This window comes from Gobio gobio (assembly GCF_949357685.1).
Source record: "Gobio gobio genome assembly, chromosome: 6".
In the NCBI taxonomy this organism is placed as follows: Eukaryota; Metazoa; Chordata; class Actinopteri; order Cypriniformes; family Gobionidae; genus Gobio; species Gobio gobio.
This window is the reverse complement of record NC_137102.1, coordinates 51,453,061-51,514,008: the sequence shown is the minus strand read 5'-3', so window position 1 is coordinate 51,514,008 and position 60,948 is coordinate 51,453,061. Positions and strand designations below refer to the sequence as shown.

Here is a 60,948-nt window from a genome sequence, read left to right as displayed (position 1 = left end):
TTCTTGTCGTTTAGATATCAGTTATGTGACTTTTCAACTTCACATGGCTAAAAGTGCCCCTAGTTGAAGAAACGCATGTCTCCTCTGTTCTGCAGTACAATGAGATAACTGCGCGTGTATCTGTGTACATGTGATAAGTGCTGTTAGCAGAGTTATTAAAAGCTACGTCCGCCATTGCATAGACTCGACTCATGTAAACAAAAGAGATAACGGCGAACAATCTGACGTCAAACAAAGGGGAGAACGGCGCACACTTCGACCCTATCCCAAATGGCACACTTAATGTGCACTTTCGGTCTTGTGGACTTACAATTGTCGCTGCATGCATGTGTCCGTTAAGTCCATGAGACCGCAGGGTGTCCAATTTATCATTTTAGGCCTCAGAAGGGTGCTCGCGAGCACCCCCTTTGAGGTCGATATGCGCCCTCGATGCGCACTTCTGCTGAGCCCACACTGGTGCGGGTTACGCAGCGGACTTCTTCCCGGCAGTCAAAGCGGCATTACGTTGTGAAAGTGCAGACTCAGAGGAAGACCTCAAGGGTTTAGGGTGCCATTTGGGATAGCGCCTTCGACTTCACAAGCCGGAATATCCGGTTTCACCATCTACACGACAACGCTGCAACCTGAGTTTCTAAAAATCTTCACCCTGGCCGGAGTTTTCAGTTACCGGATACTGCGTTTGGTTTGCGTGTGGACGAACAGCCAAACCGCGTAGAAAAAGCTGCGGTTTTGAAAATACCCTTGTTCTTGTGGGCAGGGCCTTAAAGCTGCTGTCCGTAACTTTTTTTGGTGTTCAAGATTCACAAAAATTATATAATGAGAATGTACAACATGAAAAAGCATGTTTTTGTCTTTTTGACCCTGAATCATTATGGTACACTTATAAGTGTTTATATTGGGACTGTTTCAGACCAGACTGGTAGGAACCGCTGCAGAGGAGCACAGTCCCTGCGTGACTCGCCATCAGTGGTGTAAAGTAACGAATTACAAATACTCTCGTTACTGTAATTGAGTAGTTTTTCTCAGGAATAGTACTTTATTACAGTGGGGAGAACAAGTATTTGATACACTGCCGATTTTGCAGGTTTGCCCACTTACAAAGCATGTAGAGGTCTGTAATTTTTATCATAGGTACACTTCAACTGTGAGAGACGGAATCTAAATTGATGAATCAAAAATGAATCAAAAATCCAGAAAATCACATTGTATGATTTTTAAGTAATTAATTTGCATTTTATTGCATGACATAAGTATTTGATACATCAGAAAAGCAGAACTTAATATTTGATACAGAAACCTTTGTTTGCAATTACAGAGATCATACGTTTCCTGTAGTTCTTGACCAGGTTTGCACACACTGCAGCAGGGATTTTGGCCCACTCCTCCATACAGACCTTCTCCAGATCCTTCAGGTTTCGGGGCTGTCGCTGGGCAATACGGACTTTCAGCTCCCTCCAAAGATTTTCTATGGGGTTCAGGTCTGGAGACTGGCTAGGCCACTCCAGGACCTTGAGATGCTTCTTACGGAGCCACTCCGTAGTTGCCCTGGCTGTGAGTTTCGGGTCGTTGTCATGCTGGAAGACCCAGCCACGACCAGTGTTGGGCACGTTACTTTAAAAAAGTAATTAGTTATAGTTACTAGTTACTTCTTACAAATAGTAACTGAGTTAGTAACTGAGTTACATCATTATAAAAGTAACTAATTACCAGGGAAAGTAATTACTGCGTTACTTTTTTTTTTTCTTTCCAAATGTTCAAATATGTCAAATAACTTGGATGCCCCCAATATTAGATATGTTAAATGAATGAATTGGACACTAAATAGAATAAATTATTATTATAAAACATTGTACATTAATGTGCACTATTGTAATGTTGCTGTGGGACAATGTGAGAGACAAATATTGTGTAAATATTATCAGTACTATACTTTCCTTTGGTAGTGGAGCTCACGTTATCACCTGGGTTTTTATTTTTTGCGATTTGCGAAAAGCTACCTTTGAAGTCGTTGGACCATCGCTGAATGTGCATATGCGTGTGCGTCATAGGTGTGTGTGTGTGTGTGTGTGTGTGTGTGTGTGAACCATAGACCGTGAAAAAAATAGGTGTGAACTCAACCTATCAACTTCAACCTTGTCTTCCACCCACCAATCATCATCAGTTATGTGTACCACCCAACCCACCCCCAACACGCATGGCTGGTGCGCGCGCACACGCACACACGTTGCAGGTCCGACTGACAGAGAGCCTGTTCGGATGAAAAGCGCTTCTGTGAGCTCAATTATAGTAACGCGACTAACGCCGCATTTTTTCCCTCAGTAACGCTAACGGCGTTGTAACGGGAGAAACAGTAATTCGTTTGATTACTCGTTACTGAAAAAAATAATTCCGTTAGTAACGCCGTTTATCTGTAACGCCGTTATTCCCATCACTGGCCACGACCCATCTTCAATGCTCTTACTGAGGGAAGGAGGTTGTTGGCCAAGATCTCGCGATGCATGACCCCATCCATCCTCCCCTCAATATGGTACAGTTGTCCTGTCCCCTTTGCAGAAAAGCATCCCCAAAGAATGATGTTTCCACCGCCATGCTTCACGGTTGGGATGGTGTGGGAATAGTCAATATTGTGGCGCTGTGCATGGCGACACGCAGCAGCAGTTTGGGAAGCGTGCGTGCAGTTTTTAATATGACGGACCTTTTCTTTTTTTAAACGTTTTTTGCTACTTTTTAAGTGTTTCATGCGAGTGAACCTCTGTCGTATAGCCGTGAGTTTCTGCTACTCTTACGAAACTCTGGACAGGGTACTGTGGATCCTCTGGCGGCGTTTCCAGCAGAAATGATCTAGTCGGAATCTACCACGGCAAACCGAGAATGGGTATCCAAACCGAAAGGGGTGAGGAAGAGGGGGAGCCGCGGTGGTGTGAGCCAGATATTGAAGAGACAAGGCCATCGCCGTATACCTCTCCCTACAGTTATGCTGGCTAATGTTCAGTCAATCCGAAATAAACTGGATGAGCTTCGGGCAAATGAGTATAGAGGAGCATGTCTTCTCGCTTTCACGGAAACATGGCTCAACGAACAAGACTCTTATCTGGGGAACCCTATCGTTTGGACAGAGATCCAACTGTGACGGTTAAATCACTTGGTGGAGGATTATGTCTTTACGTTAACAAAAGTTGGTGTAATACAGTGGTCGTCAGGCTTTTATCTGTATTTCTACGACCCTATTACTTACCAAGGGAGTTCCCGCAGATGCGAGAATATGACGCAGATCCGGCGTTCGGACAGATGACCCAGAAGTGATTTGTTTACAATCAGAGGAAGACATGCGTATCTCAGCTGTTGGATTCTACATTGATCGTGCTTTAGGTCTCGGCGTAGTGCTCAAAATGGGGTTAGAGTGTGCATTTCATGGATTCCCGAACCCCGGCGCTACGTCATATTCTCGCGCATGCGTCGTGGAGGCACACGCGGAAGGCAATAACAAGCTGGATAAAGGTGTTATTTTGATTTTTTTTTGCGCACAAAAACTATTGTCGTCGCATCGTAAGATTATTGTAGAGTCACTGTGGTGAGATGGACTTTGTAACGACATTTTAAGTGCCTTTTATCGGTCTTGGGAGTATAAGTGTACTGAATGCCAATGGAGGCCTATCTGAAGCCTTTCTCAGCCATCAGCTTTCAACAAAAATATCTTAATTTGTGTTCCGAATATGAACGGAGGTCTTACGGGTCTCGAACGACATAAGGGTGAGTAATTAATGACAGAATTTTCATTTTTGGGTGAACTAACCCTTTAAAACTGTGCAAAGGCTTCAAAGGATATCATTTACCAAAATAATAAACCATGGGTCACTAAATCTGTAAAAATTACAATTATCCAGAGAAATAATTGTTTTAATCAAGGGGATGTGACTCAGTATAAGGTACTACAAAAACAAGTTAAATTTAACTGGCATGGCTTAATTATAAGGATTAAGTGGAGGATATGTTAAGTACTGGAAATTCCCGTCCTGCATGGGAGGGGGTGAAATCCATGATGGGCATGCATTAAAAAAAAATCCACATTTCTCTTGATGGAAAGCTCGATTTTGATCTTTCTAATGATCTGAATGTTTTTTATAATCGTTTTAATAGCCATAACTTTAGTCAGGAACAGGCCGTTTTTAACAATGCTGCTGTGCTTATGTTAGTGTTAATGTTGATAAGGATACGATTTTAAAACTTTTTCGGGTGTAAAAGAGAGGAAAAGCCCTGGCCCAGATGGTATTGGAGCACATATTCTTAAAAATTGTGTGGAACAACTGGCGGATATTTATGTGTTTCATTATTAGAATGTCATTTAGCTTTCATAAGGTTCCTCGTCTTTGGAAGGAATCTATTATTGTACCTGTGCCTAAGAATGATGTACCAGAATCTTTAAATGAGTACAGGCCAGCAGCACTTACTTCTCTGATGATGAAAACCTTTGAGAGGATTGTTAAGGATGCACATTTGACCATGGTACAGGCAAATCTAGACCTTCAGTTTGCCTATAGGTCAGGTAGGGGTGTTGAAGATGCAATTTTGGCACACCTTGAGGGCGCAAAAACTTTTATTGATTTTTCATCAGCCTTTAATTGTATCCAACCTCGTATCCTAGCAGAAAGGTTAGAGAGTGTTCATAATATTGATTTTGGATCGGTATGTTGGCTGATGGATTTCTTAACCAATAGGTCTCAACGTGTGAAGGTAAATGGTGTTTTATCTGATGTCACCTCAGGGATGTGTCCTTTCACCTCTTTTATTTGTGCTTTATACCAACGAGTGTCAGACGCAACTAGAAAGGCGTCATATCATTAAGTTTGCGGATGATTCGGTGATTGTTTCCCTGCTTAATAATGAGGATACTGATCATGGTTCTGTATTGACAGATTTTATTGATTGGTGCAATTTGTCCTTTTTGGATATTAATGTATTAAAAACTAAAGAGAAGATTGTAGATTTCCGGAAGAATCGTACAGCCATCTCTCCTGTGGCTATAAATGATCATGATGTTGAGATTGTACATCAATGTAAATACCTTGGTACTGTAATAGACGAAAAGTTCACTTTTGAGGCTCAAGTGGATGCTGTGTGCAATAAAGCCCACCAGCGTATGCATTTTTTACGGAAGCTTTGTGGTTTTGATGTGGACAGTACTTTTATGAAAATGTTTTATTGAGTCTATTATTACTTTTTCATTTGTGTGTGTTGGTATGGGTCACTTAATCCCAAAAACAGAAATAGATTACAGGGCATTGTTAAAGTGTGTGGTAAGATTTTTGGCACCAGTCTGAATGATTTGAATAGTTTGTGTAAAGCCAGGACTCTGAGGAAGGCTGAGTTAATGATGAGAGATACCAGCCATCCCTTGCAGAATAATGTTTTTAAGTTGTTACCTTCTACTCTCAGATATTATTTACCACTTTGTAGGACTAATAGACTTAAAAATTCCTTTGTACCAGCTGCTATTAGTTTTTTTTAAATTATTGTAGATAAATTATTATTATTATTCCCTTGTGTGTTGTGTGTTGTTTTTGTTGATTGTATTACTGCTGGCTGTGAAACAAATTGCCCCTTGGGGATAATAAAGTTGACCTGACCTGAGTGGAGTTTAGACCAAAAAGCTCTATTTTTGTCTCATCAGACCACATGACCTTCTCCCATTCCTCCCCTGGATCATCCAGATGGTGGTTGGCAAACTTCAGACGGGCCTGGACATGCGCTGGCTTGAGCAGGGGGACCTTGGGTGCGCTGCAGGATTTTAATCCATGACGGAATAGTGTGTTACTAATGGTTTTCTTTGAGACTGTGGTCCCAGCTCTCTTCAGGTCATTGACCAGGTCCTGCCATGTAGTTCTGGGCTGATCCCTCACTTTCCTCGTGATCATTGATGCCCCACGAGGTGAGATCTTGCATGGTGCCCTAGACCGAGGGACATTGACTGTCATCTTGAACTTCTTCCATTTTCTAATAATTACGCCAACAGTTGTTGCCTTCTCACCAAGCTGCTTGCCTATTGTCCTGTAGCCCATCCCAGCATTGTGCAGGTCTACAATTTTATCCCTGATGTCCTTACACAGCTCTCTGGTCTTGGCCATTGTGGAGAGGTTGGAGTCTGTTTGATTGAGTGTGTGGACAGGTGTCATTTAAACAGGTAACAAGTTCAAACAGGAGCAGTTAATACAACTAATGAGTGGAGAACAGGAGGGCTTCTTAAAGAAAAACTAACAGTCATGCAATAAAATCATTAATTTCTTACAAATAATACAATGTGATTTTCTGGATTTTCCGTCTCTCACAGTTGAAGTGTACCTATGATAAAAATAGACAGACCTAAACATGCTTTGTAAGTGGGCAAACCTGCAAAATCGGCAGTGTTTCAAATACTTGTTCTCCCCACTGTAAAACGTATGTAGATCATGTTTAGTTGAAATGGGTATTGAGTGGAATAAGTTAAGGGATTAAATTGTCAGAATGTATTAATATGTGTTCTGCACCAGATACTCTGGCCTTTGATTACCGGCAGGATTACTCTGATCACGGTCACTGCCTGACCTGTAGCAACTGCTAGGCATGTCATGCTGCACTTGCTCTTGCTCTCTTCTCTTTGTCTTAGTGCTTTGTGTACGGGTCAGTCCTGTGTTTCAGATGGACGTCCCACCCTTAGGTTGACTGAGAAGCAGAGGTAGGGAGATAAGTATAAAAACAGAATGCACACACACTCAAACACTCACTCACTTACTCTTTTTTTCATAAACAAGACCCGTCCTCTTTTTCAAAGATTTAAACATTCTTTATGGCAGGACTGATTTATGGACTGGGAAAGAGGCCTCAAAAGGGCTTTCTAAAGAGCATCAGGTCGTGAGGACAGAGACTGTCAGAAGAAGCTGAACAGCGGGATCCTTGCCATATACAGTGCGGCCTGACCACTGTAGGGCCCCCAGTTTCTATTTATAGTCATGTAATGTTAGAAAAACATGCCTTTTCTATCTCTCTATTTTTTTTTATTTTTAATTCAAACCACTTGTCTCCTCAAGTATAAGATAAGGGTTGACTAGGAGCAGAGCCCTGAAAATGTCCAGGTTTTTTTGGCAGTCTAAATCAAACACATATTACTTAGGGCAACTCTGTACCACAATGGTCAGAAAAGTTGTTTTTCTATAACATTATGATGTTCTTTTCTATTTAAATGCACACTTTTTTTTTATTTTTAGAAATTGATAGATGTATATCACTGATTCTTGAGATAAGGGACAACACATGTCCCAAACACAAAAGCCATATTTATGTTAAAAAGTAAGAATGTCAACACAATAAAAATGCTTAAAAAGTTACATCTAAGGGAAATTTGTATACTCAGGACAGTTATTGCTCATTCTTTTAAATAATTTCTTTAGTATTATTTTAAAAGTACACTCTACTTGGAAACGCATGTAATTTAACCTGTCCTCAGCGTGACGTCACAATGTAAAACTGCCAAACAAAGTGTTTAAAAATGCAACAAATTAAAAAATACAGTTACATTAAAAGGCAGAAATCTTTAAGATATTAAACAATACAACAAGTAAATATTGAATTATATTTTCCATTAAAAAATAGCTATAAAAGTTGTGTCCTCACTTTGCATCAACTCCGTCAGGATTTTTTTATAATTCTGAATAAATCGGGCAGTGTCATGGGCAGCTTTAACTCTGAGGAGCATTTGCTATTTCCAGGCTCATTATGGATCTCACTTCAGCGCTGGGAAGATGAATGTGTATTTAAACTGGGTCATCTATGTAGTAGAAATGTGAAATTATTTTTGAATTTGGTGCCTTCTAGACTGAGAAAAGACAGAAAATGTCTCATGTGGATGAAAGACAACAACTCCCAGAATGCACTTGCTTCGCTGCCCAATGAGGCCACTCCCAAAGCCACGGCCACTAGTAATCACTTGCCCACCATGACACCGCCCCCACCGTCATTTTGATTTTCATAGTAATAAAATAATTTAGTTCAGTCAGAGAACAGACACTACAATTAAAAACTGAACGTGTTTTTTCAATAAAGTGTGAGTGAGACGAACGAAAGTCACAGCACAAACACAGCAGGAGTCAGATTTCATTCATCACGAGATTGAAGAGCTGAGCAGAGCTGAGGTAAGCGCGGCAGTCATTCACGACGCGTGTCCAGTCTGGCGCGTTATCAGCTCATGCCTATGGAAGCTTAACTTTCATTGGAATTGATTGAAAAGTTGAAACACTCACTTTGCTCCACACCGCTCCGTTATGAATGCCAAAGCTAAGCGGCCATGCGCATTTACATTCTGTGAGTGACATCCCACCCCTGTGGGCGGGTTGAAAACATTCGGAACTAGCTCCTTCTACTGGCTGTAGTCTCTATAGCCTCTGGCCAAAAAATCCTCCGATGATGCAAAATGACGATATTTGCGTTATCAGAGTATTTTTTCCAGAAATAAAATGCATAATTCTCTCGTCTCAGGGGGACATTAGGGGGGAAAGTACGATAATTCCAATATACTACCGCTAAAGTAACCCTTTAAGTAGATCCCTATCATTTAATCCCTATTGTTCCCTATACTTTGGCTAACTCATCCTCACTCTCATCACGTGGAAGAGCTAACTCTGCACTCTTCCTATTGCCATTTCCTTAAAATATTGCTGTATTCATTTTCTGAAAAGAAGAAATAATTTTTGTTACTTATACATAAACACAACTATACTACAATAAACACTTTAAATAAACAAATAAATGCAATGATATAATTATTCTTTGTATAAAAAATCCCAATGGGGAAATTCATGTACCTGTTTTTCCATTGTGGTACAGCATTGCCAAATGGCAACATTGATATTTTCTCAACAGTAGACAAAGTTGATTTGTGAATAAAATCTAATTTACTTATCCAAAATACTACAAAAAAAAAAAAGCCCCTTGAGAAGAGATTTTTAGAAATTAGGTTAATAGAGCAATTTCTGGAGCTCTTGAACAGGTGTCGTCCGTGTGAGGGTGACCGGGGGCAAGAGAGTTTTGGAGGGACATTAAAATGTCATTTTACTTAAAAACAGCACATCACTGCCTACCTTAAGGCTTGCCCTTTTAATTCCCATTGTGCAATTTATTGTATTTCTGAATAACATGGAAATGAGTAGAAATGAATTGTTGCCATATGGCAACATTGTACCATAAAACACTTTCAAGGCCCAGAAAGGTAGGAAAGACGTTGCTAAAATAGTCTATGATGTGACTAAAGGGGTTCAACTTTAATTTTACGAAGTTACAAAAAACTTTATTCAACAATTTCTTCACGTCTGTGTCAGTCTCATTACTACTGATCGGCTACAAGTGTGTTGTTGTGTTGCTCCACGTTCTTAGAAATCGCTTACTGCACCTTTAAGACACTGCTTTCTACTTCAGAAAGAATGGCTGTAATTTAAAAGTTGAGTAATGAAATAAGTGGCTTAACCGGAAATTGTTTCCTGTTGCACTCAGTGATGCAGTTCCATTGTTGCGCACTCGTTTTAAAGACTCAACATCTTCTTGACATATTACAAATGTCAATTAAAATATCAATTAGAACGTATAGACATGTTAATTTCTAATGTTAAAATCTATAGTCTATTGACATAATATACATTAGTTTGTTTATCTAGTGTTTACTGTCAGCACTGGTAAGCACTTTTTTTGTTGTAAGTCCTCACAAACCCATTTGTCTGTGGTAGTGCGCTCTCTCTCTCTCTCTCTCTCTCTCTCTCTCTATCTCTCTCTCTCTCTCTCTCTCTCTCTCTCTCTCTCTCTCTCTCTCTCTCTCTATCTCTCTCTCTCTATCTCTCTCGCTCATACACATAAATTCTCTCCGATTGAAAATGTCAAGGTCACACCTGTGTAAGTGAGTTCTGTAAGAATTTCACTGTCTGTTTACACATGCTCACAGTTGACAGGTTCACCTTTTGTTCACTGGATTACGGCAGCTATGCAGGTGTTCTATATATAGTAGGCTATTCTATTAAGTTACTAGAACACAAATGCATATGAATATAGTTTGTCTTCGTTAAACAAGTGCGTACTTCCGTAATGACTAACTTGATTGCTGTTTTTTTGCAGCAAGATTGATGGAAGAGTACCGCGTTACATTTAGAGTAGCTACGCTGGATCTTTAGCTACTATGTGAATTGTTTTAGAAAAACTCTAAACTTGATGAAAGCGAAGTAGGACTTCCTTGTCACTTCTTTAATCCTAACTTTGGGCAGCAATTGGTCACAACCCGTCCAGATGAGACGTGATTCGCGGGACTATTGCCTGGCGCGGCTGTCAATCCAGAATGGGGCGGTAGTTGTTCAGCCTACCGGAGCGCACGTTCGACACCGGAGGAGAAGTTGTGTGACGGAGCCTTTTATCCTCTCCAGTTTGCTTTGGATTGCTCTTACTTCAACCAGGAATTAAAGACATTACTCTGTTCGCAAAGACATCCGTGAAATAATAATGCCGGACAGTAGAAAATTCATCGAGAACCTCTCTGGAGCAGGGAAGACCATTGGCGTCTTGACAAGTGGTGGAGATGCTCAAGGTATTTTTTTTTGTTTTTAACAAACCGATTAGGATGTCATATGTGCACTTGGTCGACATCACGGTGGCAGATTGACCTGTTTACATCTATTGATCTAACACATATAGGCAAAACAGCAGTGCAACAGATGATAAAGGTGCGCAGTTCCTGGCTTGAATGACGCTGAACTGACTTTATCAATACTTTTATAGTGATTGCTAAATGTTTTCATTCGTTAATGACTGAAGAAAAAAACCCGGATAATTAGACTATAATATGTTAATGAATAGATTAAATATTTTAGGGTTAAAACGCAATAATCTAACACATAGTTTATTAAAATAATGAACTTGCATCGCTGCAAGTCTTGCTCTCGGGCGTCATGACAACGCGTAAACCGGGTGCGCACGAGCGACTTTCAACGCAAATGGAAAAAAAAAATATTTATGGCGCAGCATTTACGTTATGTCATGCGTTTTATTTGATGCGGGCATTGGCTTTGCTATACGGTTAGCCTAAATCATGAATGAATGAAAATGAATGAAAATTCGCTTTGCTTTTTGGCCGTCTGTAGATGTGTTCCCTGTGCATCTTTATGCGCGTCACGTGTAATCTTTGCTATGTGTCATCACAATGAATATACGATGGTGAAGAATGAGTGCGCATCTACGTGATGGCAGGCAAGTGCGAGGCTCCCATGATTCCGTGATCACGTGGGAAAAAACCGACGGGATCCCATGCATGAGTGCGCGCGGATCACAAGCCTCGGATAATCGTTTCCGTTCAATACATGCACTCTCTATAAAAGCGCATGTTTACGAGAGAACTAAAGAGGGCACAGCGCGTTATTTTGCTCTGTGATGCAATGTCCGACTCCCTTTATCCGTAGGCTATTATACGCCACATCTCAGAACAGACACTTGTATTCTCCACAGAAACATTATCTGTTTGTTTAATCTTGAATGCGTATGCACATTTCCTGCACCAGCCTGACAATAGTTGTATATTTATTTATATAGGCCTACAAGAATGTATTACATAAAGGGAGTTCATAGGAAAATGGTGTATTTAAAGTAGCTACTGCTGCAGTGCAGCAACCCCTGTTTCCACTTTTGACTAAGGTGACCAGGCAGATTTATGAAATGGAAACCGGGGACATTTCCTATTTGAGTGGTCAAAATATCTTTGAATTAAAAACAGGGACAATAAATTGTTTAATGATTTTGTTGTTGTTGTGGGCTCCCTATATTATTTTAACATTACTAATTATTATGATTTAGTTAGATTATTAGGATTTTTGGTCTGGATTTATTAATACAATTCAACGCACCTGCAAAATAAAAACCATTGTAAATATAACAAGCAGTTCCAAAAAAAATATTATAACATGACTTAACAAAAGCACATTACAAAAATAAAACAGCATAAATATGATAAATAACAATTTTATAATTTTATATTTTTATTTCCACAAGTTTATACTATATAAATTACTCTTTTTTTTACGTCAAATGTTTTGTTACGTTTGTGCTTGAAAATACTCGTTAATTGGCATTTTAGGCTTATTTTAAGCAGAAAGTAGGTGTATTCTGCACATGTATTTGTTGCAAGTGTAATTGTTAAGGTTTTTTATAGTTCAGAAGTGTACGTGGCAATCACTGCTTTTGTGACTACGTAAGTTTTGGGAACAAAACAATCCCGCACCCTGTTGAGGCTCTGTTATTAAGCACATCGGCTACAAATTACTTTAATTTAACATGAATAGTTAGTATGTTACTAACTTGAAAGCGATAACGATGTTTCTTTTGATATTTGACGATAATGGCGCTCTGCTCTCGGTTACGTTCTTCATGAAGTAACGTTAGTTGCGGCGCGCGCGCGACCATGTAGAGTCAGCGTATCTCACAGCGCCTTCTGCTGGTGAAAATAATCACCACACGATTGTTCCTATATTCAGCTGCGGGTTGTTTTGAACAAGCTGTAAAACTGAGACATTTCCGGGGACGTCTGGTCACTTTACTTTTGACCCTTTTCTGTACATATGGTGATGGCATATGTTTCCTAGCAACGGTTTCCTGGCAGCAGCCCTCCCATCACTATGGGTTAGGCTGGAAATAGCCTCAGAGGAATGGATGCTTGATTAAACTTGTCAGATCACAGCACTTTAGGCAACATACTGAACAGAGCCTCCACCTTTCGTTCCTCTATTTGTGCCACAAATGGTCTGATTTTTGTTGATTGTTTAAAATGACTGTTTTGGTGCATCCGAATTTGTAAATCACCAGTCTTTTCTGTATTTCTTCATGTAGGAATGAATGCCGCTGTGAGGGCAGTGGTCAGAATGGGAATCTACGTAGGGGCAAAAGTTTATTTCGTCCATGAGGTGATTTTTCTTTTGATTCCCAAGATCTAAATGTCTGTCTATATGAACCCATATATTCCTATGTATGCTCTGTGAAATGCATGTATGACATTGACTGTTTAAAGACAACATTAAACGTAAGTTGAGAGTCTTTTCTTGTCTATTGTGACCAAGCGTGCCGCACTTGTGTTGAAAACTGAAGCCAAAATGTCTCGATCGCCCCCAGGTGGTTGGTCCCAGTATAGCAGTTATAACCCCGCCTCTCCATGTATTCTAATGGCGCGAGACAAACTAAACAATCAAATTACACTTCAAATATTTTTTTATCCCAAAGATTCTGTCATGAAAGATGATTGTGAATATATGTAGGGTAAGTGCAAATGCATGCTTAAACTAAGCTTTCGGGCTAATTGGGTTTCTGTATGCTATAGTACATAAGCTATATACAGACATTAATGATCATTATAATGTAGTTAAACAGCATATATTATAACATGATTTTGTAGGAATTGTAATCAGGCGCTAAAGAGAGTACCAATTAAAAGTAATCTGAGCCAATGAGATCACTTGGGGTCCTAACAGAGACCGATTTTAAGGAGGACCTGATTTTTCACCACAACGGCTTCTCAAACAAGAAACAATGTAATGTTGGATGGTTGTGGTTTTCTATTGGTAGATCTCATTTGAGTGACAGTTGTCCCGCCCTCATGTCACGTCATCAGAGAAGAGATCTCGATGTAAGATGGAGGGGAGGTTATTTTGATCACAGATTGCGAGGCCACATGAATTAAAAAAATAATGATGTGCACAGATAAATCACTTACAGTAAATACTGCAATATTCCACAAAAAAAAATAGAATTGTCCATTTTGATTTCATGGTGACTTTAACTATGCTGCAATGTAGTGGTTAAGGCTGAGGACAGGTGTGCCCTGATCAAGTCTCGAACAACCCTATGTTACCCCCTGTAGTCATTTCATGGCGGCATCTATGGCATTTGTTGCGCAGTGATAAATAAAGTATTCCAACAAGCAGCTTTGTTTTTATGGATCTCAAAGGACACACATGAAAGCTTGCGACAGACAAAGGGTGTCTATTTTGCCTCGGTAGGAAGGATAATGAATTCAGCTTATTCATGGTGTCACAATAAATGTTTTTTTCCCGCTCAGGGCTACCAGGGCATGGTGGACGGTGGTGACAACATCAAAGAGGCATCATGGGAAAGTGTTTCCAGTATGTTACAAGTGGTAAGCAAATTTCCGTACTAAATTAAAAGCTAAAATAGCACACAAAATTGATCGAACATAGGGAAGATACATTGCAGGGTTGTTGCATAGAGCTGCACGATTCTGGATAAACTGAGAATCTGGTTTTGTTTTTGTTTACAATAGAGGTCATGAATCTCCCATGATTCAGAAGGGGAAAACAGCACATCACTGTTTTTAATGTTGCATTATATTGTGCATGGAGCCTTGCAACCTAGCAAGATGATGAAATCATGTACATTTATTTGCATTATCCGAAGTGACTTACAAATGAGGAACATCACATACAATTTTTGTCATCAGATCCATCAATATTTGCAGAAATATCTAGATTAATGTAATGTGTGAGCAGTGATGAAGCTGAGTGAGAATCCAAGTGCAGCATGAAAGATTTAATAACAAACAACATTAACAGAAAATCCATGAATAAGGGTATCCAAAACAGGCAGGAGTGCAACGACAAGAACACACATACAGGAGAAACCGACAAACAACTGAAGCACAGAGGTATAAATACACAAAGGGAAACAAGATAACAAGAGGGAGTGGCTAAATGGGAAACACCTGTGAGAACTAATCAACATGAAAAACTACAAAGGACTACAAAACATTACAAGACAGGAAATAACAAAAGAGACTTCACAAGTCAGGGAAACAAAGGATGGAATCATGACAGAGCCCCGCATTATTCCAGACGCTCATGAAACAAAACAAAAAAAGTCCAGGAGGGTGGTGGATCGGAGTCCGAACGGGGGAGGGATGGTGGTCCAGGCCCATGGAGGGCAACAGGACAAGGACCCTGGCATGGCATCGATGGGAGCGTGGGCGGACCTGGGCCGTGGAGCATTTCAGAGAGCCATGGCGGCTCGGGCAGTTCAGGGAGCCATGGCGGCACAGACCCCTCAGGGCCAGCCTCCATAGATGGGTAGAACAAAAAAAACTTATTGGGAGGCCCTACTGACTCTGGAACAAGGACAGGAGACAGAGTCCTCTCTGGACTGGGGACAGGAGGCGGAGTCCTCTCTGGACTCGTGACGGGAGGCGGAGTCCTCTCTGGACTGCGGACAGTAGGCGGAGTCCTCTCTTGACTGGGGACGGGACGTGGGGTCCTCTCGGAATCTCCCCTTCAGGACAGGGACGAGGAACAAAGCCATTTCTGGCAGTGGCTGGAGCCATCCCTGGACTCTTGGCAGTGGCTGGAGCCATCCCTGGACTCTTGGCAGTGGCTGGAGCCATCCCTGGACTCTTGGCAGTGGCTGGAGCCATCCCTGGACTCTTGGCAGTGGCTGGAGCCATCCCTGGACTCTTGGCAGTGGCTGGAGCCATCCCTGGACTCTTGGCAGTGGCTGGAGCCATCCCTGGACTCTTGGCAGTGGCTGGAGCCATCCCTGGACTCTTGGCAGTGGCTGGAGCCATCCCTGGACTCTGGGCAGTGGCTGGAGCCATCCCTGGACTCTGGGCAGTGGCTGGAGCCATCCCTGGACTCTGGGCAGTGGCTGGAGCCATACCTGGACTCTGGGCAGTGGCTGGAGCCATCCCTGGACTCTGGGCAGTGGCTGGAGCCATCCCTGGACTCTGGGCAGTGGCTGGAGCCATCCCTGGACTCTGGGCAGTGGCTGGAGCCATCCCTGGACTCTGGGCAGTGGCTGGAGCCATCCCTGGACTCTGGGCAGTGGCTGGAGCCATCCCTGGACTCTGGGCAGTGGCTGGAGCCATCCCTGGACTCTGGGCAGTGGCTGGAGCCATCCCTGGATGCTGGGCAGTGGCTGGACTGAGACAGGAGACGTCGCTAGGCTCTGGACGGAGACAGGAGACGCCACTGGGCTCTGGACGGATACAGGAGACGTCATTGGGCTCTGGACGGAGACAGGAGACGTCACTGGGCTCTGGACGGAGACAGGAGACGTCACTGGGCTCTGGACGGAGACAGGAGACCTCGCTGGGCTCTGGACGGAGACAGGAGACGCCACTGGGCTCTGGACGGAGACAGGAGACGTCACTGGGCTCTGGACGGAGACAGGAGACGTCGCTGGACTCTGGACGGAGACAGGAGACGTCACTGGGCTCTGGACGGAGACGTCACTGGGTTCTGGATGGAGACAGGAGACGTCCCTGGGCTCTGGATTTTTCAGAGACCAATTAGGATCATGCAAAGGCATGATCAAACTGAGCGGCTCAGTTAGTCCTCCCCGGAAAAATTTCATTGGGCATACCTCGTCCATTAAAGTCAAATGTGCCAGCTCAATAAAGTCCTCTACATAGTCCTCGATAGGACGATCTTCTTGACGGAGACACAGGATTCTTGCTGCTGGATTGTGGTCGGTCGATCTGTACCGTGTGATCAGTGATGAAGCTGAGTGAGAATCCAAGTGCAGCATGAACGATTTAATAACAAACAACATTAACAGAAAATTCATGAACAAGGGTATCCAAAACAGGCAGGAGTGCAACGACAAGAACACACATACAGGAGTATATCGACCGACAAACAACAACTGAAGCACAGAGGTATAAATACACAAAGGGAAACAAGGATAACAAGATAACAAGGAGTGGCTAAATGGGAAACACCTTGGAGAACTAATCAACATGAAAAACTACAAAGGACTACAAAACATGACAAGACAGGAAATAAAAAAAGAGACTTCACAAGACAGGGAAACACAGGCTGGAATCATGACAATTAAGCTAGATTTATTATTATTATTACTATTAACTATTATTATTTATTACTAGATTTATTACTCATATAGTTATATGAGAGAGAATAATATAATATTTTTCTATATTTAATTTTTCAAAAAGATTTAATACAAAGTTCCGTCATGAAACTATTAATCGCCAATTGGTTCTTTAAGTTGTACAACACCAACCAATTGGAGGTACTTCCTCATCTATATGGCTTTACTTACACTGTATCCTAGCAACTATCCGCATGCTGCGCAATTATGAGAACTCCGATAATCCCACCTCCTCCCCAGCGCCACCTGTAGAGATCTGCTTGGGGGTTACATCATTCTGTAGCAGCCTTCCTTGTTGTTGTCTTGACTAAGCTGAATATTATGTATTTGCTCAGCAGCAGTAGCAGCAGCAGCAGTGTAGCAGATCTCGTCCGCCAAAATCAAGCCTATGTACATTCCATGCTCTATGCTAATAAAATGCTGGTTGAATCTATTTCACTCCGAGAGTTGTCATGATTGAAATATTATAATTAATATAATTTTATATATATATATATATATATATATATATATATATATATATATATATATATATATATATATATATATATATATATACAATTTTTTAAATGTGATCTACTTGTCAATGGTTAATTTACACATCCATTGCAATTTATTAATTTATTAATCGTGCAGCTCTAGTTTGTCTCATAATGAATGTAGATGAACTGCATGTATATTAGTATATAGTATGCACACATTGCAAATATACCCATTTTCTGTATGCATCAAATACTGCTTGAAATCAAGACTTTCATTACCTTCCATTTCTGGTGCGATGGATGATCCATAAGTAATATTATCTGTGATTTTATGTGACAACAGTGTAGCCTATTTCTTAATGTCACTGTGTGTGTGCAGGGTGGCACTGTGATTGGCAGCGCCCGTTGCAAGGATTTCCGTACCCACGAGGGACGTTTGCGTGCTGCTCTAAACCTGGTGCAGCATGGCATCACTAACTTGTGTGTGATTGGTGGAGATGGCAGTTTGACCGGAGCTAATCTCTTCAGGGAGGAGTGGAGCGGACTGTTGAATGAGCTTGTCCAGTCAGGTAGCAGAGTAGGAGGAGCTTATACATGGGACCAAGATTTGTCATCTGTAACTGTATTGAATAACATAACACCTGTGTATTTTTCTCTGTATCTATGATGGTTTCTCTCTCCCAGGTCAAATCAGTGAAGAGGCTGCCCAAACTCATTCTACGTTACATATTGTTGGGATGGTTGGCTCAATAGACAATGATTTCTGCGGGACAGATATGACCATTGGCACTGACTCAGCACTGCACAGGATCATAGAGGTGGTGGACGCCATAATGACCACTGCACAAAGGTATATGCTAACAATTAAAATATAAAAAATTGTTCCAATTAATTTAATTTTGCAAACATTTTTGTTGTCCAACAGTAGAGCATGGCATGGCGCTAGCCAGGGCCAGATTTACCTCATATTGTGACAGACAAAATACATTTTTGGACTATGTTTACGATGCTACTCGATAAGACATATAGGAACTATACTCTCATTCCTGTGTAAAAATCAAGGAACTTTGTGCTGTACCATGGGTGCAGCGGTGCAATGATATTACACAGCGCCTGAAAATAGTCCCCAGCACGCTCTCTGTGCAAGCAGGTTGTCACATTGGTTATGTTGACGGAAGTTAGCCTATTTTAAGGTGCTGTGTAATATCATTGCACCGCTGAACTCATGGTACAGCACAAAGTTCCTTGATCATTACGCAGGAATGAGAGTTTAGTTCCTAGCCATATCGGCCTAGAAAATCACAACTTTTCCTTTTCTGTCGGTCTTAGTACACAATGTAACTACAGAAGTGTTAAGTTTTAAATAGGAAAAATATTGAAAACTCTTTGGTCATTTTTTTGAGCGAGTCTAATCAGATTCCATTATCTATGCTAAGCTATGCTAAAAGTGCTACAGCCAGACCCGGACATCGGCTGAATGGAATTCGAAAACGGTAAACCTCAACTGTTTAACTCTAGTAGAGTTGGAAAATTAGCCTATTTTCAAAAAAAGCTAGTGTTCTTTTAAGCTAGTGTTGCTGCACCGCACGAGAACCAAACTGAGAGACGCGGGCACTTTCGCATCTATGTGCACTTGAATATTTAAATAGGCAAGGTATTAAAATAGAATCCAGGAGTCAGGACAACTCTGTGTTTCCGAGCACGGTGCTGTCTGTGAGCGGGACGGAGTAACGTAGCCCTCGCCCTCAATCACACTGCAGTGTTTGAGAGAGCTGCCGCCTTCTCCACCCCACGCACAGAGTGAAATTCTCTGACTCCGATACAGGAAAAATAAAACAGAACTTATAACATTGGGGTTAATATGTTAGCAAGCAAGCTACTGATAGTATTCGACTACAGTCCTTAAAGTTAACTGTAAGTAAGCGAACCTTCAACCAGCTGTAGCATTATGCAAGTTTCCCAACGGTTCCTGACTTTAAATCGACGCTACTAAACACGGATATCGGCAGATGCCGATATATTACAAATTGAAAAATATTGGCCCGATATATCGGTCGACCTCATTCTATCAAGATCAAGCTTGAATCGTGTTATGAGGTTTTTGACCAGCAAATGTAGGACATACATGTTTTGTCCATCATTAGAACGGCAGTAAGTGCAATGCATTACTCTTTCATCAACTTTCATGGACATAATTTGTCCAAAATGTCATGTTATTAAAGATGAAGTGCTTCTCACACAGACTTGACAGTATTTACTGTGACTTGATGACAAATGCTAGACTAAGACACTCTTTTCTCCACTCTTCAAATACATAAAACATTAGCTTTATATATATAGCGTTTCTTGAGTAAAGAAAATGCTGTACTTATTCAAACCACCAATTCTTATTTACCTTTTTGCATTGCAAACGAGCAGAGTCACTCCAAACTGTGTACCGCACTTCATTCATGATCGAAGAGGGGCGAAGTTATGACTGACAGTTTGAGGATCCAATGGAGTTATGAGTTTTAGTCACAAGTAAAAAATTACGTTTCAGTAGTTAAATATTTGCAAAACCCATAGACAGACGTAAAGGGTGACCAATAGTAATGATTTATGAAAAAAGGCAAAAATAATTTTCTGAATGATATTTAAAATTTATATAGTTAATATCTTAGTGTTTTACCATTGGAGTGAAATAATTGTAATAATTCCTCATTGTAATTGCCGAACCCCCCCGGACATGCGAGCATAGGCATGTGCCCAGAATGCCTATGTATAAATCTGGCCCTGGCACTAGCAATGTCAAAGTCATGGGTTCGTTGAACTGATTAAATGCAATTCACTTTGGATAAAAGTGTCTGCCAAATGCATAAAATAAATGCATTTTAAATATCAAATACATTAGACATGGTTGTGAACACTTTAATGGGATAGTTCACCCAAAAATGAAAACTAGCCCATGATTTACTCACCCTCAAGTCATCCTAGGTGTATATGACATTCTTCTTTCAGACGAATAAAATCGGAGATACATTACAAAAGTCCTGGCTAATCCAAGCATTATAATAGCTGTAATAGTTGCTCTGTTTTTGAAATCCATAAAAAATGCATCTGTCCGTCGAATAACGGACCTTTAAGGACTGTAATATTTGAAGGACAGATGCATTTTTTAGGGACTTCAAAAACAGAGCAACAGTCACTCCCATTATAAAGCTTGGAAGAGCCAGGACTTTTTTTTATTTAACCCTGATTCAATTCGTCTGAAAGAAGAATGTCATATACACCTAGGATGACCTAGGGTGAGTAAATCATGGGCTAATTTTCATTTTTGGGTGAACCATCCCTTTAAGCATCTCATTAAAGATAAATCAAGTTTTTTTTTATTCATATTGTGTGTCTTTTAGCCATCAGAGGACCTTTGTGCTGGAGGTCATGGGTAGACACTGCGGGTAAGACCCTCGAATAGAAACACTCAAAAAGAGAAACATGTGTTGTACTTAAAATCAGCATCAAACCGAGTGTGTTTATGTGTGTGCAGATATCTAGCATTAGTTAGTGCTCTTGCGTGTGGAGCCGACTGGGTGCTGATTCCAGAATTGCCTCCCCAAGATGACTGGGAGGAACAGATGTGTCAGAAACTATCAGAGGTAACACTCGCACACACAGAAACATATTGCCACGCTCAAACTAACTAAACCAGAGAGACTACTAACCTAACTACGTTGTTCAGTAGTGTGAAAGTTGGCCCTAAAACAGTGTAGCTAGCAAGCTACCTTTTACAGCAGTTGCAGTGTACATTAATATTTTACAAAGTATACAAACATTACATCACTGTTTTTTAATGTTGCTACAGAGTGTCTGCAGAGACCGTGTCAATTAGACTCCCCCCTGAAATTGCCTCACCGACACGGCATCCACAATAAACCCGTCTCTTGCATGATGACTCCGATCTTTCGAATATTCCTATTTAATAATTGTTTAATCGACATGTCATTCTCAATAAACCCGTCTCCGGCGTGATGACTCCGATCTTTCGAATATTCCTATTTAATAATTGTTTTAAGGGTTACTTCAGTGATTTAGCGTTAAGCTTTGTATCAGTAGAAACCCGGTAGTATATTCAAATTATGGTACTTTCCCCCCTCACATCCCCCTGAGACGAGAGAATTATGCAAATTGAATTACGCAAAAATCGTCACAGCCAGTTGAAGGAGCTAGTTCCGCATGTTTTCAACTCGCCCACAGGGGTGGGATCTCACTCACAGAATGTAAATGTGCACGCCCGCGGCCGCTCGGATCGGGCATTAATAACAGAGCAGTGCGGAGCAAAGTTAGTGTTTCAACTTTTCAATGAATTCCTATGAAAGTTTAGCTTCCATATGCAATCTGAAAACACGCCCGACTGGACACGCGCTGAGAATGACTGCCGCGCTTACCTCAGCTCTGCTCTGCTCAGCTCTTCGCTCTCGTGATGAATGAGATCTGACTCCTGCTGCGTTTGTTCCGTGACTTTCGTTCGGCTCACTCACACTTTATTGAAAAGACACGTGCAGTTTTTAATTGTAGTGTTTATTCTCTAACTGAACGAAATTATTGTGTTATTATGAAGATCAAAACGACAGTGGGGGCGGTGTAGGGAGTGGCCTCGTAGGGCAGCGAAGCAAGTGCATTCTGGGAGTTGTTGTCTTTGTTGTCTAGGGTTCGACATTAAGCTTGTTCGCGACAAGTAAATCTGTCATTCACTTGTCCGAGTAAAAAATGAGCTTGTCCGGAAAAAATTCGATATTGTAAATAAAATTTATTCTGAAGCAATATTCTCACCAGTGTTCAATCAGCTTTGACATATTTAAATCTGCATATTTGTGATATTTTTACCTTTTATAAAGGGCATTTTCCCCTAATCTTATTAAATATAGGCTATGCTTCAGCTTTCCTTTTATATTCTTAGATTTTATCAATAAATTAAATTAAAAGAAGACACTGGCTTTTACCAGTCAAATTAAATAATTTACACTGGAAAATTAGAACTGCATTAAATGATGTTATGAGATTGTTTTAACAATTTTTTGAATATACAAAAAAGAAAAGTTGGAAAGAATGTTTAAACATTAAACTAAAACGGCAGTAGGTGGCGGCAGGTGACCGTCTTAATGAGCGAGCCATTGAGTAGATTCGTTCAAACGGCTGATTCATTCAAGAATGAGGCAGTCGTTTACGAATAGGTAATTGAATCTTTGATTCAACCGATATACATACATTTTCTGTCTTTTCTCAGTCTAGAAGGCACCAAATTCAAAAATAATTTCACATTTCTACTACATAAATGACCAAGTTTAAATACACATTCATCTTCCCAGCGCTGAAGTGCCCCTTTAATCAACATGTCATCCTCAATAAACCCGTCTCCTGCGTGATGCCTCCGATCTTTCGAATATTCCGATCTAATATGACTTCTGACCTGTAAAGTTGCCAGAATAATAATCATATACTGTTTGTTAATTGGCCAGAGGAGAACTGGCACCCCGACTGAGCCTGGTTTCTCCCAAGGTTTATTTTTCTCCATTATGCCTCCATTATCTCCATTATGCATCGGAATGGTACGAAATGTGGGGACTTTTATGGTACTTGGTATATGAACACTAATAAATGTGCGTCACTGTAAAAGCTAATTTTGGGAAATGTGTGAAATAAAATAAATTATTCATCCACAATCTAAGAAAAAAAGCACATAGCAATGAAAGCATGAGACTGTAAGCCATCAATATTGCAAAAAAGACACACACACACACACACACACACACACACACACACACACACACACACACACACACACACACACACACACACACACACACACACACACACACACACACACACACACACACACACACACACACACACATATAGAGAAATATGAGACTGTGAGATTGTAACAGAGAAAATTGAGAATATGTGAAATAAAATCAATGAATCAAAAAAATGGGGAGAGATTGGTTCCAAAATGCAAAAGTCTCAAACTGTGTTTCTCTCTTGAACACACACACACACACACACACACACACACACACACACACACACACACACACACACACACACACACACACACATACACACACACACACACACACACACACACACACACACACACACACACACACACACACACACACACACACACACACACAGGTTAGTTTTGCTAAGTGAGGACATTCCATAGACGTAATGGTTTTTATACTGTACAAACTGTACATTCTATCCCCTTACACTAACCCTACCCCTAAACCTACCCATCAAAGGAAACATTCTGCATTTTTACATTTTAATAGAACATTTAGTGTGTTTTTAAAGCTATTTTAAATATGAGGACATATGAAATGTAATACCAGTGTAATACCTGTGTCATTATACAAATTTGTGTCCTCATAAATCACAAAAATAAACACACACACACAATGAATCAAATAAAGGGGAGATATTGGGTCCAAAATGCAAAAGTCACACACTGTCTCTCTCTTGAAAACACGTACGTACACACACACACACACACACACATAGAGAAATGTGAGACTGGTGAGACTGTAACAGAGAACTTTTTGAGAATGTGAAATAACATCAATAAATCAGAAATAAAGGGAAGACATTGTAACATATCCAGAATGCAAAAGTCTTGCACTGTGTTTCTCTCTTAAACACACACTCGCACATTTTTTCCGAAGGTGCTTGGCAAGGGATGTAAAAACAGGCATCATTTGCACAAAGTGCAATCATCCTATTTGCAAGAGACACTCAGTTGTGATCTGTGACGTGCAACAAACACTAATTATAGTTAGTATGTAAATAATATGCACATAATATGTAAATATAGTTAGGTAGGATGATATTTAATACACTTGTTTTATTATTTCTATATTTTCCATTTACTGTTTCATAATTGCTGTTGCCTTTTGAAGATGAGTTACTGTTCATTGAATTGTAAAAAATAGATTTAATGAAAACATTTATTATAAAAGGTTTATAAAAAAATGTTATGACTGATGTTTGTCATTATAATAAATGGTATAAATATTATCAGCTTTCATTATCTAATATTAATTGAGGACTGTCACGGTGGATGTGGCTGTTAGAAAGTGCACGACTCAGGAAGTAAAATAAACAGTCCTTTAATAGGAGAATCAAACGAGGAGATACGTAGGAGAAAACTTGGAGTAAACAGAACAAACCACAATACCTTTAAACAACATCAACGCAAGACAAAGAACAGACTGAAATTCAGGGCATTTACACACATGGCAAACAGAGAACTAATGAGACTAATTAACTACACAACTGAACAGAACTAATATAACAAGGGTAACCAAGGAAACACAGGAGTGGCGGGAAAATGAACAAAGAAACATGTGACTGAATCAAAACACAACAAAGACAGACAGACAAACATGTGACATTACTCCCCCCTCCCGGTAGGCGCATCCCTGGGGGGGGCAGGCACCCTGGAGTCCTAGAGGACCGAGGCAGGTGAACTGGGCCCTGACTGGCTGGGAAGCCTCCATGGTGGTGCCAGTGCTCAGGAGACCAATGAGGCTCCAGGAGCTCGGGAGACCATGGAGGCGCCGGGAGTTCAGGTCGCCATGGCGGCTTTGGGAGTTCAGGTTGCCATGACGGCCCTGGGAGTTCAGGTGGCCATGGCGGCATAGGGAGTTCAAGGGGCCATGGCGGCTCAGACCCTTCAGGTTCGGCCTCCCTTCAGGTTCCCCCCCGGGACGGGGGCACTGAGACCATTTGGCTAGGTGGCGCTGTGACCATTTGCATTGGCGGCGCTGAAACCTCTGGGCTCTGGTCTGGGCCTGGAGCCCTCTCTGGATGCTGGAACCCTCTCTGGACGCTGGTCTGGGGCTGGAAATGTCACTTGGCTCTGGACGTGCACTGGGGACGTCCCTGGGCTTTGGACGAAGATGGGGGACGTCACTTTCTCTGGGCTGAAGATTACTTTGGGTCTTGGGGCTGAGGACCAGGGAAGGGAAGCTGATTTCAAAGCTGTCCGAACCGATGTAGACGCAGGATCCCGCACCTTTTCCCCCAGGTCCTGGCTGTTGGAGACCAGTTTCCGGGCTCTTGGAAACACGGGTGGCCAGGAGGGAAGGCAACCCTTGGAGAGGCATGTGGAGAGTACTGGCTTGGGGTGAGCTGGAGTGATCACATGCTTCCGGATAGGAACTGAATGATGATTTTCCTTAGCTACTTCAACAGGGAAATCAGAACTACATAAATTGAGGACATAGTTAATAGGGCTGTCAAAAAAAAAGTGAATATTCGTCGAATGAAAAAAAAAAAGAACATTCGAATGCAAAACACTTGTATTCAAATTTTGGGTAGAGGCGCGCAAGACATGATGATGTAACTGACGCGGATTGTTTATCCAGTACGGCGCAGTGCGGCTGTTTTGTTAATATGAAAAAAGAGTGATGACTCGGAGTCGGAGAGAAAATGGGCAACCTGTTCAACGGCGTATACAGTCAGACACAGAGCAGTGCAGAAGGCAGCAATCGGGGCTTTGGAGCATGAGATGGATATAAATTAAAGAAACGCTATCTGCTGACGAAAATCCTCTCAGTTGGTTGCAAAAATCATGCGGTATATATGTATCCACATATTGCACAGCTGGCAAAAACATACTTGACCATACCTCAGCAAAAAACTCTCAGCACTCGATGCAGGTCAAGTTGACTGTTTGGTGTTTTTGACAAACAGCATGTACGTAGATATTTAGTGAGTGGAAATTGATTGTTTCTGAATGTCAGTTTGCTATTTTGTGTTCACATTAGGTTGTCTGTTGAAGCGTGTTTTCTCAGGTTACTGATGCACTAGCAGTTTTATGCACTTTTGTTACCCAATTTTCCTTACATGCTCATTAATGAAATGAAATTTTATTTCAAGGACAACTCCGGTAAAAAATTAACCTAGGGGTAATTAACATATGGTTACCGAGTAGATCGTCCTCTGGGATGTGTTTTCATGAAAATCGAATGTAAAGAGTTTTATCTCTAAAAACAGATTAGCTTATAACGCTAGTATATAAATAGTATATAGTATATACTCTTTACATTCGATTTTCATGAAAACGCATCCCAGAGAACGATCTACTCGGTAACCATGTGTTAATTACCCCTAGGTTCATTTTTCACCGGAAGTTGTCCTTTAATAACAATTGTTTGAAAAGTGAATGTCATTTCATTTCAATAAAAGATGCTATGCTTGATTTGGTTTACATTTTCTTGTTGGGCTCGCTTGCGCCCTCTTGTGGGCATAGAAGACAATACAGTACTTTTTCCTCTAACATTAAGTATTGCCTTTAGAATTCGAATATAATTAGAATTTTGCTAATATTTAAGACAGAATATCGAATTTAGCTTCAGCCATTTTGACAGACCTAATAGTTAATAAAGGCCGCTACGGACCTTATAACAATCACCAGGAGACAGGAATCGAAAAGATCATCATCATCCAGTCCCATCCGGAAGCAGGCATTAATCATAGTATCACCCCAGATGGGAAGGATGCAGAAACTCCTCCACATACTGCTGAATGTCAAGCAGTATCTGCTGCAGTATTGAATTTGGAGGCACTGAGACCACTGTCCTTGGCAGTGCTGAGAAATTCATCCCCATGCAGTTTGTTTCGGTCTTGCATTCTGTCACGGTGGATGTGGCTATTAGAAAGTGCACGACTCAGCAAGTGCATAAACAGTCCTTTAATAGGAGAATCAAACGAGGAGATACGTAGGAGAAAACTTGGAGTAAACAGAACAAACCACAATACCTTTAAACAACATCAACGCAAGACAAAGAACAGACTGAAATTCAGGGCATTTACACACATGGCAAACAGAGAACTTATGAGACACAGTTGAACAGAACTAACATTGAGGGTAACCAAGGAAACACAGGAGTGGCGGGAAAATGAACAAAGGAACATGTGACTGAATCAAAACACAACAAAGACAGACAGACAAACATGTGACAAGTACATACATTTTTAAATGTCTTATTTTATTTTAATGAGCTAGTTCAAAAAAATGTATTCACTATATCCATTGAATCATCACTCATTTGTGTTCCTGGAACTCTTGCATTGTTTTACATCATCTTTTTGTAGAAAGAAGAAACATTAATGAAAGACTGTATGTAATAAATAAATGAGTGTTTTCTTATTCGTTTAGAATTCGTTTAGATGCTGCCACTAATTGATCTATTGTTTTTGTGCCAGAAAAAATGCATCTCTTTTTAACTGAATCATATAATCTGATATTTAGATGACTTAATAGCTTCAATGTACTTAGCTATTTTTTTTTTCGTTTAGTAGCTTGTAGTGTAGCAAGCCGCTTTTCCCTAAAGAATAACTTGATAGTACTAGTGCTAAAAATAGCTTGTGGTTTAGATTGCTACAGTTTCCCCAAGCAGCCATGCACATACATATGAACACATTCACACAACTCAATCATCCATACATGCCAATGCACACACACACAGCTTGTTTCAGTCCTGCAGTGTTTGTCCTGCAGAGCCGTTTGCGAGGTTCTCGTCTTAATATAATCATAGTGGCCGAGGGAGCCACAGACAGACATGGAAACCCCATCAGCTCTAATGCAGTGAAAGAGGTGAGTTTCTGCTCCCTGTTCTCACCAGTGTGTATGTATGGATGCGTGTGTGCTTGCTTTTCTTCCCTTGTAGAATCGTGCTGATAAGAAACGGCTTAATATCATCATAGTAGCTGAAGGTGCAATAGACCAAAACAACAAGCCCATAACCACAGACCTTATAAAGGACGTGAGTAATGCACAGCTACAGCCCATTCATGCTAATGAGCCTATAAATCACTGCTTTCCTTCTCTTACACTTAGTAAACTAAGTACTTCAGATATTTTACTTTCTATGTCCTAACTTTGTTACTGAAGTAATAATAAATGCATGTTTTGGATTTGAGCTCTTGTGGAAGTATCAATTGTGTGCGTTTCCATGTGATACTTCCCTTCATTTAGTACACTGATTGTAACAGTTGTCATCAGTGTGTCATTTACTTTTAAGCCTTTAAGTCACACACATTTCTCTTACAACATGCATGTCTGTGGTTATGTTTGCTGTGCTTGCCTTTAGAAACACTCCTTCAGAAATATTGCTTTTTGCATGCATGCTGTATTTTTGAGCTTGGTTTCCAAGTTATAATTAATAATAAATCCAACAAAACTACTGTTCAAAAGATTTTTTCAAATAAATGAATGTTTTTATCGAACAAGGATGCATTAAATTGATCAAAAGTGACTATTTTGCTGTTCTATTGAACTTTGTAATCCTCAAAGAATTCTAAAAAATATATTAGTTTCCACAAAAATATTATGCATCATCACAACATTGATACTATTAAGAAATGTTTCAGCAAATCAGCATATTAGAATGATTTCTGAAGGATCACATGACACTGAAGCCTGGAGTAATGATGCTGAAAATTCAGCTTTGCAACACAGGAATAAATTACATTTAAAAAAATATTAAGTCAGAAAACAGTTATTTTAAATTGCAATAATATTTCACAATATTACTGTTTTTATGTATTTTTGATCCACTAAATGGTGATCATAAGAGATTTGTTTCAAAAAACATAAAAAAATCATTTGAACAGTAGACATTTTAAACATTTTAGTTTATGATATTGCTGGATGTGTTTGAGAAACATCTGTATTTCAGTTGAAGTGAAGACTGTGTTGACTCTCTACTGCAGCTGGTTGTGCGCTGTTTGGGGTTTGACACGCGGGTCACCATTCTGGGTCACGTCCAGAGAGGAGGAACACCCTCTGCCTTTGACCGCATTCTGGTATGGTCCTGTACTGACTGTATTTTATTGAATTAGACAAAACACACTTTAACATGTTGTATTCACTCTCTTTAGTTCTCTATCTCTCCGTAGGCCAGTCGTATGGGAGTGGAAGCCGTGTTGGCCCTTTTAGAAGCGTCCCCTGGTACTCCAGCGTGTGTGGTGTCTCTGTGTGGGAACCAGGCTGTCAGGGTGCCTCTGATGGAGTGCGTTCAGATGGTGAGAAAGTAACTCAACTAATGACAGACTTTTGGGTTTTTCGGCCCTATTTTAACGATCTGAGCACATGGTCTAAAGCGCACGGCACAAGGTGCACTTAAGGCGTTTACACTTTTGCTAGTTTAACGACGGAAAAAATGGCCAGCGTACCAGGCGTATGGTCCAAAAGGTTTGTACCTAGTCACTTAAAGGATTAGTTCACCTCAAAATGAAAATTTCCTGATAATTTACTCACCCCAATGCCATCCAACATGTCCATGTCTTTCTTTCTTCAGTGGAAAAGAAATGAAGTTTTTTAAGGAAAACATTTCAGGATTTTTCTCTACACAATGGACTTCAATTGCAACCAAAATGTTGAACGTCCACATCAATGCAGTTTCAAAGGGCTTTGAAGTGCTTTAAAATGGTACTGCGCGATCCCAGCTGAGGAATAGGGTCTTATCTAGCGAAACGATCTGCCATTTTCTAAAAAAAAATCAAATGTATATAGTTTTCAACCACAATTGGTCGTCTTGTGCTGGTCTGCAACGAGCCAGGCATTACTTAACTTACGTTGAAAAGGTCACGACTAATACTAATTTTGAGACTAATACAAACGCTTTTTTAACAAAACAGGTAAATCAATGATACATTAAATAATAAATATGTCATTCAGCATACGATCCTCCTTTTCCACACTTTTAAACAATGGGGTGGTACTTCCGCCCATGTTCGGCGTGACCTTTTCAACGTACGCTACGCAATGCCTGGCTCGTTGCAAACCAGCACAAGACGATCAATTGTGGTTAAAAAGTATATACATTTGAATTTATTTTAGAAAATGACCGATCGTTTCGCTAGATAAGATCCTATTCCTCATCTGGGATCACGCAGTACCATCTTGAAGCACTTCAAAGCCCTTTGAAACTGAATTGATGTGGACGTTCAACATTTTGGTTGCAATTGAAGTCCATTGTGTGGAAAAAAATCCTGAAATGTTTTCCTTAAAAAACTTTTCCACTGAAGAAAGAAAGACATGGACATCTTGGATGGCATTGCGGTGAGTAAATTATCAGGACATTTTTACTTTTACTTTAGAGCTTTATTTATCCCCTTGGGGCAATTAAAGTTAGGCTCACATGGTGCTTCACAAATAACACATATACATCCAAACAAACATGCAAACCCCCCCCAAAAAAAGAGAATAAAAATAATAATAATAATATATTTAAAAAAAAAAAAAAAACGCATATTATATATTATATTTTCATTTTGAGGTGAACTAGTCCTTTAATGAGTCATGGGTGTGTTTTGGGCGTAACATGCAGTAAACCAATCAGAGTCTCATCTCCCATTCCCTTTAAAAGCCAGTTGCGCTCGTGCCATGGAGGATACACTATTTACATGGCGGAATTCGGAAAGACTGAACGCTTCTCTAGAGAGGAATCCTTCTATTTTTCATATTTAAAAATGTTTGTGTGCTGCTGCACGTCCCTGTGTGTGTAATAAGCTGAGTGCACGTGCATTGTGCGCCCGCCTATAGGTGCATATTACTAACGCAATAAAATAAATAACACAAAAAATACAGCGCTATTGACTTTAGACGTTATTGACGTTTTCAGTTGCCTCAAAATAGCAACGCGCCAACAATGCGCCTGAACACACCTCGTTTCAGACCAGCACGCCCATGGGCGAACAGATTGGCGCAAGTGGCTATTTAAACAGCGTGGCGCTGGATGTGAAAATGATAACTGCGTCGGGCTGAAACAAGCAAAAAACACTTGCGGCCTGCTGTCGCATTGCGGGTGTATGATAGTGCCCCTAAAGTTTATGGTAAAGTTTATTAAATCTGGGAGCTTTGGTCTAGCGGTTAGTGCACGACGTGCTCAACTTCCTGTTTCCTGTCCTCTTTCAACATCTGTATCACAAAAGAGGTTAGATTTTATTCTTTGAAATAAAATAAAATTGCAATGTTTTACTTTATTGCTGCATACAGACAGCGTGGTCCATATTAACAGTATTAACAGCCAATCCTGAATCTCAGTTTAGTTCAATCAATAGAGTATTTGCTAAGTAGTTTGATGCTCTGTTTGGGAGTTGACAGTTTGAATGTTTTTCATACTGCAGACGCAGGAGGTCCAGAAGGCCATGGATGAAATGAGATTTGAAGATGCCGTAAAACTGCGTGGCAGGTAAACACAAACATCAAAAAAAAAGTCAACAGTGCGTTGACATCTGCTCTGTAATCACAACAGGAAATGTCTGATTGGCTTTTAGAACCTTTTTTTCTCCTTTTTTTGTATTTTAGGAGTTTTGAAAACAACCTGAATACCTATAAACTCCTGTCTCACCACAAAATTGATACTGAACTTCCAAATGTAAGTCATAATGCGAACAAGACATAATGTATATTTTGCACAGCATGTTTGGTCTGATTTAGCCACTTTCTGTGACACTGACGGCTCAACATGTTTATTTATTTTCTTTTGTGGGGATGAGGATGGAACGTAGGAAGGCCATTGTCATGTATGTACTGTACATGGAATATAGAATAGAATATAGAATATTCAGTGCTTTGTCCCCTGATTAGGTTTCTGAACATTACTATTTATGTTTTCCACAAGCTTTTGATTTATTTATTTATATGAAAATATACCACTGTTCAAAAATTTGGGGTAATTATGATCTCTTATGCTCATCAAGGCTGCATTTATTTGATCATGCAGTAAAATACAGTAAAACCGTAATAGTTTGGGAATTATTTATTTCTTTATTAAATAAATACAATTCTCTATCTGAATATAATTTAAAATGTAATGTATTCTTGTGATGGCAAAGCTGAATTTTTTTCAGCATCATTACTCTAGTCATCAGTGTCACATGATCCAACATTTATTATTATTATCAGTGTTGAAACATGCAATTTAAATATTCTTTGTTGTTATATAAGCTTCAAAAGAACCATTTTAATGGAAATGCTAATAATTTGTCGCTAAAATGTCGTTCCTGTCACTTTTGATCAATTTAATGCATCCTTGCTGAATAAAAGTGTTAATTTCTCCTAAAAAGACAAAACTAACTGACCCCAAACTTTAGAACAACAGTGTATTAGTTGTTTGAGAGTTTAGGGAAACTGTCATCTCGGTCAGTTGAAATCACATTGACATGAGGCTTCCACTGATAACTTAACAAACTCTATAGAAAAGATTTGTATGTACTAGCATAGACAATAAAAACAGATCATTATATCCTAAACGTGAAGAAGGTTTAAATTAGGAGACCACAGACCAAAGTCTGTTTGTATCAGTTTTGTATCAGGTTAGATTATTGACTGTATTGTTCTACAAACATATCTGCATGTCTTATGCGGTCTGTGTAATGGCAGGGAGCAGATACGTTGAGCTCACCTCACTCATTTTGAGAAGCAGGCCTGACTTCTTATTGGTTAATTAAACCTTTCATTTAAATGGTTTTGTGTTTCATTATGTTTATGGTGCGTGATGCTCTTTTCTCTTCACTAGAGTACATTTAATGTAGCCGTATTGAATGTGGGCGCTCCTGCAGCTGGCATGAATGCAGCCGTGCGGTCTGCCATCAGGGTCGGGATCACAGAAGGTCACACTATGTTTGCTGTTAGTGACGGATTCGAGGGCTTCTATAAGGGACAGGTAACGCAACGTAAACTAACAGACCTTTATGTATAACGGGTGTTTATTTAAATATGGACACTTTTTTTTTATGTTGTGGAGCCAGACTTTCAATTTTAAATTTTTCCATTCACAAAGTTACTTAAGTATTGGTAAAGATAATATATTATTATTATCATCATCACTATCATTTATTGTGCGTGATTTCCAATCAAGCTGTAATTTCATTTTGTCAAATTATACAAAAAGTGTTCAAATATAGTGTGTGTATTTTGTTAAAGCTGCAGTCCGTAATTTTTTGCGGTCTAGCGGGTAATAAACAGAACTGCATCAGTGTTTCCCACACATAGACTAATTCGTGGCGGTGCGCCACAGAATCAACACCATCCGCCACATATTGCGCGTCGTTCTTCTTCTTTTTTTTTTTTTTTTTTTTACGCTATTTAAAACCATGTTTAAAACACGCAGCGAGCTGCATTTCCTTTCCCTGCTCTCTCTCTGTCACTCACGCGCGTCTCTCGCTCTCAAATGGCCAAACCTGCATGAAACAAAGTCTAAGCTTTTAAAATGTTTAACGTTTTAATACGAAAAACAGAGGTGCGACATGCTCTCATCTCCCGGCGGTGCGCGCGGTCACGTGGTTCACGGAGCTCTCAATAGTTCCACACAAACCCGCGCTGGCAATGCATTTGAATGGATAGACGATAGTTTCACTATAGGCTACAGGTATTTGCAACATTTTTTGGTAAACAATACAGCATAGTGTCCATTGATTATTACGTCAACCATTTACAGTATCATTTTATTATGGAGAGTGATGGAGATGCAACATTGTTAACATTAATGTTAATGTTTTTCTTGTATTTAGCCCTCAGGTATTCCTTACTAATTGGTCACATTCATACTCATTGATGGTCAAATGTGACCATACACCTTAACTCTTTTTCAATTAAATAAATGTTCTATATTTTAGTTTAATAATATTTATTGAATATTTTGAGGAGATCTTTTGGTACTAAATAGGCCTACTATTTGTGCAATAATTATGATCCATAATGAATTAAAATATTTTTCTTCTAATATTTTTCTTATTTATATTACAATTAGTGTAATTAAGGTTATAATAGAGAATTCCAATACAAAGAGGCAAATTAGAGTCATTTTGTGGCTGGAAAAATAATAAAATGTAATTTGTAATGCCATGGTTTACCCACTATAGGTGTCTGTATGGCTCTTTAATAAATATACATGTATATAGTTGCTCAAAAAAGTATTGCAGATCATAACTGATTAATTATTTTTAGGTTTTGCATTTGAATACATATTTAGTCATGATCAAACACTAGATTTCTTTAAATGTGAAATTTTAAAACGTTAATAACTTACATCCTAAGATTTTTTAATGATACTTATATAAGCACACACAAGTGAATATTAATGAATGCAAGCACATATCATTTAGCTCAAGAAAAGTTTAAAATAGTGCTGAAAAGGCAAACTTATTTTTTCCTATATGTACAGTAGGCTATATGAATTGATACTGAATCAATATTTGTGCCAATCACCAACCGCCAATTTCCACCCACCCACCGCTTTAAATTAGCCGTTGCAAGACAGATGAGCCCAGCAAATTGTTTAATGTTCATTGTAATCAAATACAATGCATGATTTAAGATGTTGTGGAAATTGCATGATATTTTGACCTATTCATTTGGCAAAGCATCTGTTGGCTGCCCAGTCTATAAAACACTGTGAGACTGCATATAGATTGCATGTGACTCCGTCCCTTGCCAAATGAGATAAACAGTCATGATTACAGTAAGCCCATTAATCCTTCCCACAATCCTCTGCTGCATTGAGCGCTGTGCCACATTTAACCTAGTGTAGCATTTCAGATCCACTCTATACTGCTTACCTCATTCAGAGGAAAGGTGCTAATGCTGCGTGCGTGTTTTCAATTAAAATTCCATTTAAATGCAAGTTTAAGGACTTTTCTTTCTTTTTTTGCCCCTTAAATGTGATTGGAAGTGGTTTCACAAGGTTTCTTTGTGTAGGAAATGAATGCTTTATATCTCGGATGTATATTATGAGAAAGAAAAACAACATATTAAACTTGATTACAGTATTGAGTATCAGTGATCATAATCCTTTTCAGCATAGCACAGTTTAAAAAAAGATAAAAGATTTAAAACTCAAGCAAAGGTCAATGATCCCATATTAACTTGGGATTTGTTCTGCAGATAAAAGAAATCAAGTGGGGTGATGTTGGGGGCTGGACAGGCCAGGGCGGGTCCCTGCTAGGCACAAAAAGGTAAGATTATATTCCTAAGGGCCCATTGTCAATAAAAAGGCATTGATACGCCTTTATGCACTGAATTAGATGCTTTCTAATATCCTGAAATATCTTTTTCAGAACTCTCCCAGCAAAACACATTGATAAAATTGCAGAACAAATGAGGATTCACAACATCAATGCTTTACTGCTTATTGGAGGATTTGAGGTATGTAATGTAATATTTTACAGTATTTGGCTACATTTTTGTACATATTTTGCTGTGTATTAATAAGTAAAATAAACATTTTAATTCTATTATTTTGAAGTTTCTACTGAAAACAAATTTCTCCTTCCCCCAATGCCATTCATTATTCATCATTTGCCATTGTGTCTCTTTTTTGTATTAAAGGTGCAGTAAGCCCTTTCTGAGAATCACTGTTGATATTTGAAATCACCAAAACAAACACGCCCCTACCCAAAAGGATCACACCCCTATCTTGATAGCCCCACCCCCAAATTCACAAACACTGCAACACATGCCCCTCCCCCCTAATGAGTGGACAACGCCCTGCTGATTGGCTACACATGTGTTTTGGTGCTTGGTCCGATTTACTTTCAACAGCGTTTCTCATAATTCCCTTTAAAGGATATCATATTACTGTTTTATAGTATTTAAAACAAATTGTTATTTACAGGTGAAAAACAGTATTTTACAGTGTTTTTATTGATACCATATATTCATTAGTTTGTAACAAAATAACATTTAACTTAATAATTGAGGCACGACATTTGTTTGTTTTGATATTTTATTATTTTAACAATACATATTTAATAGTATAATAATTAAAATCATTACATCATACACTACAGTTCACTACAGTATAATTTAAAATTCCTATGAAACATTTACTCACGGCAATCTGATCACATACAGTATTTTTGCATAAAGTCTCTTCATTATTATGATGACACGTTATGTCTTTTTTTCCTGGTCTTTATAATATCATACCAAAAAAAAAAGTAAGAGTTTCAATTGTTTTGTGTTTCATCTGTCATTTTACAATCATACTTTAAAACTTCTACATAAATACTTATTTTTACCCTCGTAATCAAAGTGGGCATGGCTCTCTTCCCCTTCTTAATATTTCCCATAATTCTAGCCAGTGACCCATAAGTTCTTGCTCTGACCGCAGGCATATTTGGGCTTGATGGAGCTGCAAGCAGCTCGTTCCAAACACACAGAGCTTTGTGTTCCCATGGTGATGGTCCCGGCCACTGTGTCCAACAATATCCCCGGCTCAGACCTGAGCATCGGGGCAGACACGGCCCTCAACGCCATCACGGACGTAAGACGTCACACACTCGTGTCAGAGAGAGAGAGTGTGTGTGTGTGGGGTGATTGTATATCTGTTTGTCAAGTGCACTGTCAGTAAGATATGCTGAAAGGTCAGGGCTGATGATTACCAACCTCCCTGTCAGGAAACACACAGGACATACTCAAAATACTTGAAGGTTAAATTACATTTTGTGGATATCGGCAGTCAGCCTCGATAATTTTAGACCTTGTGCAAATGTAGACCTTATGCAGTGCATAATGATAGTGTGATAGAGCTATATTTGGTGGAATGAGGTTTCTATGCATTAAGGTGAGGTAAAGCTATGTTTTTAAGCTACAAGTTATGTTTTTTAGTTTACAAGCTACATTTAACAGGGTGTTTATTAGGTAATCAATGTTTAAATGTGAATAAAAGCCTAAATTAAATTTGTTCATTATATAAAGCGATCAAGTCTCTTCAAGGAACTTTGGACTAAACCGCTCAATTCATATGGATTAGTTTTATAATCTCTTTATTAACTTTTTGAAGCTTCAAAGTGGTAGTTACGCAACTGTCTATGGAGGCTTGGGTGAACTTAACCTTTAACAGAGGCCTTTAAGACATACTATATTTGGCATAAGAGTTAATGTGTGCACATTTTAAAAGAAAAATACTATTTGCAAATAGTACAAACTGATTAACGATCCTTACACTTTATTTTAAGGTGTCATTGTTACAGTGTAATTATATATGTATTATATATTTACTATAGGGTTAGGGTTAGGTGGAGGGTTAGTTCGTTGCATAAAATTATGCATAATTTAATATTAGTAAATTGTTATTTATTACTATTGTAAGTACAAGTAACATATGTAACAATGACACTGTAAAATAAAGTGTTACCAAAAGATTATTACTATTATTACTTATGGCCTTGATATAATATTGGAAGGGTTAAATACATTTTGTGCATCACCTCTGCCTTTCAGAGCCGAAATTGCTTGTAAATTTCACAAATAATGATAGAGTATCTGCAAGTAACATATTGAATTAACCATGAAATTTTGACGTACAAATACTGAATTCGTATTTAATTGTAAAACGTACTTCAATAATTATAATCACAACAATTTTTTTACTGTGTAGTTTAATTTCACGCTGTACATGACAAAAAGTATCAAATTACTTTAGTACGACTGAAATCGAAGTGTGTGTAGACATGCTTACGGTGCTCTCTGGGTAGAGCTTTGTTTTGTGGCTTGAAATAGAGCTGCATTTGTTCGGGTGGGATATCGCTGTGTGTGATGATGGGCTGAGGTTGGTGGTCACTGCGGTCTGACTGAATCAGCGTGTCTAGAGACGATCGCATGTGGTCACACAGCACAACCTGTCAACCAGTCCTGCATCTGACTGTATAACTGTGTGTTTGCACCTTTTGTGTGGGTTTATATTGCAGGCCTGGCCCAACAAAGCATCATACTGAGATCTTCAATGCAACATTTTTTGCATTTTATGTTTGATTATAATGTATGAGCTGCCAAACATGATCTGAAAGTTTTCTATTCCGTTTCATTTAAAAAGATATGTTTTATATGCACTCACTGTGGGATTAAGATTAATATACTTATTCATCTTGTACCTTTTAGCTCAGTTCTGCTGTTTCCCATAAATAAATACTTCTAAACAAATGAACACATGAATTAACGTCCTGGGACTAACTATTAGAAATTGAGTTCAAAAGCATTTGACAAAGTGAATAACATCACTAACAAATAAAACCAAACACAATGTTTCATTAATATTAATGAAACTTTATTCAACTTTAATTTATTTCCTATTAATGTTGTGGAATAACATTTTATTTTGTGTTTCAACAGCAAAAAATAATTACATGCTTAACGGATTAATTAAATATTTCTCATTCATTAAAATTTAAAGGGTTAGTTCACCCAAAAATGAAAACTAGCCCATGATTTACTCATGTCATCCTAGGAGTATATGGCATTCTTCTTTCAAACGAATAAAATCAGATACATTTTAAAAAAGTCCTGGCTAATCCAAGCTTTAAAAATGCTTTAAAAATGCCAAGTGTCAAAATATCCATATTTAAAACTTTATAGACTAAAATAACTAACTTCCGGTGGATTGAGAAATGGCGGAGGATTTCAATATAAAAGAAGAGGGGCTTGAGTTTGTTGCCCATTCCTATCCGCGAGAGGCGCCAAAGCTTGCAATGCTCCTATACATCGTGTCAGGGGGTTACTCTTTTGCTGTAAGTCGAACTGCGTACAGCTTTCCACCGGAAGTTCCTTATTTTAGTCTATGGAGTTATGGATATTTTTCTTACACAAATGCGCCACTTCGCTTCAGACGACCTTTATTAACCCCCCTCATATACCCCCCCCCCCCTCCCCCCGGAGCCATGTGGAGCAGTTATATGATGGATATATGCAATTTAATGGACTTCATAAACGAGGCAACAATTCACTGCCATTACAATGCTTGGATTAGCCAGGACTTTTTAAATATAACTCCCATTTAATTGTATTTGTCTGAAAGAAGAATGTCATATATACCTAGGATTACTTGAGGGTGAATAAATCATGGGCTTATTTTCATTTTTGGGTGAACTAAGCCAATGGTAAGGAACCATTACATTTTATCATTCTTCAAACATTACTTTTAAACGTTCTCCGCACATTCTGAAACAAGTAGTAACATTTAAAAAATGTTAGACCAACATCCAACTAAAACGTTTCAGAAAAAAAAAAAACATTCCATGAATGATGTATACGCTTTTGTGCTAACGTTTTGAGAACATTATTAAAGACCAGACTTTGAACAAACATTCTTTTAACGTTCCTGGAAGAATGTCAGAGCGTTAGTTCTGAGAACATTCTTTGTTAGCTGGGTTTTTGGCACACAGTTGAAATTCATGTCACATAATGCTGTCCATAGAAGTGAAGTTGTTCAAATGGAAGTGAAACTAACTGCATGCTGTTTTGGGCCTGGCCTGATGTCTTGCGTGTTTCTGTCTGCGTGTGTGTGTTATGTCTTGCTGTTTAAGGTCTGGTTGTGCTGTTGTTTAGTCTGGTTGTGCTGCTGTTTAGTCTGGTTGTGCTGCTGTTTAGTCTGGTTGTGCAGTCGATCACACTTTGTTTGGTTCTTGTGAGGCTTCCTGCTATCTAAATAACTTCCCTCAGTCACCATTTAGCCAATGCCATGCCCACGTCACGAGGATCTGGTGGTCCACTATATTTTCGATCTAGTCATCTTGAGCAGACAGGAAACACTTTCTCCCCGTCAAAACAATCAGAAAGGATGTCCTGTTTAGTGTACACTAGTAAAAGAGTAAGTGAGCAATCGTCCTAATGCATGTGCACTGCTGCAGTCCTTTGAGAGTTTGCTTCAGCTGGTCGATGCCCGCAGCAGTTATGAGGAGTTCTGTGTGCCCATGTGCATGCTGCCCGCCACCATCAGTAATAATGTATCTGGCACTGACTTCAGCATTGGCGCTGACACTTCGCTCAATGCCATAGTGGAGGTAAGACACATCATCCTCGCCCGGAATGCCAGATGTTACCATGAGGATTAGTACAGCGGAAATAAAACTATTTTAGTCATTTTAAGTAATGAAAAAAAACAAAAACATTTTTGGATTATACTGACACCTACTGGTGTGGATTCAGCATCTACCATTGTTTAACGTCCCCCTTTGCATACATGATTAATTTATTCCAAGAGGAAGTTTACAATAATCGGGGGTTTACCAATATAAAAGGTGTGTTCGACTTCATGCGATGCAGCGCAGACAGATCGGCGTCTGACTTGAAGCAATGCATGCCGGTTAGAAATTTTGTTTGTCTTCAGACAGAGCAGACGCCATGTCACTGGGACATATAGCATCAAAAATCCTGCAAGAGTGATTCAAGAGCAGCTTCTCCAGAGCAACTGCACAAGCTCAGATTGACCGGATTCACAGATGACAACAATGATGTGTGTTTCGTGTTTATTCTGACACCTTCAGTTCTGCTAATGCTCACAAATCAGTATTTTTCATAAAAGTAAAAACTCGTTTCATGTAACCAGGGCTTGACATTAACACCCGGCAACCCGCCAAATGCAGGTGGATTTCATCAGTGGCGTGTAACAGTCACTCATACTAGCCACTTTGAATTTTATATATAATAAACATTTTTCAATTGTAGTCTTTTAAAAAGGCATCTGAAATAATAAACTAAGTGCAATGTAGTGTTGTCAAAAATATTTATTTTTCAATACATATCGATATGAAATATCTGAAACACTTCCCACTGAATAGATATACAATACTTTCTCGCGCTCTTATCTCTCCGACAGCGAGTTACACTTGTTTCATTTGCTCCGGATTAATATTGTTGGTGTTACAGGCCTTGAATTTTGGCTTGGGATTGTGCGTATTGCGCATCATTTTACTCATTCGTGCAGATTTTGTGCTCGCGCCCAAAGTGCGCGCAAATAAAGCTGCCTCTCAGCACTAAATTAAGTTATTTTTCACTGCTTATTGTGCTTACACAGTCAAGTACACACAAAACAATTTCAAAACGCCGGTCTTGGCGAGTATTCACGTAAACCCAGTCTGTGTTTTTAGTGAACGTAAACAGTTGAGAAAGAAAACGCATGTGTAACAGTATAATGGATCCGTGCATCAGGTCTTAAAGGTCCCGTTTGCACTGCATGGTTCAAGTGACCCAATTCTGATCTTTCCCTCTCATGTGGCACAGATCGGATATGACATGTGAACATGTAAGCAGGAAAAAAACGCATGAATTCCGATATCCTAAGATCAGATCCAGGCCTCACTCATATGTGGTAATAAATCTGTGCATTTGCGTCTGCCATGTAAGCGGTCAAATCGGATATTCCCCAGTAAATGTGAGTCATACGTCATTGAAAAAGGGACGGAGGCACATGACGTCAACTCAGCTGGACACAAATTGCTTTCAAGGGCTCTCCTCTTTTTTCTCTGCCTTACGAGAGCAATGTTTTGCTGACCTTTAAAGATCCCGCTTGGAGCGGGCGGTTTGAACAGGAGGGGTTACACGTCCATTGCATATCGCACCGTTTTACTTCCTTTTCTAGGTTGGAACGTCTTGGGCTGCAAATATCGGATACGGGTCGCTTTTAAAAGATGATGTAAGCGGGTCGTCAAAAAAATCGGACATAGTCACCAAATCGGAATTGTACATCAAGACCTGCAGTGTAAATGTGGCCAAAGTGACAGCAGCCTAATATACCTGCTGCCAAATTATGAGATTATATTAAAATATTTATATGGCAGTTTTTCCCCATGGTATCGATGTCAAAATTGTGGCCAGTGAAAATGATGAGTGGCTACTAACTTTGGAAAATCACTAGCCACAGTGGCTGGTGAGCAAAAAAGTTCATGTCAAGCCCTGCATGTAACCATAATGTTATATTGTATCACACTTAGCAATTGGGTTGTTTTAACCCAGCGATTGGGTTGTTTCAAGCAAAAATTGAACCCAATCCCTGGGTTAAAACAACACTATTGCAGGGTTTGTCCATTTTCAACCCAACTTGGGTTGTTTTTAACCCAGCATTTTTTAGAGTGCTTGTATATGAAGATAACACTGATAAAAAAATAGACCCACTTTATTGGTATTTAAAGAGTATAGGCTTATGTTGAACTTTATTGTACAGGTGGCGCTGCATTAAGCAGTACATGAAAAGTGTTTCTGCTGCTTCAGAAACTGACACATCTGTGTATTTGACAAATATTGCATCTAATCCACTTCGTCTGTGATAAAGTAGGCAAACACTGTGCGAGCGTCACTACGGGAAGCAGAAAGTGTCCGACTTGACGTGCCTGTTTTCAATTCCGCCCTGACTGCAAGCGGTAACTCTCGCCGATCACTCTGTGCAGCGCTGCATGAAATCGAACACACCTAAAGTGAGTATAGTATTCAGCTGGTTATGTGATCGCAATATGATGGTTGTTTTTAAGTACAATAAAAAATAAAAAAAAACTTTAAATGTATTTAAATGTAAATGTGCACCTTTATGATTTTACGACTATGCCTGGTATTTTTTGTCTAAATAATTTTATAAGAATATAATTTTTCAAGTGAAAAAAACGATTTAGTGCCCTTTTACAATTTTTGCGATACAGATGAGATACATTATCTGTGGTTATATAACATACCGAACTGTGTTTGTCCACTACAGGAACAGATTTATAAATGAAACGTGTGTATATTCTCCCATGTTGCATGGCAAACATGGATCCTCACAAAAAGCACTTATTTATGAGCTGGAACCACATGCATGTTCTCTATTGTTGTGAAATAGCCTGCGCCTCGTGCATGGGATGTCTTGCACACCGGTCCAAAATTAACAAGTGCCAACTGAGTAAAAAGTTGGCCGTAAATGCAACTTTAAATATGGTGAAAATTGAATTAGAAAAAGGATTAGTTCACTTCAAAATGAACATTTCCTGATATTTTACTCACCCCCATTTCATCCAAGATGTTCATGACTTTCTTTCTTCAGTTGAAAAGAAATTAAGTTTTTGGAGGAAAACATTCCAGCATTTTTCTCCCCATCATAGACTTCCATGGCAACCAAAATGTTGAAGGTCCAAATCAATGCAGTTTCAAAGCACTTCCGGTCACACTAGAAGTACCGCCCCAAGTAAACGTCATCATCTTCAAAATCGTCCAACATCGATGTTTTACCTTTTTTTTGCTAAAAAGCGTTTGTATTAGTATTTGTAAACACGGGGCGGTACTTCTGACTAAGTCTAGCGTGACCTTTGCGACGTGATTGCACAATCCTTGGCACATCGCAGAACAGGGCAAGATGAGCAATTTAGGTTAAAAAGTATATTAATTTTTTATTTATTTTTTAAATGACAGAGGGTGTGGCTCGATAAGAGCCTATTCCTCGTCTGGGATCGCGCAGAGCCTCTGAAGCCCTTTGAAACTGCATTGATTTGGACCTTCAACATTTTGGTTGCCATGGAAGGCTATGAAAAATCCTGGAATGTTTTCCTCAAAAAATTTAAAGCTGCAGTTCGTAACTTTTTACGCTCTAGTGGTTAATAAACAGAACTGCATGCGTCTTGCGGAAGAACATTGCAGCCGGAGCTACTTCTCTCTGTTTATGTCTATGGCGAGTCACGCAGGGACTGTGCTCCTCAGACCGGTTTGAAATAGTCCCAATATAAACACTTATTATTAGTGCAGCATAATGATTCAGGGTAAGACAAAAACACGCTTTGGAAAATGGATTCATGTTGTACATTCTCATTATATAATTGTTGTAAATCCTGAACACACAAAAAAAGTTACGGACAGCAGCTTTAATTTCTTTTCGACTGAATTTTGAAGTGAACTAATCCTTTAATAATTTCAAATGAAGTCACATGAATAATTCAAAAATGTAACTGTAATAAAGTACTAAATAATGTATTGTCATAGGCACAAAAATACATATTTTTAAGGAAAAATGATGCACAGAAAAAATGTATGAGCTGTTTAATATATAATATAATATATATATAAATAAATAAATGACCCACCATATGGCCAGTTCATTTTGGACCATGCTTCAGTATGTGTGTTATACTTGAATGTTTCTGTAATATCCTGTATGTCTGAGTTTACATGTGTGTCAGAACTGTCGTCTGAACTCTGTCTGTTAATGAAGTGTGTGTGCATGAGTAATGGATATGCTTCATTCTTAAACCATTACAATGTGTGTGTTAGACGTGTGATCGTATAAAGCAGTCCGCCAGCGGAACCAAGCGTCGTGTATTCATCATTGAGACGATGGGCGGTTACTGCGGTTACCTGGCGACGGTGGGGGGGCTGGCGGCCGGAGCGGATGCAGCCTACATCTATGAAGAGCCGTTTGACATCCGAGACCTACAGGTGAGAGACGTACTTCTGTCCATATTCACTGCAGTGCATTATCTGAATATAATATTTCAAAGATAGACCTATGTTACACATGCAGTGTAACTGTATGGAATGGATGGTGATTGATTGAATGTCCTGCTGAATATAGCTCTGCATCTATATAGATTCAGCTTGTGACCTAGATTTGCAAACACCACTAACAAAAAAATGTTGACTCTAAAACAATTTTTGGACATATACCATGATAGTATCATTGTATTCTGTGAAGAAAGTACATTAAAATGTCATAGATATGGTGAATATGAATATGGGAATCACTGTCACTTTTGATAAATTCAATGCACTCTTGATGAATAAAAGTATTTTTTCTCTATACAATATCATTGTTTGCAAAGAATACCCAGATAACATGTCTGAAATGTGCAATATATAACAGAGCTTACATGGGTGGAATACTGTATCCCATTATTTGAAAGACTGATCAGACTGCCAAGAGTTCAGACATATTTTTATTGTAGTATTTAATATTTAGTAAGTAGATAGGTAGTATTGCATTATGAACATAGTTCGGTATCAATAGCCAAACCAATGATTATTGATGTATGAGGGCAATGTTGGGTGTAACTAGTTAATTATTCATTATAATTAATTATTGTAATTGAATAACTTTTCCCTTGAAAAAGTAAAGCAATGGATTACTCTTAATTTTTATGTAATTTAATTACAGTTACTTATGGTGTAATTGCATTAAATACTGTATAGACTAGAACAATTCTATATAAAACAATAGTAGATGGATGTCAACGTGTTTTTAATGTAACCTTCTCCATTTAAATACTTGGGTCAGTTTAAGAATGATTTATGCAATTTTATATTATTTATTTGAATAAATTAAAAGAGCAGTTTCATGTCTATCCTTGTATTGTTCAACTGGTCGAGGTAGATATGGGATTTCATTAAAAAAGTAATATACACCAATCAGGCATAACATTATGACCACTGACAGGAGAAGTGAATAATCCAGATCTGCAGTGGTCGATATCTGTCAAAAGTGGTCCAAGAAAGGAACTGTGATGAACCGGCGACAGGGTCATTGATGCACGTGGGGAGCGAAGGCTGGCCCGTGTGGTCCGATCAAACACCCTAGCTACTGTAGCTCAAATTGCTCAAGAAGTTAATGCTGGTTCTGATAGGTGTTAGAATACACAGTGCATCGCAGTTTGTTGCGTATGGGGCTGCATAGCCGCAGACCAGTCAGGGTGTCCATGCTGACCCCTGTCCTCCGCCGAAAGCGCCAACAGTGGGCACGTGAGCATCAGAACTGGACCTCGGAGCAATGGAAGGAGGTGGCCTGGTCTGATGAATCACGTTTTCTTTTACATCACGTGGATGGCCGAGTGCGTGTGCCTCACTTACCTAGGGGAACACATGGCATCAGGATGCACTATGGGAAGAAGACAAGCCAGTGGAGGCAGTGTAATGCTTGGGGCAATGTTCTGCTGGGAAACCTTGTGTCCTGCCATCCATGTGGATGTTACTTTGACACGTACCACCTCCCTAAGCATTGTTGCAGACCATGTACACCCTTTCATGGAAATGGTATTCCCTGGTGGCTCTTTCAGCAGGATAATGCACCCTGCCAAAAAGAAAAAAGGCTTCAGGAATGGTTTGAGTTCGAGGTGTTGACTTGGCCCCCAAATTTCCCAGATCTCAATCCAATCGAGCATCTGTGGGATGTGCTGAACAAACAAGTCCGATCCATGGAGGCCCCACCTCGCAATTTACAGGACGTAAAGGATCGGCTGCTAACATCTGGGTGCCAGATACCACAGCACACCTTCAGGGGTCTAATGGAGTCCATGCCTCAATGGGTCAGGGCTGTTTTGGCAGCAAAATGGGGACCAACACAATATTAGGTCATAATGTTATGCCTGATCGGTGTAGTAATAATACAATATTTTTTAGAGCGAATAATTAGTACAGTAGTCTAATTACTCTGTTGAAGGTGTAATTAGTTTCTAGTAATTAATGTCTTTTTTTAGAGAAACTTACCCAACACTGGATGAGGGTTAAATGTCTGCCCCCTACTGTCAGACACAGGCATGTACTCTCCTTCCCTGTCCTCTGTCTGCTCTGTCCCACGCGCAAGGAAGAATATTTAGCAGTGTGTACTATTTAAGGAAAGGGAGAGAGAGAGAGAGGGAGAGAGAGAGAGAGAGAGAGAGAGAGAGAGAGAGAGTCATGCTGAGATTTTATGAGTGCTCTATTTTTCAGTCTAACGTCGAACATTTAACTGAGAAGATGAAGACTAGTATCCAGAGAGGTTTAGTGCTCAGGTATGATATCGCACACACAGCATTAACACACCACACTGATTTAATTCCGCTGTATCATGATTGTATGTGTGTGTTTTACAGGAATGAGAACAGCAGTGAGAACTACACCACTGACTTCATCTACCAGCTGTACACTGAAGAGGGCAAAGGAGTCTTTGACTGCAGGAAGAATGTCCTGGGACACATGCAGCAGGTACACACACACACACACACACACACAAACAAACAAACATTGTGTCCACGATCAGAATATTGTTCATTTGCCACCTTGTGATGTCTGTAGGGTGGTGCTCCTTCACCGTTTGACAGGAACTTTGGCACCAAGATCGCTGCTAAAGCCATGCTATGGATCTCCAAGAAGCTCAAAGAGTTTTACAAAGAAGGTAAAGAGAAATCTCTCCTGTAAAGATGCAGTCTGGGATTGTGTGAACTCTGAAACTGTCCTTGGTACAGCAGCTACAGAAAAGTGCATATTCAACACAGCTGCAGGAAATGACATGCTGATAGTCTCAGATCTCATTTCTGCACCAGATACATTTATGAAATGTTGTAATTATACAGATTTATCTTGATTAACTAAGATGATAATGCCATTTTGATTAGCAAACTTACATTAAGTGCCATGTGTTTGTCATACTTACTATTAATAAAGTAATTTATGTATCTTTTTTTTATTAATGTATTAAATATATATATATATATATATATATATATATATATATATATATATATATATATATATATATATATATATATATATATATATATATATATACAGTGAGGAAAATAAGTATTTGAACACCCTGCTATTTTGCAAGTTCTCCCAGTTGGAAATCATGGAGGGGTCTGAAATTTTCATCGTAGGTGCGTGTCCACTGTGAGAGACATAATCTAAAAAAAAAATCCAGAAATCACAATATATTATTTTTTTTACTATTTATTTGTATGATACAGCTGCAAATACGTATTTGAACACCTGTCTATAAGCTAGAATTCTGACCCTAAAAGACCTGTTAGTCTGCCTTTAAAATGTCCACCTCCACTCCATTTATTTTCCTAAATTAGATGCACCTGTTTGAGGTCGTTAGCTGCATAAAGACACCTGTCCACCCCGTACAATCAGTAAGAATCCAACTACTAACATGGCCAAGACCAAAGAGCTGTCCAAAGACACTAGAGACAAAATTGTACACCTCCACAAGGCTGGAAAGGGCTACGGGGAAGTTGCCAAGCAGCTTGGTGAAAAAAGGTCCACTGTTGGAGCAATCATTAGAAAATGGAAGAAGCTAAACATGACTGTCAATCTCCCTCGGACTGGGGCTCCATGCAAGATCTCACCTCGTGGGGTCTCAATGATCCTAAGAAAGGTGAGAAATTAGCCCAAAACTACACGGGAGGAGCTGGTCAATGACCTGAAAAGAGCTGGGACCACCGTTTCCAAGGTTACTGTTGGTAATACACTAAGACGTCATGGTTTGAAATCATGCATGGTACGGAAGGTTCCCCTGCTTAAACCAGCACATGTCCAGGCTCGTCTTAAGTTTGCCAATGACCATTTGGATGATCCAGAGGAGTCATGGGAGAAAGTCATGTGGTCAAATGAGACCAAAATAGAACTTTTTGGTCATAATTCCACTAAACGTGTTTGGAAGAAGAAGAATGATGTGTACCATCCCAAGAACACCATCCCTACTGTGAAGCATGGGGGTGGTAGCATCATGCTTTGGGGGTGTTTTTCTGCACATGGGACAGGGCGACTGCACTGTATTAAGGAGAGGATGACCGGGGCCATGTACTGCGAGATTTTGGGGAACAACCTCCTTCCCTCGGTTAGAGCATTGAAGGGGCTGGGTCTTCTAACATGTCAATGACCCGAAGCACACAGCCAGGATAACCAAGGAGTGGCTCTGTAAGAAGCATATCAAGGTTCTGGCGTGGCCTAGCCAGTCTCCAGACCTAAACCCAATAGAGAATCTTTGGAGGGAGCTCAAACTCCGTGTTTCTCAGCGACAGGCCAGAAACCTGACTGATCTAGAGAAGATCTGTGTGGAGGAGTGGGCCAAAATCCCTCCTGCAGTGTGTGCAAACCTGGTGAAAAAATACAGGAAACGTTTGACCTCTGTAATTACAAACAAAGGCTACTGTACCAAATATTCACATTGATTTTCTTGATTTTTTTTTTTTAGATTATGTCTCTCACAGTGGATATGCACCTACGATGACAATTTCAGACCCCTCCATGATTTCTAAGTGGGAGAACTTGCAAAATAGCAGGGTGTTCAAATACTTATTTTCCTCACTGTATAAACAAATTATTAATAGTAAGAATAATAGTAAAACAGTTATTAATAATACATCGTTTACATAATTGTATATATAAATTACATATATTTTATTGTCAATGTATTCAATTTATATAAACAACAAATGTATTATATACATCATGTAATATATTATAATATATGGTAACACTTTAATATATGGTCTCGTTTGACCAAAGAAAAAACTATATATTTTTACATAATTTATTAAAATTTGTTATTATAATTTAATAAAATTGTTAATGTTACTTCACAGTGCATTAATTAATGCTAACAGACACATTTCGATCTTAAAAGCATATTAGTACATTTTAATATTTAAAATGAACTAAGATTATTAAAAGTTGTAGAAGTGTTGTTCATTGTTCATTTTAACAAATATAGTTAAAAGGGATATTTCACTTTAAAATGAAAAATCTGTCATCGTTTACTCACCTTTTTTACTCACCTGTAAGACTTTAGTTCATCTTCAAAACACAAATGAAGATATTTTAATGAAATCTGAGAGCTTTCTGTTCCTCCGTTGACAATCTACGCAACTACCACTTTGATGCTTCATAAAGGTCATAAAGAGATCGTAAAATGCGATTGCTTTACATGAACAGATTGAATTTAGGCTTTTATTCACATAAACATTCATCAACTCACATCAGATCTGCTAAACGGAAGCTCAAGTATGTTCGCTTGACATGTGAGAACCAATGAGGTTCATTCTCGTGTTACGCAACACGTTTGAGCTTCAGCAAGAGCCAATGAGGTTTGTGCCAACTGCCAAGCATTTTTTTTGTGTCAATAAAATTTAATCTGTTCATCATATAAAGCGATTGTGTCTATTCAGAAAATTTGGTCTAAACCGCTCAGTTCATATGGATTAGTTTTACGATCTCTTTATGAACTTTTTGAAGAGTCAAAGTGGTAGTTGTGTAGCTGTCAACGGAGGGACAGTAAGCTCTCAGATTTCATTAAAAAGATCTTCATTTGTATTCTGAAGATGAACGAAAGTCTAACAAATATAAAATTGTTCAGCATTGACCGTATAGATTTTCATAACGTCATAGTGTTGAGTTATTTTCTTTTGCCCTTTGCCTTTTGCTTACCTCGGTTGGCTCAGATGAAGGTAAATGACTTGCATCTCAAAAATATATAGAGGTTTTTTTTTAAGTGCAACGTTATTATGATTGTAACTTTGACTGGTGTTTTTGCACTGCTTGTAGACTGTGTGCAATAGCATTTTTTTTGTGTTCGGTAGGCCGTGTGTTTGCGAACACAGAGGATTCTGCGTGTCTGTTGGGGATGCGGCGCAGGGCTCTGGTTTTCCAGCCCGTCGTACAACTGAAGGATGAGACTGATTTCGTGTAAGACAACAAACACACTTCACAAAGCTGATACTAATATCTTAGTAATGTCATAATGTTGGTTTCCAAGGCAACTCTTGTTTTGTAGCATTTTACTTTTTCCTCAGAAGTCCAGTTTTAATGTTAAGGTTCATAATTTAGTCCTACTTGACATTATCTCTCTGACCTTTAGAATTAAAAAGGCTGTGTTTGACACTGTGCCTTTAAGACTTCTAAATACTGAACAGCCATGAACATGTAAATAGGGTGATGATATGTTAATATCTTCTGCTTATTTTTAATAAATGGTCTGGGTGGACTTGAGAGTAGTGAAAGGAGAAACTAGGCCTGTTTTAAACCAGTTTCTCCACAAAATGATTCACTGTTTCAAAGCGCTCGAAACGCCACACGCTGGTGACACCTGCTGGTCAAAACTGTGCAAATGCAACAAAAAAACTCAATTTGACGAAGAAAAACAGACACTGGTTAACGCAGTTCACATCGCCCTAGTGATCGCTGATTTCGAAACTCTGCTTCATGAAGCTTCGAAACCTTTATGAATCTTTTGTTTTGAATAAGTGGTTTGGAGCGTGTATCAAACTGCCAAAGTCACGTGATTTCAGTAAACAAGGCTTTGTTACGTCATCACCATCGAAAACGGTTCACTGCTGGGGGGCGATGATCTCTGTGAACCCATGAATCATGCAGACTCACTGAGATTACACATTAACTCTTTCCCCTCCAGTGTTTTTAAAAACAGTTGCCAGTCAGCGATAATGTTCATGGCCCCCAGAATATTGTGTTTGTGAATATCTGAACATGCAATATATCAAAAGAAAGAAGAGAGCCTCTTAAACCAACAACAACAACAACAAAAATAATTCTAGCTTTCTTCCATTCTTTTTTTTTTTATCAACACTTGATTGTGGGCAAGTTTCATAAAAAAACAACAACAAAAAAACAACATTTTGAACAAAAAGCTGATTCTGAACGATGATCAAAACATAGCTGGAGTTCATCAACACCCCCAAAGCTTGCACAGTCCTTTATCTCTTCATGGGTCTGACATTTCATTCAGTGATGTTAGGCCGTTTAATGCTGGCATAATGCTCATCATAATGTTTGATGATCGCGTTATTTTACATGCGCATAAGCACTCCTCTATCACTTGTTTCTGCTTCTTGTTTTCGGATGCAGAGATTCAGAGATACTCTTTCATAAGATGCATAACAGCGCCCCCTACCTTATAACAGTGAAAACATGGATTGCTAGAAAATCCTAGCCTGACAAGTCAGACCCACATCAAGATGGGAACTCACCATTGTCAGGGCTCAAACCGAGGGGCGGGATAAACGGTTGTCTTTCAAATTCCCTCTGCATGCAATAGGATAGCGCTACAACCAACCAGAGCAATGAAGAAGGTGAAGCGGAGCTGAAGAATGACTTCAGTGCCGTTCTTTTCTGAAAGAAAAGCTGAACTCCAAGTCTTCCAGAGTCGCGGCCAAAGGCGATTCGAAATACCGCTGTTCCCCAGCTTCTTTGTTTACAAGTAGCATGCCGAACCGCCGCAACTCCACCGTCATTATGTTAAGCCCGCCCACTGACTCTATACACGATGTGATTGGCCTGACCAGACTTTGTTTTTTCCAGCTCGCAAGCCAACGGAGAGTTGCTAGACGACCCTGGCTGCAAATTAGATTTGGGTGGGTCGCTAGGGTGCGTCTCGATTTCTAGGCTAGGAAAATCCTGTTAATGGCGGTGAAAGAGTTAAGGATTAGTTCACTCCAGAATAAAAATGTCCTGATAATTTCTTGTCTGTCTTTCTTCAGTCGAAAATAAATGACGGTTTTTGAGGAAAACATTGACTTCAAACATGAGTTGAAGGTCCAAATTGCAGTTTCAAAGAGCTCTGCACGATCTGAGCTGAGGAATAAGGGTCTTATCTAGCGAAACGATCGGTCATGTGAAGAAAAAAAAAAAGTATATACTTTTGAATCACAAATGCTCCTCTTGCACTAGCTCTGCTCTGGAAAGGTCACAACGTGATTACGTAATGCATGAAGTCATGGACGTGCATCACATTTATGTTTAAAAAGTATATACGTTATTATTTGTAGAAAATTACTGATCATTTCAGAAGACAAGACCCTTATTCCTCGGCTAGGATCGTGCAGAGCCCTTTAAAGCTGCAATTTGGACCTTCAACCCCGTTGGTCCCAATTTAAGTCCACTATATGGAGAAAATGCAGATCCTGGAAATATGTTTTCCTCTTTTAATGAATCCTTTAATTCTTTTAAAAGGGGTCATGACATGGATTTTTTATAGTCATGTCATGGTAAGTGTTTTGAAAACATTATCCATATAAAACCCGATTTTTGAACTTGATTTTAAATATGCTTTGTTTATAGGGAGGACGTTTATAGTCTGAAACTTGCAGGATGTTTTAATGCTACAAAGACCTTTTGCATGTCAAAAGATCAAGGCGAATTTGATTTCTCGTGTCTTGACCCATTAAAGAGCAAGTTTTTCCATGATGATACAGACTTGGCCTTTGACCCGATACTCTTTATTTTCAGTCACAGGATCCCAAAAGAGCAGTGGTGGCTCAGACTGCGTCCACTCATGAAGATTCTGGCCAAATACAAAACCAGCTATGACGTGTCCGATTCAGGCCAGCTTGAACACATCGTCCGCCCGAGAGCTAAAGACGGCTCTGCTTTTTAAAACCAGCCCAAGTAAAAACCCTAGTTGTCTTGCAAGTATAAATGTATTTATTCAAGGCGAGGACCTGTGATTCCATAGCAGATCTGTAGTAATCTGTCTTGAGTTGAATAACATAATCATATGCAGTCCATGTAAAGCGGTTCACATTAAAGTGTGACCATAGGCACAGCCACAAAATCATTCAATATAGTAGATCAGTGTTTGACAATCCATATGCTCAAATGATTAGATTATCCCTTAAATGGGGCCAAGTGGTATTTTATTTTTTTGTTAATATACAAGATTTCAATATTTATATTTATTTTAATAGAGCTTATTTTCATTGACTGAATGAACGATCCAGCTCCACTGGCTTTTAGTGACGTAATCCCACAACTGCACCTTGTTTTAGTTGAAATGGAGTCTGAAAGTCTTCCAAGCTGCTATTCTGTGTGTGTTAGTGTAGACACTTTGTACCAAAGCAGATATTGTGTTAATGTGTTTGTCATGATGTACGTGTGTGTATCTGCTTCTGATGCTGAATAAACTCCCTTTAGAATGTAAAATGTGTGCTTTGTCATTTCATTTGAGCAGTTGTTCAGACAGTAGATACCATATTAAAAAATACAAAAGCATTTAAACCTCTGGTGCTGCTCGTGTGGCGGTCAAAATTATTTTAATTAAATCAATACACTATATTTCAGTTTGATAATATTCTTTAATATTTGGTACTAAATTGACTTTTTATGGAATAGTTATGATCCATTTATTACCGGTTAACCACTTGTAGACCTAAACATTTCTCAATTTAAACTGTCATCATTTTAAAAAATAAAGTCTATTACTATGGAAAATACTATTTTTAAATTTTACATAAAATATATATAAGAGCTGTGAAGAAAAAAAACTCTAAAGCTGTGAGAAATTTAAAAGCCATAAATCTTAATTTATGCTCCAAATTTGAGGTCGATATCTAAAAAAAAAAGAAAAAAAAAAGAGCTTTCTGTAAGATTTTGTTTGGGTGCAGTACCAAATGTTTCCACTAGATGAAATTAATCTTCCATTCATTTCTAATGCGCTCATTTTTGACCAGGAACAGTAAAGTGTGACTTTTTTCAGGACCATTTAACTTTTTCGAATCAAGTCCATGATTTCTATTTTTGTGTTCACGTAGCAAGTGCCAAGTACTGTTACCAAGTGTTGTACCGTTCTGATGAAGTAAAAAATGTAAACAAAAAAAAAAAACCTAAACTGTTGTGGTCAATAATTACCGAAGAGCACCAGAGGGTTAATAATAATAATTGGATAATGATTTAGGATAAAAATAAATAAATGTAAAACCTTTTTTTAATAGAAAAAGTTTTCCATTCGAATTCAACATGGTCACATTTATTATAACTCTATACATGTCATAAATAATCATTTTCTATTTTAGAAGTCTTGGACACAAACTACTTTCAGAATGGATGAGCTGTTTTTGACCTTATAAAAACATGGAGTCCACCATAATGTGCATTGTAAACAAAATATTTGCTGGCCTAATAAGTGGTACTTTAAAGGAACACCCCGACTTTTTGGGACTTTAGCTTATTCACCGTATCCCCCAGAGTTAGATAAGTCCATACATACCATTCTCATCTCCGTGTGTGCCATAACTCGGTCTGACGCACCCACCGCTAGCCTAGCTTAGCACAAAGACTGGAGGCAAATGGCTCCAGCTAGCCTACTGCTCAATAGCGGTGGGTGCGTCAGACAGAGTTATGGCACGCACGGAGATGAGAATGGTATGTACTTATCTAACTCTGGGGGATACGGTGAATAAGCTTAAGTCCTAAAAATTCACGGTGTTCCTTTAATTCAGGTACTTTCAGCACTTGACTGTTTAGGAGCACTTCTGTTCATCAAGATGACTCCGGTAATGAGGAAAACTGTCGATTTGTGCGTAATCCAGGAGTTTGCGCGTGTCTTTCACAATCCTAATAATAAGCTCAGAGGAAAAAAATGTCTATTTGACCACCCAGGACGGGTCTTTTCTGATGCTTTCATTTTCCGGGCCTAAAACAGCCACTCCACATGTCTGCTGCCCGATACCTAGATACCTGTAAAAATATATAAAAATAGGTAAATATTCTAAATATAAATATCACACCAGCAATCAAGCATAAATATTATAATATTTGTTTTATTTCATATTAATTTGATCAGATAATTACAATAGTGATGTCCAGTTTAAGACTTCTCCACCCTTTATTCAAATATGTAAATTGTTGAGGCAATTGTTTTATTACGCAATGAAACATGCCACATTTTGGGAACATCATTTCTTTGTATGACAGCCTGGCCAAAAATTATGAACATACAAAAAAAAAAAAAAAAAAAAAAAAAAAAAAAAAAAAAAAGAGCGAGAGAGAAAGAGAAGCAACAAAATATTCATACCTGTTATGTTGTAGTCAACATATGCTTTTTTCCTGTGAGCTTTTTGTTTTTCAATGCATTTTTTTCCATAGCAAAATAAAACCTGTATTTGTAGTTTGGCTTTTTTAGCAAATCGTTTTGTCAGATAAATACTTTAACCAAGTTTCGTGTTTTGTTTTTCCCTCATATTTAAAATATTTTAAAAATATAAAATATTTTCCTCATATTTTGATGGGTCAAAAAACCAAACATCCCCGGACATCACTTTTGGCCACTACTGTACATACATTAATGTCTCATTACCTGCCAGCGACGTCAACCAGGTTTTTGTCGGTCACAGCAAACAGTCTCTCTCTGTATCTTTGCTTCATTTCATCTGTAATGCCGTTTAAAAAACGCCCTAGACCTGCAGCACAATTACAAGGTCCTTGTGAACCAGAAAGCAAATATCCAAAAACACAAACTCAACAGCAAACACCAAAACATTCCTAAATATTTACATAAAAAGACATTCGACAGATCCTTCAGGATGTGCTCTAAATGACTGACCCTTATCTGAGGGAGCAACAGGTGCATCGACGGCAGAGAAAACTGAGAGCTTGGCCTCATCGATATCCTGCTGCGTAAACTTTCCCGCTCGTGCCCACTCTACTCCGCCACGGAAAGCCGACAACGTCTGGGTGGAGTTTGGATCTCTAAGAGATGACAACCAGATAATATATATATATATATATATATATATAAGCAAACACATTAAACAGAACACTGTGTCACAATGAAACGCATCATACACACCTATAGGAATAAAACGAGAACAGGCCACCTCCTCCCATTCTAGCCCCACCTCCATAAGCCCCGCCCTTTTCTCTGATCTCTCCATGGAGGAATTTAGCAGTCATCATCCTTCCTAAAATACACAGACTGAGAGAGACAGACACATGATAAACTGTAAATGAGTGCATGATCCATCGAAATAAAACTGCAATAGCAATTTGACAATCTAATGATAAAGTCACAAATTCTGCCATTTAACCCTCTGGGGTTCTTCATTTATGGGTCACACTCAGGACCTTCGGGTCCAAAATGACCCGGAGGGCGGGATTAAGATAAAAAAGATTTGAGTAAAATCAATTAAATATATTTTTGTTCAATAATATTTTTTATTTTCATTTTTGGTGTTTTGAGATAATTTTATGATTTATAATTAATATATATGCAATAATTATGACCCATTTTTTCATTGAATATAATAAAAAAATTATATCTATATTTTTTTTTTTTTTTTTTTAATTGAAGCTGTATTTCATTTTAGAGTCAAGCCTAGGCCTCATGAAAGCGATTTTTTTAAATGAGATCGGTGCCATCCGGTGGACACATTGAGCATTTTTATCACGCAATAGCACATTTTTACCACTATAGTGGATCTTGCGTTTTATAAAAAATGTTAAAAATCGTAGCTTCATTGGAATGGTCCGAAACCTGGTGACTTTATTGGTACTTGGTATACGAACACCCAAAAATATTGGGGACAAGATTTCAAGATTTGAAAAGTCTAAATGGTCGTAAAAAATCAGGACCTTCGGGTCAAGAATGACCCCCATCGGAAATTAATAGGAAATTAGTTTTTTTGTGCATACAATCTACAAATAAGCCAGGATGCAGAAAAAAAGAACTCAACAGTGAAGGGGTGAATCTCTAAAACATCAAGAGTGAAAACACACACACACAAATTAACGCGTGCCAAGCTAATTGTGTTTTTGGGTGTGTGAGTTTTTTTGTTGGTTTTGCACTCTTGATGTTTTAGAGATTCACCCCTTCACTGTTGAGTTCTTTTTTTCTGCATCCTGGCTGATTTGTAGATTGTATGCACAAAAAAACTCTGTATTTTCATATTTTTGCCAATTTCCCATTAATTTCCTATGGGGGTCATTTTTGACCCGAAGGTCCTGAGTGTGACTATTTTTTTTTACGACCACTTAGACTTTTCAAATCCTGTCCCCAATTTTTTTGGGTGTTCATATACCAAGTACCAATAAAGTCACCACGTTTCAGACCATTCCGATGAAGCTACGATCTTTAACATTTTTATTTAAAAAAATTGGGGTCAGAAATGACTGAAGAGCCCCAGAGGGTTAATAAAAATCAACATATACAGTTAAATATGAGTTATGAATTATATGAGAAGCACTTATGAACATCTGCGTTTTTTTGCCGAAATAAAAGTTTGATGGATTAACATTTGAAAATGAAATGTAGACAGCCATAAATACAGGAATTGTAATTTTATATATATTTTAATTCATTATTAATATTACAATTTTTTTAACAGTGAAAAATTACATTAGTATTATTTATTTTGTTCAATATTTTTATTAATAATAAAAATCACAATGATAATAATAATCACTACTACTATAATAATAATAATTCTTATTATTATATTCATATTGCTATAAAGCACAACATTTTTGGCCCTACCCCCAAATCAGCAAATCGTGCAGCCCTAAGTGAGCATAATGACCGTATTTTTTACAAAAGTGCATGAGTGTGTACCTGGCGTAATCGGCGTGGGTGAAGGGGACTGTGCGCACACACTCACTGACAAAGTTCACAGTAAACGGAAGCTGGAAATACGTCTTCATCTGACACGGTTTGAAATTAGGCTCCTGGTAGAATGAAGGGGGAGATCAGTGAGAATGCTACCGATGAATTAAATCTGAATGTTGCTGTAATGTTGTACAGTGGCACTTACTGAGATGAGTTTACGACTCACAGCTGATCCAGCATTAGGATCTAATGCTCTCTATGAGGGAATAAACAAACCAATCAAAACACAACAAACTTGTGATATCCGATTCATGAATGAATAGTTCTTTTGAGTCAAATCCCTTTTTTGATCTAGTTTTTATTTATTAAAGTGTTCATCCCTTCATCCCTCTTTGCAACATACACAATTTCAAGGATAGCTAAAAACCTTCACCTCATTGGGTGTTTAAGGCACTAAAGCTGCTATCCAAAAATGTATATAATTTTTACATTTTTGAATTATCCAAAGTATATTCCAAGTATATCAGTTCCCATATTCCCTGGGAATTGAACCCACGACATTGGTGTTGCTTGCTAGTGCTACGAGATTACATTTACATGTATGCATTTGGCAGACTCTTTTACCCAAAGTGACATGCATTGCATTTAAAGCACATTTTATCAGTTCATGCATTTCCTGGGATTTGAATCCATAACCATTGCTAGTGCCACGCTCAACCGTTTGAGCTACTGGAATATTAATAAGCTTAATTAATTGTGAAAGCTTGTGTCTTCTAAAAAGAAAAGTATGGTTTCTCACCTCCACAATGGTTGGTCTGACAGGTTTGCGCTCCTTCCTGTTAGCTGCTATATTACCTATAAACCTCTCCACTTCCCCAGCCGCATCTGACATTTTCTGGGGCGTGGCATTCACGGCACACCTGAAACGATGACATCATAGTCACATTTAAAGGTGCCATGTGTAATATTTATGAGGATCTACTGACAGAAATGCAACATAATATACATAACTATGTTTTCAGTGGTGTATAAAGACCTTACATAATGAACTGTTATGTTTTTATTACCTTAGAATGAGTCATTTCTATCTACATACACTGTGGGTCCACTTACAATAAAGTCACCATTTTGCGCCGCCATGTTTCTACAGTAGCCCTAAACCGACAAACTGCTATACAGAGCACTAGCTAGTCTCTAATGTCACAGACGACATCTTTGTCCTGTGTGGGCCACCGTAGCTTCTCTGTGTGCTTTGAAAGGGAGGGATGAACGGTGGGCTGCTGCAATTTGCAAACTCACCAGTAGATGTCGCTAAAATTACACTGTGCACCTTTAAGTGCATTTGTAAATCTGTCAATTGTATAAATACTAGGGCTGTCAAAAGATTAATCACGATTAATCACATCCAAAATAAAAGTTTGTGTTTACATATTATATTTGTGTGTACTGTGTATAATTATTATGTATATATAAATACAAACACATTCATGTACATATTTAAGAAATATTTGCATGTATATACATTTATATAATTACATATATTGTCATGTACTGTGGTTGATGCTTACCTCATGTTCTCAGGATTAAAAAGGTGTCTCTTTATCCGGGGAAGTTTCCTCAAAACTGAAGTCAGATCGGTCATTTCAGCGATTCTTTTCATAAACTTAACCTAAAATTAAAATATCAAAATGTATGAAACAATTTATTCCCTCAAAGGCTGGAGAACAACACCAGGATGTCTCATCCCTCACCTGGTCCATCCCGCTGAAGGTCTCCTGCAGGTCTGCTGTGGGCGTGAGGGATCGAGCCGCCCGTGTCATCGCGTACATGTGACCGGAGTACGAGATGCCATTGGACAGCTCTTGAGCTGACATCATGACCAGCACACGCAGACGCTCCTCGTCATCAAAACGAGGACTGGAGATGTACAAGCATATTCAGCTTAAAATAATTATACTTGCACATAGATTTATAAGATTCATTTAAATTGTCTCTATAAACAAGACTAACCAGTTAAATACGTCACTCCACAGCTGAAGCATGTCAGGTAGATTCCGTTCCAGACAGGAAGATGACAAGATAATACCCTAAAAAAACACACAATGACAAAAGGCATAGATTGCACACTCACTCCAATGCAAGTAACAAGCTCAAATGAAAAATGTGCTTTCAATCCTACAACCTTCAGGCTACCAGTTCTGAGCTCTTAGCTCTACCTCAATGCACATGTGCTTGAAAACAAAAGAGCATCATATTTATATAAAATCACATGATAGATAAGGAAGAAAGAACCATACCTGCTCGTACAGATCAAGATCTTCAGTGTCTGGAATGATCTGTGGAGATACAGACATGCCTCCAGTCTTCAGCTCAATACGCTGGGACTGCTGACGATAATTCAGCTCCCCACTGCCCAACCTGAGATTACATCATCATTACATTAGTGTCATTTACTTACACTACCACACAAAAGTTTGGGGTCACCAAGATTTTTTTAAATATTATTTTAAAGAAATTAATACATTTATTCTGCAAGGATGCATTAAACTGATCAAAAGTGACAAAGACATTTCGGACCCACTTTATATAAGGTGGCCTTAACTACTATGTACTGACAATTAAATTAATCATTTGATACAATGTACTTGTTGTGTACATACATG

General features: G+C 38.9%; 2 protein-coding genes across 7 annotated transcripts in view; one reads left to right on the top strand and one right to left on the bottom strand.

The window, feature by feature from the left end:
* Positions 1-9,863: 9,863 nt before the first annotated feature.
* On the top strand, positions 9,864-53,889 carry pfkpb (phosphofructokinase, platelet b). Of its 4 annotated transcripts, XM_079819985.1 has the most exons (23): positions 9,864-10,591; positions 12,880-12,953; positions 14,102-14,179; positions 17,800-17,989; positions 18,105-18,270; positions 20,810-20,854; positions 20,944-21,052; positions 28,133-28,228; positions 29,178-29,270; positions 29,364-29,489; positions 31,596-31,660; positions 31,777-31,846; positions 32,990-33,136; positions 35,356-35,426; positions 35,529-35,616; positions 36,584-36,736; positions 40,098-40,250; positions 44,476-44,640; positions 46,903-46,964; positions 47,046-47,157; positions 47,248-47,347; positions 50,535-50,640; positions 53,197-53,889. In XM_079819985.1, exons 1-23 carry the CDS (start codon positions 10,507-10,509, stop codon positions 53,342-53,344), a joined length of 2,502 nt encoding a protein of 833 aa, XP_079676111.1. In that variant the 5' UTR covers positions 9,864-10,506; the 3' UTR covers positions 53,345-53,889. The 4 variants fall into 4 exon arrangements, with proteins under 4 accessions (XP_079676111.1, XP_079676109.1, XP_079676108.1 ...); XM_079819983.1 differs by lacking the exon at positions 40,098-40,250; XM_079819984.1 differs by lacking the exons at positions 28,133-28,228; positions 40,098-40,250 and adding an exon at positions 27,964-28,059 and having other exon boundaries at positions 9,866-10,591.
* Positions 53,890-54,638: 749 nt separating this feature from the next.
* The window catches only part of pitrm1 (pitrilysin metallopeptidase 1), a 24,948-nt gene continuing 18,638 nt past the window's right edge, over positions 54,639-60,948 (bottom strand). Inside the window, exons 17-28 of one of the 3 annotated variants that reach the window (XR_013816758.1) lie at positions 60,583-60,703; positions 60,296-60,372; positions 60,037-60,202; positions 59,854-59,954; positions 59,085-59,205; positions 58,491-58,541; positions 58,292-58,404; positions 56,534-56,659; positions 56,288-56,433; positions 56,042-56,144; positions 55,095-55,422; positions 54,639-54,999 (exon numbers count right to left, since the gene is read on the bottom strand). Coding sequence is in view for 1 of the 3 variants with exons in the window: in XM_079819981.1 (XP_079676107.1) it covers positions 55,329-55,422; positions 56,042-56,144; positions 56,288-56,433; positions 56,534-56,659; positions 58,292-58,404; positions 58,491-58,541; positions 59,085-59,205; positions 59,854-59,954; positions 60,037-60,202; positions 60,296-60,372; positions 60,583-60,703 (1,219 nt within the window). In the remaining 2 variants the exon portion in view is untranslated. Of the gene's footprint in view, positions 55,423-56,041; positions 56,145-56,287; positions 56,434-56,533; positions 56,660-58,291; positions 58,405-58,490; positions 58,542-59,084; positions 59,206-59,853; positions 59,955-60,036; positions 60,203-60,295; positions 60,373-60,582; positions 60,704-60,948 lie in introns of all 3 variants that reach the window. The other 2 variants (XR_013816759.1, XM_079819981.1) reach the window with 2 other exon arrangements.

Excerpts from the sequence above, each read along its gene's own strand:
- pfkpb (XM_079819985.1), top strand. The coding sequence starts at position 10,507 with ATGCCGGACAGTAGAAAATTCATCGAGAACCTCTCTGGAGCAGGGAAG. Across the intron at positions 44,641-46,902 it reads TTGACATCCGAGACCTACAG|TCTAACGTCGAACATTTAAC; the intron begins GTGAGAGACGTA and ends TCTATTTTTCAG. Across the intron at positions 46,965-47,045 it reads CAGAGAGGTTTAGTGCTCAG|GAATGAGAACAGCAGTGAGA; the intron begins GTATGATATCGC and ends TGTGTTTTACAG.